The following is a 60,948-nucleotide window of genomic DNA, read 5'->3' as shown; positions in this document are numbered from 1 at the left end:
CAGTGGCAAGAAAAAGTAAGTGAACCCTAAGAAATGTCTGCATTTAAATGTGTAAAACGTCTTGAAATGTGCTCATTTTAATCCAAATTACAATGGCAGTTCCTCCCCCCGAAAAAAAAAAGGAGTGCATCATCGCACCTTCTAAGGCTCTTTCTAGGTTTCTCAGACACCATTGGAATGAAGTGTCCTTTTAAGTAGAACCTATAATCTGACCTTTTACCTTTGATAATGGAGGTGCTTCTGGACTTGTGATTTGTTCTTCAGGTTTCTGGTGCATGGTAGTGTTGTGATCAGGGGGTTAAAGTTGAGGAAAATCAAAACTACAGTTTCTGCTTCAAAATGTTTATCGTTGAAACCGTCGAAGAACGCATTGCGAAGGCGAATCTGCAGAGACGTCGCGATGGAGAGGCCGAAAGAAGGGAGCGGATCTTTAATGACAAACTCAGGATCATTGGAGTAAGTGGCTACAACTCCTCAGTGAAGCTAGCTAAGCATGCTAACGTGCAGTGCTAATTATGGAGACGTGTATTTAAATGAACATTTCAGTTGATATTTGTTCTGCTGTTCGATCGTCAGGTTGACAAGGAAGCTCTGGACATGCAGGTGGAAGAGAAGAAGAAACTGAAAGAGGCAGAAGAAGAGAAACAAAAAGCTCACGGTGAGTTAATTAGTTCATGTGACCTGGTTTCATTGGCTCTTATCAGCTGCTGTGATGTGAGGATCTGACACAGAGGAAAAAATCGAGTTGAGGATTAGAACCAAACCGATATGGACATTTTGGGGCCGATACCTAAGACGATGATTGCTAAAATGTGGTTATCAAACCCCAAACATAGAAATGTAATTGAGGCTATATATTTCAACTCTGCTTTTTGTATTCTGTGAAATTTAAATATTTAAAAATATAAATATTTCGATATTGGCGCATACCAATTACCAATTATTGGCCAACTGATATATTGGTTGCGCTCTAAAAAGTTTAAATATAATCCTATTTAAGATTTAGAGGTTGAACTTATTAATATATTATAGTTAATTTACAAAAATAAATGTATGATCTTACATAGTTAATATTCATGTTTAACAGATATTTACATATTTTTATATTTTTATTTTTATATTTAAAATCTTTACATCCTTAAAACAATATAAACTGTTCAATCTAAATCCTTCTAGCCAATTTTATGTGGGTTGGTTTAGTTTGAACTGACCAATCAGTTCTGCTCAAGACAATCACACAGGTTCAACAGATTGTTATTTAACTGTTTGAAGGATGATGTGCAGGAACATGTAAATATTCAACTAGGTCAACACAATTTTGACAAATTGATTCAAATATATCAAATAACTTAACGTCTAAATCTTTCACTATCACTTAGTGAAAACAGAATCCAATAATAACATTAGGAGGTTTGTGTTTTGAACATCTGGGTACCCATATATTACCACTTACATTTATAGACATTCATAATTTCTAATGATGCGACGATGTCTGTGTGTGATTTTTTTCCCATCTCTCTACACTGTAGATGCTGAAACGCTCCATAATAGCAAAGCAGCTTGCATTCTCCAACAGAAAGAGGAGAAGAATAAGCGTGCCATGCAAATGGAGCTCGTCAACTACCGGCAGCAGCACCAGCAGCCTCGGAGCCAGCAGGAGTTTGACCTGAACGACACAGACCACAGGAGAAAACCAGGAGTGATGCCTCCTGTATTTGTGGGTGAAGACCCAGAGATTAAGAACAGATTGCGGAGGCAGAAGGAGCAGTTCAGACAGTGGAGCAACCAGCAGCAGAGCGAGCGGGCGGCAGAGAGGCACCAGCAAACGCTAGAAAGTAAGTTGGTCTGATCCCATAGAGGATACACACCCTCGGTTCATACACAGGAAACATAGCCTCACTTTCACCTTCTCCTCTGGCCTCCAGAGCTGCTTTACGATCAAAAGAGAGTCGAGATGGACAACAGAGCTCTGCAGCTTCAGACCCTGGAGATGGAGAGGAGTAGGGCAGAAGCCGTTGCCACTAAAGAGTTCAATCTGGCCAAGGTAAATCATTAAAGTCACCGCTCACTCACTGTTTGATGAAGTTGGTAAAACTCTTCTTGAAAACATCTTTTAACCAACAAAGGAGGGCTAATGTTTGAAAACACTCTGAGATGCACATATTTTAGCTGCATGTACCATTAATGATTCACTATGATGTGATTAATTCTGTTCCATGTCCGAGCGTTTAAGTGTCCCCGGCTTCCTGAACCAGAAGATGTTTCAATCATAATATTTGAGAAATTAACAAACTCTTAAAAGCTATAAACGCAACTTGGTGTTGTCCTCAAAGCATCGGCCAGTCTTGTCTTTACTATGCAGATAGACTCAACAGAGTTACACAGAGCAAGAACAGATGTTCAGAGTGAGGGGTGGGGATGAAAGTGGCAGGGTTGCTTTTCACACTTCCATTGTATGAGGAGTAAATATAGATGTTTAATGACTAATGACAACTGCCTTTCTGTGGTAATGTTGTGTTAAACTTCATGAAGTTTAAGCTGAGAATTGAAGTTTAACTCAACTGATATTGTCGATCACGCTCTCATTTTCACTTTGTGTGTTTTGTCAAAGATTGAAGAGAAGCGCCGTCAGCAAAGTTATGATGGGGACAACAGAGGTGTGGATATCAATCCCGCCCTGGGCAGGTGGGGAGTACCTGGTCTGTGTCCAGGCTATGATCTGAGACCCCCTCCTGAGACGCTGGAGCAGGTCCTCCAGTTCCAGAGAAATCAAATAGAGGAGAAAAAGGTCAAACTGCAACAAATGACACTCAAAACACACACACGTGCTCTTTTTGATCATTTATTTCAATTCTGTAAGAACCTGTCTAATGTCTGTTCACTGTGCGTCTGTAGAGGATCGAATTAGAGAACAAGCGAGAGGAGGAGCAACACGATCGTGTTCGCTTGGCCTCTGCTCGCTCGGCTCTGCTATTAGAGAGGAAGCAGGTGAAACTGAGCAAGCAGATGAGACGACACGTGGAGAGCTCCAACTTCCAACTGGCCGAAATACAGAGACAACAGTCAGTAACACTTAGAAAACACTTCTTCTTTAAACTCCACACACAGCGTATCGTCTCACTGTGTCTCTAAACTCTCATTCTAAGGAAACCGGACATGGAAAGCGGAAGCGACCTGGAAAGCTTCTTCAAATTCAACACCTGCAGCAGATGACGGACGATGTGGAGAAGTACCCGAGCCGAGAGTATGACCGGGGCTCTTTTCCTCTGACCATGAGTGGAACATGAGAGTCGATCACAGCCGGCAGCTCCAGTTACCAACGAGAACACAACACCACACTCCTCCGCCCTGTACTCCTCATTGAGCTCACCGTACCTTGGGGGGAAGGGACTGAGGCATTTCACATAAGCCAAGACCCTTTCATATTCCCATGACAGCTACAAAATTCACATTCGATAAAATTTGATTGATTGATAAAAACTAGATACTACTCAAGTAAAGAAATACTGTGGGGGCGGTGTATAGCTCACCTGGTAGAGCTGCCGCCTCATGAGGCCACACGCCTCTGCAGCGGCCAGCATCTACCCCCCCATTCTCTCTCTCTTTCACCACTGAACCCTCTGCCTATCAAATAAAGTTGATTAAAAGCCCATAAAAAAAACAACACTGTCTTCACAGAATAATGTTCAGAGCCCCACAGGATTTAACACCCATTTCAACAAACTACCTAGTACACTCTAATTCAAAGTTCACACGACACAACTGCTGATTCAATGGCGATTTAGCTGCGATCGGGGGGGCCTTTGTCGGCGAGTGAGGAACTGGGCTTCTCAGCGTTACAAAGCACAAGCAAACCACAAAGAGAAATCAAACAGTAATTAGCACCTCGACCAGAAACATGAATCTTAAAGTGCAAATACAAAAGCAAAGTCTGAATTAAACCCAAAACATAAACGTGGTACAGGTCACGGGACACAGCTCAAGCCTGTTTCACACTGGCCAAATCATTTACTATCCTATATTATTTGTGCTTTTCCAACTGTAATGTGTCAAATTTGTCATTTTTGTTCCTGACACAAACCAGCTGTGTTCACATTGATCATTTCCATTTGTAATCCACCTGAGGTAAGAGGCATTCCTTTCCCAAAGGATGCATGAAGTAATTTGACTGAATAAAAAAACGCTTAAAAAAACATTAACGTCTTCTTGCTTCAAAGGCAGTTTCTGAGACAAACTTATCCCATTTCCTCTGCCACAGAGCCAAAAGTTTCTCCTGTTGATTTGGAGCCAAAGAACTGTACCTGGACAAATAGACAGGGACACGTCAGAGAGAGGTTTCATTGAATTAACTGTAAATGTGTTCATCCCACTCTGAGCCGATCCTCACCTAATGGAGTTAGTGGCCAGCTGTTTGAGGGAACCCAAGTGGGAGCTCAGCCCACCGAAGCCCACAAAAGCTTCGTAGAAGTCGTACGAGAGGCCGGAGGCGCCGAACATGGCCGGGTCGTCAGAACTGATGACCATCGGGTGGTTCTCCGACATCAGAGCAGCTGCTGGATGGTTTCGCAAATCATTCACCAACATCAACACCTGAATGAGGACATGATGAGATGGCATTAAAATGGAAAACATTATTTTAGAGTAGAGTCCCGTTTACAAGATGACAGGGCACCTGGTTGGAGATGGGGCAAACTTCCAGAGCCACTCCTCTCTTCCTGGATATCTCTTTGGCCACTGGATGGCGTGGCAGAGCAAATCCGTGGCCAATGCGCGACGTGTTGAACAAAAGAGCATCCAACAGGTTCTGGTCGACCTCCGTGCCCTCGAGGTCTGCGTGTAGTCAAGAGAAATCAATATCAAACACGCATTTAATTTGTTTTACTCTTACTGGAGTTCTCGTAATAGTATCTCTTAATCACGCTGATCCAAATACAAAATCCTTGAGTTACACATTTAAACTTCCTTCTCTAAGATCTACAGTGGAAAGAAAAAGTCAGTGACCCCTTCAGAGATGTCTGACGGGTGTGATGTGCTCAGATTTTAAACAAGTATCATATATTTGAACTAATGACACAAATCATTTCTCCAGCAGCACCGACTGAAGTGAAGCATTAAGAGAAGGATCTTAAAACTGAGGATGAAGAACTGTTATTTGCGAAAAAATAGCATGGACCATTTATCAAATCCAAGATTTTACTGACTTTCCTGTGAATCATTAACGGGTATGTTCAATAAAGATAACAGTTAAACCTTCGATGATATTTTTTAAAAGTCACACAGAAATAAACATGAATTATTGTTCCTCTGGCGTCGAGATTCGTTTATGAGCTACACAGTAAAGAATGAAGTTACTTCTCATATCAAACACTGATGAACTCACCCGTCTCTCCAGCGTGGAAAAAGAAAGGGAGCGTGACCCCCCGCTCTGCCGGCAGTGATAAGGCCTCTCTGTAGTACCACAGCGGTCGGCCTGTGTCCTCGCGGCCCACCTGCCCATGCAGGGACAAAGTGAACCCTTTACTCAACAAACAGGAAGTACTGTTTTTGGTGATCTGAAACAGCTCATTCGATTTTTTCACTTTCTTTAACCTCTTTTTTTGGCCTTTTTGGACATTTTTACAATTTTCCCTGGAAACAATTCATGGATCTTGATGAAAAAAACCAGGCACATTTAGGAAGCTGATATCTATGAGTGTTATATGTGGTGCAGCTTTATTTGATTTAAGGGGACTGTTGGGCCTTGGTGTCATTCTGTTTTTTAGATAAAGAAAAAATCAGTACAAACTGTGCCCATGTTCTGCTGCTCAACACTATTCATACTATAGGTTCTGTTGCTACCCACCAGGTCAAAACCAGCCATGATGTCTGGGAAGTCTTTCTGTAGCTTCATGGCCGTCTCCACAGCTCCATTCATCGTGGCTATATTCACCTGCCTGAAGAAAACTCTGTGTCAGTGTGACCATGTCTACATCCTCTGATATCTTCTAGTGAGGGCAACGTGCCGAATGCCATTCAGAGGAATCTGTCAATTTAATTAGATAGGCATTCTGAGCAGTCACCTGCTGATTGTGTTGATGATTCTCGCTCCATAGAAGTCTGGGTGGTCGTCTGTGAACCGTCTGGTGACGTCCTGGTAGGTCTTCAGAGTCCAGGCTGAGTCGTGAGTGCTGCCGTCCAGTTCATATATCTGAGGATCAAGAAAAAGTAACAATTATACTAATTGACAGGAGAATACACGGAATACTCAAAGACATTAGCTCACCTGTGGGAGTAAAGCCCGTAGTTCTAAATACATGACGTTGTCCAGGTAGAACTCAGTCAGGCCTTGGTAGTAGTAGTCTCTGAACACGGGAGCATACGTGACCAGACCCCACAGTGCAAAGAAGCACTGTTCAAACACGTTCCATATCACATCCTGACTGGGGTAAACACTTTCTGGATCCTGATCCGAGAAGAGCGTCAGGTTACGCAGGATGCTGTGGATATGAAGACACAGTTATGGTCAGATTAACGAATAAAAATGTCCACAACGTTTATTTCTTGCCATTTCTGTGTAGATGGCCGTCCACTCCAAGTAAAACTGTCTTGTAAGGTGGTTCATCTGCAGCGGTGACCTCACGCTTCACTAGTGGGTTTAACGAAAATGTATTCTCTTTCCAGATTCATATAAGGTCACTGTGACCTTCGACCTTTGGCCAGTGAAATCCAATCACTTCATCTTTGAGTCCAAGTGACAACTGATCAGAAGTTGAAGACATTTTTGATCAAATCTTTGTTCTATCTGAAGTCTTAGCAGCAGCAAAGTGTGAGTCACCTGTCGTCCAGGTCTGTGGTGTTGCTGGTCTTGGCCCTGAGGTTTTCCAGCAGGTTCCAGGGGGAGCAGCGCGGCAGAGGTTTGGGCCACTGAGACGAGAAGATGAACCTGACGGAGTGGCTGTCGGTGAAGCACATGTAGCAGTGGGGCCGATAGGTCGCGTTCTTCACCAGCCACTCTGGATCAGCCATGGAGAAGTCATGGATGTGTAGAGCGCCCCCTAGAGACAGAAAATTATAGAATTATCTCGACATAAAGAACCGGAATACCTACAACAAACCTGACTCTATCAATTAAGAGGTTTCGTAATTATCCTGAATGGAGGATTCCACATTTTTCACAGCATCTCCAAAGAGTTCTATTAAAATATGTCAGTGGTGCATTAATAAGAGTTTAATTCATCTACTGATAATTGTCTCAATATGTTGACAACCTGGTTCATGCATTAAAATGTCACGTAGCAGTAAAACATGTTGAGCTTAAAGGTGACGTCTTCAAATCTCCAAACTTTAAAGATATTTAGTTACATGACGAGAAAATCTGCCAACTTTCTTTATTGAGACTAAATTTATTGTGTATTAAAATAGTTGCTTTCCTGTGGTAGAGAAACATTTTCTTTACACAAAAACCACGAGTAACAAAAACAAAAAACTCACAATCTCTTGCTATCTGACAGACCAGATGGTTTCCAGTTTAGAAGATGATGCTTAGTGTTTTCTCAGAGATTAATATAATTTACGTATTTGATGTATTTAACATATGTAATAAGCAGCTATGATAAAGACTAGACCCGGACGGATGTGGATTTTGAAAGCCGATGCCGATTTTAGGGAATTAAGAAGTTCCTGCTGCCGATACATTTAAAACAAAAGTTTCCATGTCAGCGCATATCAACAAATATAAATGCTGATACCGATAAATGTGTGAAACGCTCAAATCAGCTGTTTTTTATCGGCTAAATGATCCATTGCTCAGGCTCAAATGATGACTATTACAAAAATGTAATTCAGGAAGGTACTGATCGTAAACTACAGCTCACGAGCAGACAACTCCACTAAGGCGACGGCCAGAGTGCAAGACGTGTACAAACCTTTTATAAACACACTGAACACTGTGACGCTGGACGTACCTTTAGGCATCTTCTGCAGCAGGCTGAAGATGGGACTGGACCTGATGAGGGCTCTGGCCTTGAAGAAGTGCATGGCGGGGGGGAAGTCCGCTCTCAGAACCTCCCTCTGCTTCATCTTAAACAGCAGCGTGTCCAGACGCTGCTCAGCGTTGCTCAGCACCACCTGCCCACCCGTCTGCATGGAGGCCTCCTGCTGGATGAGGGCCTCCCTCTGTCTGGGGTCCGGGATGGAGAGGACCCCGGCCAGGTAGTGCACGACGAGGAGACAGGCCGCCGCCGCCACGTGGGGGCGCTGTAGCTCGACTGCCATGGTCTGGAAGAAGAATACAAGATAAGACACCACAAACAGGACAAATGTGAAAAAGGGAATTGAAAGCAGCTGTGGCTATAAATGAACATTCAGCATTATCTGTGGGGGGAAGGCCATTTTATTTATAAAGCACTTTTCATACACAGAGTTAGATTCAATGAGCCGTACAGGAAAGAATAAACAAATCAAATATTAAAATCTGAAAGCACAGTGAACAACAAAAGAGGTACAAAGAGAAAAAGGATAAATGTGTGTGTGAAAATTTTAAATATATATACGTTGGAAGGGAAAAATAATACAATAAATAAAATATATGATCTATGTTCTGTTTATATGAAGTTTATATATCTTTCTATGGAGAGAAAACACTGGTGTGTGATAAAAACACGATCAAAGGAGGAAAACAACCCGAGTCAACAACAGCTCGATGTTTTATTTTAGTAAAAAGCGTTTAACTCTTTTCTCCATAAACAAAATAAAAAATACTTGAACACGACAAACAGTGAAAATACATGACGTTACCTTTAATTCCAGCTGCAGGTGGATGTTAAACTCTGTATTTTAAAAGCACAATAAGAAGAACCGACACTAACACGACGCGGTCCGCTGGGAAAATACGTGCGTGTTTTGGTCGAATACGTTACTTTCCTACGTAAGTATGACGGAAAACCACGAAGCTCGCAGCGCTAAGAACTACAGTTTACGCACAGCTCGTGTTTACGTGTTTGTGTCTTTACGTCCCAGTGATCTACTTCCGCTGTTTTGCACCTAAGCCCCTCCTTCTCCTCTGTGATTGGCCGAGACAGAGCTCGCTCGGGCGGCTGATTGGTGGATTGTGGACGCATTAACAGTCCGTTATATTTTTTAACTTTTTAACTGCGTTACATTTACGCATTTATCAAATATGATAAATAAATATAAATTTATAAATATGCAGGTTAAGTTCAGCTTTTGTGAAATGTTATACTGCAATAATATATGTATGTAATTATATTATAGATATGTTGCTTACAGTATTTTTCATATATTTGGTTTCCTATTTCTATATTTTCTATATTTATACTTGCACAAATACACCACATCAAATTCCTTATATTTGTAAACCTGCTTGGCAATAAAACCTGATTCTGATTGATCAACAAATTAATTATTATTAAGCTCGTTTTGAGATGTTCAAATATTAAACTAGAAGAATGAGATAAAAGCATCATCCATTAGATGTAGACGAGAACAAGGTGCTGTCATTATTTACTGTTCTGTTTGTTTTATTTGCATTTTATTTTCCTTACTATGTAAAATTGTTATAATTGTTATTGATATTATCATTATCCACTCATGCATCCATCCATCATCTAGATTGATCCTTTCGAGGGTCATGCAGGTTGGAGCCAATCTATCATTATTGCTATATTATCATTGTTATTATTACTGTTAAGTACCTCCCTCACCCGGTCACAGTGACACGAAGACGAGACACAACCTGCTTTTACGAACTTCACAGACACTGTTAAAATGTAGATGAACAAATGAATATCAACAGATATATTAAACATTTTAGAGGTTAATGAAGGAGAAGTGTGTTCACTGTTTATATTCACACGACCACTGTCAAACAAAGTTGCATTGACGACTCCCCACAATGATCCCCTTTACATAGAAACTGAAAAGCGAAGTTAAACCTTAAAGCAACTTAAGTCAAATCATTCTAATACCTCTATTCAATAACAATTTACACATTTCTTATTAAATTCCATACTGATTTTTATCATCTTTTACATAAATGTAAGAATCTTACAGGTAAAGAGTCCAATTTTCTTTTAACATTGAATCTATTCGTTTAGTGTTATATACTGTGCCATTTTCTTCTTTTGCAATTTAGCTCTACAACTCAGCTTAATTAGGCTCAATTAAAGTGCCTTAATTACACGCCTCAACTGCCGATTGGGTCCTCATTAGGCGCGGACAAAAGAATATATTACTTGTTGGCTCACAGGGAGCCCGAAGGAAGGAGGCCTGAGGAGCCGCAGAGCTTCCTCCACCACTGACGTCACATCACATCACTGACTGCTGCAGACGTGAGGGGTCAGCGGAGGCAGCATATGATCGGTGGAGGGTGTTTGTCAGGAGGTCGAGCTCTAATGAGAGGCGATGGTGTGAGCCGCTCTGATAGATTAATGCATTGTCTTGCGTTGGCCCTCTGGTTTGGCTGTTTGCATTTCATTACTTTTGGCCTTTCAGTTTCTCTTAACAAATTACTGATACATGTCCCATTACTATGCGCTGGCACGGCTTCTTTGTATCTCCATTTATTCACAGCAGTTACAATTAAAGGACTGTTGCAAGTTTCAGGTCAAATGAAATTGGAAAAAGAAAAAAAGTAAAACATTGGAAAACAGTTATGATTTCAAGGATAAAACAAACTCTTGTTCAAGAAAAGTTATTTATTTCTAAGAAATGTACAGTATAGAAAATACTCAGTTCCATTTCCAAAATAATCTATGTCAGTCAGATAAGAACTTGTAAACGTCACTTAAAAACGCACAGGTCTTTTTTTTCCAATACCACCATGCTACTGAGGTAAAAGACAACTGCTTAAAAAAAATAACATCAAGAAAAAAAAAAAAGGAACACACAGCACATTTATATTAAAACGAGTCCAAAAATGTACAAAAATTCTTAAAAGAGCAAATAAATATGATTCACATTTAATCACGTCTAAATGGTTTTCACTAGTGCAGAGGGATGACAGCAGGGTAACAGATGAAGAGTTGAACGCACACTTCCAGTCGTCTGGTGTCGATTCTACACACCAGTAACACACACACACACGCACACACACACGCACACACACACACACACACACGCCACATCTGTACACCATAAGACAGTATCACAACCTCACAGATCTTTAAAAACAAACACTGCCCTTCACACGTTAGACAGCACATGAGTGAACACGCTACCTCCACAGTGGCCCCATCAGGCTCACCAAATATTGAGACACTTCCCTATTTCAACAAAATAGCAAGTCTTGTGTGACACGTTTATAAAATTGCCTCACAGCTGCTAGCATTTTCACGTTCCGCCATTTTTCCCCTCAAACAAAGCCTTATTTATATATTTCTAAGGCCATTATACATCTGCCAAACTCTAATAAACTCTATCACAGACCCTAGATTGGAATACAGCCTACTTTGTCTAGTTTCAACAACATGTAGGCAGGGAGGCATGCAATCTGTACAACAAAGTCCCAACGATGACATTGAAACAACTGGGAGGGAAAAGTACCCAGTAGACGGTCTACACTGGCACCTGCACTCTGTGACCAACCGACAGCTGAAAGATCACAACAGCGTCTCGTTGAGGCCAGATTTGTGCACGGCGACCGTAGATGTCCTCTCATGATGGAAGTATTGTAAGGCCGTTTCCTCATCAGTTCTCAGAGTCTAAAAAACTACCAGAGTGAAGCTAAAGCTGGTCAGAAAACATTGACCCACAGGAGGCTGGCAGAGCATGAAAGGAAGTAAAGGGGACCGTAAATGCCACTGACGGGCTGGATGAGGTAGATTCATTTGCTGCCATCACTTGTGGGGGGTCACACAGGTGCAACATTGATATGCTAGGGTGAATGAAAAGAATCCCCAAAACAATACACCAGTTATGAGAAAACGACATAGGTTGACGAGGCCAAAATTAATTGTGACGACAAATCAAATTTACAGGAATGTAGAAAAACAAATTAGATCAATTTCTCTTGCAATAACACAAACACAAACAGACTGGCAGCTTGCTGAGCCAAATATTGTTCAGGACGATGAAGACGGACCCTTTAAAAAAAAAAAAAACAAGTTCATCACGTGAGGTGGTTGTCACGGCCGTAAAGCCCCGATTTCCTTTTGCTGCTCCTCTTACATATAGTAATTCAGAAAAATACCCGTATATAGAAACTGTACACCCTGAGGATATGTTTAGTCGTGAAATGGTGACGAGGGAGGAACCATGCAAAGCGAAGGGCTGTGAACAAACAAAAGGACTAAAGCTACACGTTCGTAGGTGGAATGCAAAAAAAACGTCCCAAAAACACAACAGTAGGATTTGATGGGTCTGTGGTGGTCGTGTGTGTATGTGCCTACACCAGCTAGTGGGAAAGATTGACCTCATCTGTAATAAGAGGTTTGACTCTACAGTAAAAGTGAATTAATATATATATATATTTTCATACATATATATACACATGTTACCAGGCATTGACTAAAAACAAGACTATCCAAGGCCTCTCAGTTCTAGACCAACAGAAACCATGTAGTGCATAACAGAGACAGGTGTGGTCGGATACGAATATCGCCATCTTGGTCGCTTCCCTCTCTGCTAAGTCAAAGACATTCTCATCAGTGAAGGCAGCTCTGAAAGATGCATATTCCTGCGTTTGCTCCGCGAGCAGAGAAACACTGTTGAGGGTGGGGGCGGAGATGGACAGTGACTGACTGGGCCCTTTCGGGACGGTTTTCATGCTTCAGACAGATGATCAGTGTTCGTGCTCTTTCACATGCAGCTACTGTGCCGTAACCTACACATTCACTCATACATTCACAAAAGGGGACCAAGGCAGTTGGCGAGGGGCCTGCGAGTCGACCGGGTCAGGGTGACAGTCTCATAGTACCTCCTTTTTCTACACCTGAGTTTCATGATACAGTCGGAACAGAAAATAGTAGTAAAAAAAAAAAAAGTCCCTTTCCTCAGTATGATGGATTCATTCAGTGAACAGGACGGACAGGCTGAGTTCAGTGGCCTTTAATACATCCGTGTTCCAACTCCTCAAAGAGGAAAGGGCTTCTTGAAGGCAGCGTCCCCTGTGTTTGGCAGGTGGAACTAGTGGTTAAAAAAAGTTGCCCTTCTCCTGGAGGATTCGAGTTCAAAGGCTCACGATGGAAAACAGGAGAGTCCTCGAGTGAATCTTCAACAGTTCCACAGAGCTGTTCAGTTCTTGACCCCTGTGAGAAAGCTCTGTGTGGAGAAGAGCAGGGGAACCGTTCTCCAGGGCTAAATAACATTTCACATTTTTTTTATCATCTTAGTCAAACCAGCTGCTTGGTCAGATACTCAGGTCCAGTGGTGGGCAGAGCCGAGCTCAAAGAAATCTGTTCAGTGTGAGACAATCACTAAAAGATGTGTGTGAAGCGAAGCCTCTCATCTGGGGCCTCGTTCTGCACAGTCAGCATTCATCTTCTTTCTTTTCAGCTCGCCGCTTTGTCCAGATGTTCTTTGATATTGACATGTCTGAAAGAAGAAGAGCGAGTTAAACAAATAGAATTTAGAACAAAATAGACCATATGTGTTAACGATGATCTTAGGAATAGTAACCTAAGGTATGAAATGTATGTGACAGGAGGTAGGAAAGTTGTGTATAATTATGTTAGCTCAACTCACTCTGCTCACACGTCACACTCCCTGTTTATTGTTGGGGCCGCCTGGAGCAGCCATCATTTGTTGCCTGTAAACACAGGAAAAAAAACAAATGTTAACACTCATTTATATGGGACCAATTATATTCATCTCCAGCTCTATATTTTTATAAATGAGCTAACTTTGCATTATTCACAGTTTAAAAGTTGTTGTGTTCTGCAGCTACTGAAATAAGTCATATTAGCTAAGGCCTCAGCCCACTTTCTTCTGATTGGCCAAACATGGGGCAGTGCATCTAGCACCACTTCATCCCCTTATCAGTATATGGGCACTGAAAGTACCAGTAACTATTAGTAAGTATGTAACAGAACATAACTGAATGCAAATTCTAAAATCCATCTCTTCTTGACTGAGACGGAATCAGATTCAGATTTAGAGAGTATGAATATCTGCAGCAACAAAGATTACAACAGGACGTCCATGTTCGGTACTTTTTTTCGGTCCCATTACCTGCTTATTATGGGACATAACTGTGGATTTAGTTTTTCAATCATAGTTACAAATATTATGAATATTATCAAAAGATAAATATACACTTCTAAAAATGGACTAAAGCAGAAAAGTGATATAGAAGCTCAAAGAGATATAAGAACATGGCTATGAGAGCTGCAGGAGAATGATTTTTTTTTTACCCTGGGTGTAGGAAGTGTTCCGGTGACAGGATTCTCTGCTGAATCATCATGCCCTGGAAGTGCCCACCGGGCCGGGGATGTTGGTACATGGCCATGCGTGTCTGACCCGGGGAGTACGGCAGCTGCTGGGGGCGCTGCAGAGCCTCCATCAGGTGTGGGTGAGGTCTTTGGCCAGCATAGCGCCCTAGATCTGGGTATGGCTGGCGAGGGTAAGGGCTTCCATTTCCAACTCCACCATGCTGCATCCCAGGGTGCATGATGCGTGGGTTGTACATGAAGCCAGACGCCATGTGTGCAGCTGGGTGTTGATGTGGTTGGGTGCTACGGTGGCGAGCAGCTGCATTATGGCTGTCAAGATCCAGGATTTCCTTTGGGCTTTCAGGTCGCTCTGAGCTCTCTGTACGAGCTGGACTGCCGCTGGCCTGCGACCTCCTTTCACGCTTCCCCTCCTCCGGGCCTGCTTCAGACACAGAGCCAGGGGAAACTAAACTTGTACCGTTGGAGGCTTCCGAGCCCTGCGGTGATACACTGCTCTCCATCTTTGACTGAGCGTTGCTTCTGGCACTGGCTACAGGTAGGTAGGCGTTAGGAGCCATTGGCTGGTGAGGCTGATAAGGAGACCGATGCCACTCATCTTGAGGATAGCCCCCTCTACTGGTGGCTTGGTTATGAGTCTGAGCTTGCGGATGGTGCTGGGGGTAGAAGTGTTGCTGCTGGTACTGATGAGCTGGGTACATGTTGGGGTGGGCCTGAGGGTGCTGTTGGCCTGGCATGTGGTAGGAGTAGGCAGCTCCTCCCTGCTGGTGGTAGGCGGGGTGTTGAGCAGGATTGTGGAGGGGGTTGATGGTCTGGTTGTGGTACGGGTGGTGAGCGGATGACGGCATGGACCTGGTCATGTTCGTCTGGCTGTAGTGTGGATGTGGAGGGTTGCCCATGCTGTATGGACCCATGGCTCCATTCACTTGGGAGTGAGGAGGCATGGCTGGATTGTGACCAGGTGAGAGCCCTCTCTGAGCCTGCATACCCGTGTTACTACTCAACAGCTGCGCTTGATGGTGACCGGGGCTGAAATCCTGGTGTTTATAAATAACATTCGGAGGCCCGGATTTCATCACGTTGTGCTGCGGAGGAACGGCACTACTTTCTGTGTCTGCTCTACTTGTCGGCTCACTGGGTCTCTGATTACCATGGTCTGCTGGACTTGGCTGGGAGGGCAACAGTGGGCTAGGATGACTGGGGGGTAAAGATGTGAGAGGAGCTGGCTGAGGGGGTCCAGGCTGGGCTCCTTGTGTAGCACTCTGTGGCATCCCATGCATGGGGCTGTTCTGCGTGGGACGTTCGGGAGAGATGTTTTGGTGGACTGGTTGTGGGGGTAGCAGGGAATTGTGCTGCTGTGAATTCTGGGTCATTAGCTGGGGCGAGGTGGAAGGGGGGCATTGAGGGGGGGTACTCTGGGTGGCATGAGGCAGCTGCTGCTGTTGTTTTTGGACATTCTGCTGATGCTCACTTTGCTGATGTGCATTCTGCACGTGTGGGGAATTGTTCTCCGACATCTGCTGAGTGGAATTCTGAGATGCTGGTACTTGCAGTGGTGGTGCATTTTGGGGAAGAAGTGCAGGGCTTGCTTCGTATTGCTGTTGACTATTCTGTGTTTGCTGAGAGGTGTTGAGTGGAGCGGGATCCCTGGAGCTGATGTTACTTGTGTTGAGATGGGGTGAAACAGTTGTGGCATTGGTGGGTTGAGGACAGTTGGTGGTGGACTGACTCTCTGTTGATGGTCCAGAGGGATTCTCTTGTAATCGGACCAATTTAGGGACTGGGGGGCTCTGCATTCCCTCTGCGGCCTCACTGTGGCGTCCTGTAGGACTGGGATTGGACGGGTGCTCTTGATTAATTGAAAAAGTGTTTTTGTGTGAAGAAGATTCTTTAGAAATGTTGCTGACAGCCATTTTGTTCTCCGACGTTGTGCCTGTTCACATACAGAAGGATGAAAGATGAGTTAGCACAAAAGAATAGCAAGGGGAGGTTAGCATTGATGATTGATGAACTATAATTACAAGAAAAATGTAGCCTCAAAGAATACAGATATAAAAACAAGGAAAGAACAGATGTCTGTCATTTAATGCCACCTATAAAATGTGTTGCTGTTCCATTCCTTTACAGACAGGATGCAAACACATCTGTAAGATTGCTGGAGATGCTTAACTGACAACAACCAGCAAGAGGTTTCACTACATCAATGAATATGAATTCTGCCACTTACTGTGAAAAATGATTAAAATCCAATTACAAAAAAACATTTGAGGGGGAGGAAGGGCAAGGATGTTTTCTGTGATGGTTAACAAATTGAGACACTAAGACTAGGAAGAACATTTGTGCAGAAAAAGGTTAGAGTGTACTTGGGTTCCTTCATGCAGAATGTGAAAAGCAAAATAATAAGAGAAGGTCAGGTCTACCTTTGGGCTGTGTGTCTGTCTGTTGAGGGAGCTGGCTGTCTGGCCCATTGTCTTTAGCAGGATGCAGCAGCTGAACCTCAGGGGCAGGGGGAGGCTGCTGTGAGGGGTGAGCTGGGATGCTGCCAATTCCTGATGGGGGCCCAGGCCGCTGAAAGTTGCCCATGTGCTGATGAGGGGCACCAGCAGGGGGTCCAGAGGAGGCTGACAGCTGCTGCAGGGCCAGCATCTCTGGGCTTTCCAGCATGGAAGCCAAGCGTGTCCTGCCAGAGGAGTCTGGGTGGGTAACAGGGGGACGGGGGGACATGGGCCCCTGGGAGCTGACCCCTGCAGACATTTGATACTGGGCATTGGGAGGAGGGTGAGGGTATCCTGCAGCTTCTGGCCATGGTTTATGCCCTACTGGAGGTGGGACTCCACCGTAACCGTAGTTGCGCTGGTTCACCATGTTGGGATCTTGTATGTGCATCCCATTGGGTCTCTCCTGGTGATTCATACCAGGCCACATGTGTGAGAGAGCCATGCCAGGTTGTCTCAAGCCTGGGTAGTTGTGTTGAGTTGGTCCACCTGGTCCTGAGAATCTGTTGCCCATGGGGTGCATGGTGTGGCTCTCTGGATGGTGGTGGGATGGGTACATGCTGGCTTCAGGAGGAGGTCCAGGCTGCAGGGCCACGGGACGTGGGCCCAGAGATGGGCCATGAGCCGGACCCATGTAAGGGTGCTGCTGCTGGTGTGGATGTGGCTGCTGTTTAGGATCCTGGCCCATTGGATACCTCGGACCCATGTGATGTCCTTCTACCATGCGGTGCTGAGAAAAACAAAAGAAGATGTAATAAGGGCGTTTTGATCAGTATATCTATACATCAGTCTGTACACATAATAAGGTTCAGTAACACAAACAATGCTATTAATTCAACATTATTGAGCCTAGTATAAGATATCCACATAAAGAAACTTAGCTACATATATTCACACACGCATTAATTGCATGCAGTGTTACAGTAACTAATACCAGTAACAGTAATCCATACCTGCATGTTGAAGTCACTGGCGAAGCGGTTCAAATTAGGGTCTCCGTGCCTGGAAAGATGAGCTGAGTAAGTGAAGCGGGGGTCCATACCCATCCTCTGGGCATACATAGGTGGACCATGGTGAGCAGGGGGCCCATGTGGATGACGGAGCTGGTAAAATGGAGAGAATTCTTTAGTCTCTCCTTGTAGATTTCATAATAAAAAAAATAGGATTACGGTGCTTTAATTATTGTGAGAATAAGTGAGATATTTATTCAAACTTTAAAAAAGAAAGTTGTGCTGTCAATACCTGTTGCCCTGGGTGGTACAAGCCTCTCATGTCTCCTCCATGGATGCGTTGATGGCTTGGAGGTAGGCTGTGGGGGTGAGGAGGGCCATTGGCCCAGTGAGGAGGAGGTGGTGGTCGTGTCAGCTTGTACTCCTCTTCCTCGGAGGGTGTGGTGCCTTTGCCCCCCTGTGAGTTTCTCTTACGCTGGACTTGCTCAGTGGCCTTGATCAGACTCTCAGGCCCCAAACCTTTACTGCCACGGTTGCGCTTTTTGTCTTTGCGCTCCTTGTCTTCTCGATTGATGTGGAATTCCTCATCCGTGTCGCAGTCCTCTGCTGGGATATGTTTTAAAATGGCCCGACTGAAACACCGGTCAAGGGACTCTGCCATGATGGTGTACTCTGGAAGCAGACAGGGATCAACGTCAGGTAGGCTCATGATAACGCAAACAAAAGTTCTTTCACACAACCACATAAACAAAGTCACACACTCAAAACACCTGTAGCACATCCACTCATGTATCCTCAAACAATAATAGGTTTTCATTCACTTCCTCTTTTCCAAACATACATCACTCCATCTCTTGGCCACTCTTAACCCTTACCCCTCGAGCACTGCAAAATAATTTGCATGTATGTACCCATAGACACACACTTGCTCCTCTGTTCTCAGCTCACACCGGCTGACTGACCAGGTCAGAGGGCGTCGGTTGACCCCTGCTCCCTCCAACCCCTTCCTCCTCCATCCAGGCCCCCCTACACACTCTTCTACCCCCCGTCCCTGGGGAGAGCATTCAGTTGGATGGATGGCTCCAGACAGGGGGCTTAGGGCCTGGAATGTTTCTCTGGCACTGCAAGGCTCAGATCCCCCTGAGCACTGGAGCACAGCTCAATCACTCCCCATTAATCACTGTCAAGGCTGCCCTGGCCCCGGCCCCAAACCACCACTAGGTCCGGCCCCCTTTCTTTTGCTCTTTCTCCCACTCTCACCCCCCGTTTCTCACCCCCATGAACGCATATATGCACTTCTTTCTCACAACATTCATCTACTGGAATTGATTTTGATGCAGTGGTCTCCTGCTGAGACAACCTGTTAATGGGAGGAACTGGATTTGTGTTCATTTACCACTGTCTTCTCCGTTGTACTCGATGCAGTTTTCAAACATGAGCTTCACGTCAGCAACAAACTCCTCCTTAACAATGTAATCGCCATCATTGAGCTTTTTCTCAATGGTTGACAGGTCCATGGGCGTCTGAGGGGATAAGAATAAGAGAATAACAATTAAAACCTCATGCAAATATCCACATACACATTCGGAGATAAACCAAACATGAATTCATTAACTCACAAACACAATTAGTGAAAACAATGACAGTTACTTGTACCTGGATGAGCTCATGGTAATTGGGCGCGTAGGAGTCGTCCACAGGCTCCAAGAAAGGCCAAGCGTCTTTATGGGATTTCAGCACCTCAAGCACTGAAGAAGAGAGATTAGATCAGTTCAGACATGTGGATTGAGACAAAGAAATGGTCTCTAGTAGAGATCCTGTAAGCATACCTTTGTACAGGGCAGTGTAGTCGTCATCCATTTCATAGCTGTAATGTCAAACACAGGACATGTTACAAATAAGAATCAATGAGTAATTCCAGTAGAGAGTGAAATCTCATGTCAGAAATGCACAAAGCCTCTTACAATTCTTTATTCCTGCGTGTTCTGAGGACAGGTGAAGAAGGCTCCAGATTCAGGAGTTCAGGTGGCAGGTCCTTTCCTTCAGACAGCAGCCAGGCCCTTTCCTCTCGCATCTTACGCCTTTTTGCTCTTTCTGAGAGAGAAGGATGAACACGGGGGGGGGGCAATTAGACGCACAAACAATAAAAATCACCAGTCTCTGGAGGCTTCAGGCCAACAATGATTTAATTGCTTTTTCAGGCTTGCGAGTTACAGTTTAAATTGCACTTTGTGCCCATTGACAATGTCAGGGGAGTCAATGAAAACCAGGCGTTCGCCATCAGAGGCGGCAGCAATTCAGATAAGCAGAGGGAGCGATTCATGAGCCATCTTTTCTCGGGCACAGCTGATCAAAAGAGCAGAGGAGAAATGTATCACCGCTTTATCTTTTAACATGAAAGGCAGAGAGGCCCTGCCAGCCCCCCTGCCGTGTGCATTAAAGATGTTTGAGGGTGGATTCCACATATGCAACGCACACAGAGAGTCAGGCCAGGTCCTGCTGTTCATCTATAATACATTAATGAGGCTCCTCCACTGAAGCACAATCAGCAGTTCATTAACCCTTGACAGATGACATCAGAGGGAGGGAGAAAAGGAGAAGTGATCCTGTGATTAAAGGCCCTGAACATTCCCTCTCACAGTCTCTGTGTACTATACATAAATTACAAGGCTTCCAGTGCAGCTATGCTACTGGAGATTTCTCAGCCGTTAAGAGCCAAACCAGCAGCAGTGGAAATGTTAAAGCCTGTGCATGGGGTGTCCTTCACGATCCAGTCTGCCCTTCATCCCGGAGCTGGACGAGGAACATGAAAGACACCTACCTGCTGCTGACGTGTCGCTGATGAAAGAATATGAAATGACTGCTGCTCCTTGATTTTTTGACTTCTGGCAATTAGCTTCATTTTTGTTTAATAACCTTTCTTGCATTTACCACCAGCTTTTTTTTAAAGTATGAAGCTGCTGCAGTATGAAGTATGATGTGGGATGTTTCGCACAACTTTCCATTTGTGACCCATCTATCTGCGTGTCCATCCATCTTACCCTCCACAGCTTTGATCTTCTCCATCTTCTCCATCTGCCGTTCTTCCTGCAGAATCCGCTCCTCTTCTCGTCGCTGCTCAGCCAGCAGGACCTGCCTGTCCAGCTCCTCATCTTTCCTCTTCTCCTCCTCTGAGACAGCCTTCAGACAGTCCTGAATACAAAGACACAAGACAAGCCCATTACTCTACACTGGACTGATCATGGGATACACTTTAACAGTAGGAATGATGGACAGAAGAAACCCAGACCCAAAATACTAATAGGGGCTGAAACACCTAATTACATGGGGAAGCACTGCACTAGTAAAAAAACAATATTTTCCGGAAAAACATATCATTATGTCTGTAAATAGATGTTTTCATTATGCTACTGCAGATGTAGTTTAAAAACATGTACACAGACAAACACACACACACACACACACCTCGTCCTCTGGCTGAATGTGTTTTCCAGAGAAGCGCTGTGATGTGCGAACTGGGGTGGGGTCCAGTAGTTTCTGTTTCTGTTCTCGTTCCTGAAGACAAAGCAAAGAGAAAAGGATTAAGCTCTGTTAATTATACCCGTTCTACATTCTTTCAAAAGGTGAAGATAGCAGCACGAGATTGTTCGGCTCAGACGCAGTCACAGCAACACGAACATTTCCGGAACATTCAGGCGAGGGATAGCATCTGGGCAGAGCTTGCAGGAGGCAGGATGTAAAGTTTAAATTCCATTGCACAGTGTTTTTGTTTACAGCACATTGAAGATGGTAGGAGAAGAAGCTACTGACTCAGATGTTATGTTTACTTTGTCTTGACAATAAACCTACAAGTTGACATCTTCGTCAAGGGCTTGAACCTCTTCTGACATATCTGTATTCTTCCATTTTTTACCACCACTGTAAAACCACCACTTCCTCACTGGGAATTTTCTGGAAATTCCCCTGCTGTTTTGTCACATGGGCTCACTGACATTTTCTTAACATTTTACGGGGGGACTTCAGTGCATGTCTAATAGCAGCTAAAAAGGGCAATGCAAGTTGGAACCTCACTTCTGAATTGATGGAAAGCCAACTAACAGCAGACAAGTACAACTTTTCTTTGAATGTAAAAGGTGATTTTGCTTTACTGAAGTGTGTAAATGTAAATAAATTAGTCTTATATTTTCAACTTCTTTTTATATTACGTAATGCCTGTAACTTATGGTCAACAAATCACTGATTGAGCCTTCAAGACAGATCAGCAGACGAGCATCACACTGAAGTGACAGGCCCTGGGGAGTTGTGGAGAAGCACTCAGTATTGAGAGGTCACTGGCTCTCCCCTCCCCCAGTCACCCTCTCTACTCTGCTGCCTACGTTCCCCCACCTTTCCCTGGGGGGGAAAAGGAGAAATAAAAGCATGTGTGTCTCCTGTGACTCTCCTAATCATTCGTAATGATTTGACGGCACTGTGTAAGGGCATGCTGTCCAGTCTGACAACTGCACTACACACGGCCAATCATGGAGCTGTTGATCACAACATGTTGAATTCCTCAGGATGCATCCTGAAAATAACAAGGCCTATAAATCCTCATTTGAGTCCACATCCACGACATATCAGTAATCCAGATAGAGCAAGCAGTGGAGGAGGGAGACACCAGCCAACAGAGCTATAAGCGAATCCCTTGAAAGCCTGTCTATATCAGGGACTGGCCTCTGCAGCTCATGTCAGAGTTCATCAGGGAAGCAGGACTGTAAATAACCATCAGCCCAGAGCAGCTAACAGCACTGAGAGGTGTCACAGTCGGGCTTCTGGCCATCAATAAAATAACTGTGGGCGGTCTAAAAATACATTAGCAGCTGTATGAAGCGTGGAGATGTGTGCAGGTGAGGCGACGAACAGCGAAGGAAGGATGATGTTGTCGGGGGAGTGAAAGACAGAGGAAAAGAAATTATGTCAGAAGAAGACAGATGTTCAGGATCTGATCTATGCTACTCTCCACAACTCTTCTGCCCCGACGCCATCTCTGCCTGGTCTTCCTCTGAAGCGCGGGCGTATCCCGGGGTTCGACAATTCCTCTCTACATCCCCCACACCATCCAGCACATAAGAGATGGAGTGCCCCTGGTGTCACCACTGAGAGAGGTTGAAGAGCGAATCCTGCGGCACAGCAGAGCTGTCATTCAAGAGGCTCCGCTCTGCCTCAAGGTGAGCTCCCGCCTGCTGTCAGTGCCCCGTGAAATGGCTGGTGACAGCAGCCCGAGATGTGTGGAAGAAAGGATTCAAGACTAAACACACACAGTGTATTGGACACAGTTGTAGGCACACACCCACATAGACGGATATATTTATGTGAAGTATACACACATGCTACACTATTACTACATTTAAAACCATTCAACAGGCATTTCCAGCTTCCTTATAAACAGGTTGAAGACCTTACTAATTTTAAACAGAAATTAGAAGGTATAAACAGGTTATTTAAAACGAGGGTAAACCCCTTTCCCGTTGCCAATAAAGGCAATTGCATCTCTGTCTTTTTTTCCTGGTGCATCACGATCACAGACAAATTAAAACGTTCACCTGGGAGTCCCGTTTCCATCACTGCCGATCGCAGTGAATGCCGATCGTATCCATTCCCATTGCAGACAAAAGGCAGATGTTAGTGTGTGTTTTAGGGGAAAAGGGATTCAAGGACTCAGAGAAATTTGTTCTTCATTCTCTCGAAGCAGGCGAGAGTTAGTAAAGTGCTTTAAACGTCAAAGCATCTGTTGTCTCTAATTAGAGCAAACAGAATGAAAAGACGACTGTCTGCTTGAACAAGATAAATTTAGTCTTAAATAAATAACAGACTCTCTACACAGCTACAGTGAAATGTGTTGGTGTAATGAATATATAATTAATAAAGAGGGTATTTCAGTGTAATCTCCCGCTGTGCGACATCAGGGGAATTTATTTGCATATAAAAGGAACATTAGGGGAATGCTCTTCCCTTTTAATTGAGTCTTTGAGCGAAGTCAGATTAATCAGAGTTCTTTTCCTCCGCCCTGTGATCATGTTTGATAGAGACCATGTAGAGTGGGAAACGCTGCCTGGTTCGGTTTTAAATAAATCTGTCTTTAGTGGAATCACAACAGATCATAAACAAAGAAGTCTGTGATTCTTCTGTGCTGCTTCAATAACATCCAGTACTGAGGGAAGCTACAGACAGAGGGCCTTCTGAATGTCGTATATAATGTTGAGTTGTACAGTCAGTGAAGGACAGGACCACATTCATCCATTTGTGTGAAAAGTGAGTGACCCCTCTGTCGCCGAATACGACCAGCAGGATTCTTTACTTCATTGTTGATGATGATGATGGAGAACGGCTGAGGGGGGTTTCTATAGCAACAGGCACTCCTTGTTATACATCACACAGGAGTGGAGTGAACCCCACACATCTTAATACAAAAGGAGGTATAAAAATCAAGGACCTGCTGGGGGCTTTGAATAATTGCAGCATTCAATCTCTGAAATATATATTGTATTGCAAACCATTGAAATATTCTAAACTGAAAGGAAAACTGAGTAAATTGTGTCGGCTGTGGACTCCTGCTCGTTATGAACAAAACAAACAACAAGTACACCAAACAATCTGCTCCTGAAGAACACACATTCCAGGGAAGATGATGACAAATGAGCGTGACCCCTGGTGTGGCCAAACTTGGACTCTCACTCTACCAAACTAGCGGGAAAGCATAGTTCTTCACTGTCATGTCTTATTTTTAAAGGCCTGAGGCCGACATCATCACTAAGCCTGAGCGCAGAATTAAGGGCAAGCTCAGACCAGCTTTCACTCCACCCGTCCTGCAGCCATCCCAGGTAAGAATCCAGGATCCCCCAAAACAGCGACACGAAGACGGTTGACGGTGATTTGCAGCAGAACATACTAGAAGCAGCTAAACGGAGGTTCAACCTGTCAAGCTCGAATAACGTGGTGAAGCAAAAGGTAGGCTGATAAAAATGATAAAAGTGAAAATGGAAATTAAGGGGCCAGTATGGGCTGCTGTGATTGAGACTAATGGTTATGTCTCCTACGTGTCTGACCTTGTGCTCAATCATGCTGCTGATCTCGGGCAGAAAGTTCTGGCTGATGACACGGTAGAGGTGGCGGTCCTGTGGGGAGGGTTTGTCCTTGATGCTTTCTGCCAGACTGACCCACTGTTCCTCTGTCTCGCACACAAGGGACCAAGTGCCTCGCTTGATGCCTGGTGGGGGGAGACACGTTGGCTTATCGATTAAAATCAAAAATTACATTTCCATGATTCCATGATGTTGTGAACAGAAATATAAAAAGCTTATAATGATGAGATCATCTCACTTTTCCTTATGGGAGGATCCTCCGGTACATCTTCTGTCTTGACTTCCGGCTCTTCTCTTTCTGTGTCACTGAAAAGAAAAACAGGGAGATAAATAAATCAAAAAGATTGCTAGAAAGAACAAAATGACTAAAACAATATTAAAATGCAATAGTCCTGATGCAAGAGCAGCAGTCCTGTACTTTGTGAATGAAATTACAGTACGTGTTCGTGACCTTTACATTACATGTGTGGTCACCGATTGGTTAGAGAAAATGTGCCCAAGAAACAATTAATTATTAATTACATTGCATATCTAGTAGTAGGTTAAAGGTCTTTCTGTACAAAGACCGACCAAGACCAAAGAAAAGGATCACACACAAGCAAAAATCTAATAACCTATTATCTGCTAGAACTTTTCCACTACTGGAACATTTTTTTTGTTTTGTTTTATATGATTGTATAAAGCCACGTTATATCTAATATCACTCAAAGACCACACAACAAAACAACCTGCCATGGCATCTACAGTTCAACGCATGTATTCTTTTGACACGACCCGTACATCTGTGTAACACATGCACAATGACACGTCAGCATTTCTCTGAAATCTGCTGATGGTACTGATGACAGGCAGAAAAGTTTTCTCACCTCAGATTAGAATCGTCAGACTTTCTTTTCTTTGGTGGTCTTCCCCTTTTCTTTTTCTCTGGTAGCGCAAGTTCAGAGGGTTCACTATTGAAAAAGAAAATAAGGCCTTTTAACAGGGGGTAATTAGCAATGACATTTGATATAACATTTATAATTATCCTGTAACAGGCCTGTAAACAAGTGTCAAATGTGCTTGTCAAATGCGGAAAACATGAGCAGTGACATAACTTCTTCATTCTGGTGAACAGGACAGATGAAGGCGATACACAGTACTCAGTGGTATTTACCTGATCCTATCAATTTTCCTCTTGACAGGCTGTTCTTTGTACATACGAGTGCCATAAAAGTACCAGTAGAGGGCTCCATTTTCATCTTGCCCCAGCGGTTCCACCCTGAGGCTGTCTGCATCCAGGCCCTGAGGGACAGTGGGGGTGGGGACTTTACATTTTTTATAAATCATGTGTAGGACTGTGTTTTTAAATCATCAGTGGGTGAGGTAATTTAGTCCTTCTAGCCTACGCGGCTGTGAATCACACGGACATGAAGCGCTTTCATTATCTCACTGAGTGCCTTTATTAATTGAATGTGATAAATTGGCTTTAAAAAAAATCTTATCTCATGACAAAAAGGCAAAATATATGGACAGGAAAACCAAACTGACAGACAACACAGGGATAAAACTGTCATGTTACAATTAATCACAGCTTTGTTTATGCCAGGACACACATACCTTTGTTAAGTCTGCTCGTTTAAATGTACATAAAACTAGAAGGTAACGCAGTAGAACTCATACCCATGATGAGGCTCAATAGTCCCCTTAAATTCAGTGAAGCTACATCAAATTTCACACACTCATAGATAGCAAGGCCCTTAATATGCTTATATTCTGTGTGATCAAGATCCATGAATTATTCCTTGGGAAAACAGTGACATTTAAAACGCTTATCTTGCAATATTACAGAAAGTGGAAAAATAAATTCCTGGATCTGTACCAAAATGTACAGTAAGTGTAATGGAAATCCATTCTGTTGTATTTGCATACAGACTAATGCAACCTCAATAGAGCTGCTGCAACGCTCTAATGCCCAGTATCATTGCCGACAATTAAATGGCTTGGATTTCAATTGACTCGGGTTCGTTTAGCTGCTCCTCGTGAGTGTCGTACCTTCAGCAGGTCAAAGACATCAGCAGCATCCAGGCGGTAATCACAGAGCCGGTGCAGCAGCTCCACCTGAGTGCGAGGAGGCAGATTCTCGAAGGGCCCCTCTCTAAGTGGGTTGGGCTTCCCCTCTTCCAGCTCCCACCGGTAGCTGATGATGTCGTCCAGGTAACCGCTGAACGCCTCAGGGCTGAGGAGCCGAGAAAAACAGCGAGAGAGATTGACAGAGTGAGAAAGGGAAGGTGCAGCTTGGTTCCAGATCACCAAAATGTACAACTTTAAACATGATGAAAAAACATGGCAGCATAGCACATTTATTAAAAACCTTACCCATATGAATAACTGTCAACCTATAAGAAGCAACTGATATTCCTGTGGCTGATCTACCTTCATATTGTCACAATCCTTGTTGTTGTGTTTGAGGTCGTCTCACTGCTATTGTGTGACAGTGTCTATACTCTATGTTTTTGTCTTTGCAGAATCTACAGTAACCCACTGTGGCGTAGAATCTGTCATTTATTGTCTCAACCCAAGGTAAAGCTGTGATCGACGTTCTTTGAGGGTCGCAGGTTTGGGGTGAATGACAACTGATTGACGTATTTTAATGATTGAAGCAAGTCTGAGTTAGATACGTTTCCTTTTTCTTTCTTACACATGAATTGTTTCTTTAAGTTTAATGTGTTTTACAGCATAAGGTTAGTGATTATTTTAAGTCCCTGACATTTTTTGATTCACTTTCATTTGACCCAACCAATGAGGCCGGCACCGACCCAGAGCCCCATTCAGCTCCAGGTTTATTCTTGTCACTGCCACTAAGTTCTAGCTCATAGAGAAATGCGGAGTCTCTGCACTGTCTAGAGCTACTAAGAGCCCTGAGATGACTTATCTTATTATATGGAGCTCTATAAATAATGGCTGTTATCATAAAGTCCTCACTAACATAACAATGTACTAACTACAAATAAGGATGTTTAAAAACTCTGATATAACGTTCATCTTAAACAATAACAAAGAATCCACACAGACAGAGGAGTTGTTTGGTTCATTGGGATCTGTCAGTTCAGATAAATCCAACCAATTCAATTGCAAATGCTGTGTGTGTGCACATTGAAAAGCCAACACTCGGTTTCACTATCAACTCACGCACCATTGTAATAGATAGGTTTAGAAACAAAGTTCAAACGAAGCAAAGTTCAAACAACCGCAGTGGCTATTGAGATGGAGTTTCTTTGAAATGAGCTGGTAAATAAATGCTGGTTCTGGTTCAGGTCTAACAGATTAACCTGTAACGTTCGGTTCAAGCTCTGATTAACGGAACAAGTGCTCGGGGCAGTGCTGAGCATCTACGCAGCAGCAAAGAGAAAATAGGACAGAACATATGGCTTATCTTGAAAGAGCAGTGTGCACTTTTCACAAAGCCTCCCCTTCTCACTTCCCAATTCTCTCTTCCTTTCTATCCCTCATTCTCTCTGCAGCATCCCCCCCTCCCCAACTGCTCCGGCAGAGCGTTTAACATGTGTGGATGAAAAGGGCAGCCCTGTGAAAGGCCAATGCTGAACAGCCACCCCCAGGATGCCAGTGCCTGTCCAGTCCAATAAAGCAGGTTGTCGTCCTGTGAGCGGCTCCCTGGACAAGAAAACTGTATCATTCCAGCCTCTCTGTTTATCACCTAACTAATACCAGTATGCTTTCTAATGTGGGTCTAGAGCAGGAGGTGGATACGCGGGGAAACCCCGTGTGAGATGAAGCACATTTGTAGATTTGAATAACATCCTCTGCTACATACTCACTTTCTCCCATTGTTTGATCTCATAGAAAAATACAGCTTAGGGGGCGGTGCTGTTCTTATATTTCACAGCAGAGGTAATGCATGATTTCACCACAGAGGTTGACTCACATTGTGGTATGAGTTAACTCTGACTCCTCAGCGAGTCATGTTTCCACTAACTCAACCTTTCTTTGAAGGTTCCTCGTGCTATGACTACTTTGAGGTCAAATATTGGTTTTATCTTGACAGCTATAAATCAAATTAGGAAAAAATTGACATTCAGTGTGTTCCACTGTGCATCTAAGTCTATTAAGAAATAATGTTCTCACGCAGTGTACTAGTCCTGACAGGGTTAAGTCTTTGACCCAAGTCTGCCACAAATAATTCAACAATACAAGTCGGAGCAGGTTTAGGACGGTTTTAGGGACATGGGAACAGAGGATCTGAGTCGTCTTGTACCATTTTCCACTCCTTCTACCTCATGATGCATCGGCTGCCAGTAAGCTTCCTCGTTCTATGTTCGGAAAACATGCTTATATTTAAGTAAGTTAATAGTTTAAGTGTTGTTTTTGTATACATACATTTCAAATGTTTATTTCCAAATGATGGAAAGAACACACAAAACCCTTACAGTGAATATATTGACGTTAGTTCTGATACTTACATGATGTCAGTACGCTGGTAGCATCCCTGCAACAGACAGGCAATGAGGTCCCCGAGGAAGTCCAGGTCCTGCTCTGACAGGGCTTTCTCCAACTCCTAGACAAAACAAAGGAAATACAAGGGTCAAAACTAAGGACAACTTAACTTCTATTTAACAGAGCTGAGAATTAGGTACAAAAGGGGCAGATTTATAACATGTTCCCAGATCCACAAGGACCAAGTCTTTTAAAAACGTAAAAGTATTAAGACCATTATGACCACAGGTGATATTTGATGTATTAAACCATTGCTATAATTATCAGGGCTGCCCCCTGAAAGTCAAACAATACAAAACACCAGTTAAAGACCTGTCAATCAACTGAGACTGTCAGGCACAAGGTTTTCTATTATGGTCTCTCAGCGTGCAGTGGACTTCAGGGAACATTTTGGTCCCAAGAAGTAGCAGCAGAGTGAACACTCCTTGCTTTCACACGGCTCTCTGGGGTAAAAATCCTTCAACTATGTCAACTTGTCCCATCTGCCCGGTGAAGATGTCTGGGCTGGGTTCTGGCTGCTGTGGACATGGACCCAGGGTGAGTACGAGTAAGATCCAGGCAGCTGCCGAATATTTGTATTGATTTGACTGGCAAAATCCTGAGAGTCTCAGTAATTATACATCAGCCACAACATTAAAAGAGTTAGCGGTTTTAATGCTGTCAATTCATCCAAAGTAAAACAGTGTTGCTATCAGTGTGAGGTAAACTGGCAGAGGTAGACCGCAGGAGGGATGGTTGGAATTTGCAACTTGACTGACTGGGGTTTTCTTGGTTTGCCAGTGGCTGCTTGGCTGGAGCTGAGGTTCAAGTTCAGCCATGACCCCTCTCCTGCCTGGCTTTGTGTTTCAGCCATTGAGGTTTTATGAAGCGGCAGTAACCAGCCGAGCAAACTCTAAAAGACCTGAAAGCACCAAGGAGAGATGGCAGGCAGCAGGGGCCTGGAGCTGCAACACAGCCGTGCCCCCGCCTCTCCTCTGCTGACCAACCCCACGCAGCTCCCCACACGGCTTTTCCCAGCATGCACTTCTCTCTCCAATGATACCCACCAGAAAGGCTCTGGAGTAGAACGAGAGGGCAAAAAGAAAGGGAACAGGAGCCCGAGAGGGCAGAAATGCTAAGTTCTTCATCAGGCAAGTGTCCATTTTACTTGTAGCTCCATTTTGCATCCTGCTCTCTAGTTAGAGATTAGATTCAAACCTCCTTAGCTGCTTTCAGACATTGACTGAACTCTGCCGTTCCTCCGTATTTTCTCTAAAGGAGGTGCATGTGGGAACGCAAATGGCCGAGTGTGACGCTCCGCAGCCTCTGTGGACTTTCTCCGTCTGGCCTTCTACAATAATGTCCGTAGAAATCCAGGAGAATCCGATATATGAACACAGCAGAGAATCCCCCACTAGATTCACCGTGAGCGAGTGGGAGGGGTGATGACGCTTGTAACGCGCTACAGACGCAAAAATGAAAAAACTAAATAGAAAGAAAACAAATATCTCCCGTTGAAAAGGTGGTGTCATACACGTAGAAGACACCGACGAAGATGTCAAGAGAGTTTGTGTTGATAAGAGCTGACTACGATGTCTGCGTGTTGTTAAGAAAATCATGTGATCTCTGCAGCGGAGTTGACGTGTCACTTCCTGCCTCTGTCTGCTGCACCCGGCTGCTCCACCACTCGCCTGAGTAATGCGGAGGATTTGTTGTTGTTGTGAACGCGTCTGTGCAGAGAACGTCCCGCTGTGTTGTGCATGTGTTAAAGACAAACTCTGGGTAAACTCCGTAGCCAATTCTCCGGATTTTACACGCAGGTCGTGTCTGAAAAGGGCTCTTGTGACTGCTCTCCATCTAGCGACAGATCCAAACTGGCTGTATGGTTTCTATAGTCTATAGTTTCCTCTCCCCTTAGTTTCAACACTGGTCTAAAATTATCTCAAGGACGAGGAGGCACATTTAATTGGTGTCCACACTCTTCTCTCCTCTCAACAGAGGAACCTGGGCGAGCTCAGGGGGTCACTAAAGGTCAGCATACACACCTCCTGGCCATGTAGAGGGGCGGAAGCTACGAGCCAGCAAGTCAGCGCAATGAAAACCAGAAGGGGACGGACAGAAAGGAGGTTGATAAAGAAAACTAGATAAGATCAGAACATTTATGCTTAAGATTGGAAATGAAAAAGAGCATGAAGGAGACACTCAGGACAACTTGCTCCTGCTTCTAAAAAACAAACAAACATAAAAATCAGCAGTCTCATGACTCGAAGGAAGAACTGTTTTCTTAGGTTTTTATGAGCACATTCTAAAAAAACTATTTCAAAGCCCACAGATCAACTAACCCTCATCTCCTGGATTTCTATGGACATCATACTAAGGGGCCAGGCAGAGAAAGTCCACAGAAACCGCGGACCGCTCACTCGGACCTTTGAGTTCACACAGGCACCTCCTGTCTGAAAGCTGCTTCTGTAATTTATGCTGCATTTCTGGATTTGATAAGTGGGTCATGTTTGTTATGAAGTGGAGGAGACTTCTGCAGATAATTCGGCCTCTGGTAAAAAACACTGACAGAATCCTTACCAGGAGAAGTTGACAGTGATGAAGACAACTCTAAGGATCCTATAGAACGTAATGTCACCAAGGTGTCTTTAGTTTTTAAGATCATTTTTGGCCATTTTTCCTTTATTGATAGGACAGATTAAGCAACCGGGGGAAGATACACAGCAAAGGGACCCAAGTCGGAACCTGTGGCTGCTGCAGAGGACTGAAGCCTCAGTATATGGGGTGACCACTCAGCCAGGTGAGTTACCGGGTGCCCCACTTTTGTTACTCTTGCATTTAAACAGTTGCTAAAGTGAAAACATGACTCATGGCTTTTTCACATGTGTACATGTTATCCACCTCTGTCATGGCCAGTGAGCTCTGATTATTAAATAAATATAGAAAGATTGTACGTCTAAATACAAATACATGTGTGCAGGATGCAGAGATATCCTTTGTCACACTCCCTTCAACTTCCTGGTCCCATGTCAGACAGCTACTGGGCCAGAGTGCGCCATCGATCAGAGACAAACTGCACTTTGATCGCACTTTGAAAAAAGCCGGGGGCCACAGCTGGGGGAAGAGTGGAGGGTCGAGTACAGCACAGCCGAGTGGAGAGCTTGCTACAGCCCCTGGATTAACACCACCCCGCTCCACCTTTGATGTGCAACACAGCATCTCAGATGGCGGAGGGAAGGGGAATTAATGTGGTGTCCGTGGCCTTTCTTCAGCCATCCGTCCAGCCGGTCAATTCTTCTGGTGCTAACAAACACTCAGCTTGATGAAGGGCTGCAGGGACAATCCACTGCAGCTGGATATGTCCTGTGGGAAACCTTTCCCCTCAATAACCACGTACACTACAAGGACACAGCTCGCAACCTTTGACTAACAGGCAACAACAGACAAAAACACACACCTATGCCAAAACAAACTCGTGCACGCGTCTCAGCAGAATGAACACAGCTCACTACTTAGGCTGCTTAACATTAATGATCAATGGGACTCAAAGATAAGCGAGCTGAATCAGTGATAAGCCACAAAGAGAAGAAATCGCACATCCAAGCTGTCAGATTTATCACCGAACAAAACAGGCTATTCATATTCACACACACTGAGGCAAAGATTGGTGGGTGAGTAAAGGCTTAGTCAAAAAGGTGTGTCATCACCACAGACCCTCTGTGGGCCTGGCTTGAAATCAGCAGTTCACCCTTAAGGTATTTTCCATTTCTCTCACCCAACTCCCCTGCTGTTCCTCTCTCTGCTTCTCTCACTGGCTTAACCTCTTATTCCTCCCTTCCACACCATTTTCCTCCCCCTGTCTTGCTGCCCAGTGTCTATGAGGGCCTCTGAGGCATTCTATTATTCCCCTGACAACACCCTCACTCCCCTCTCCACCCCATTCTTTTCCTCCCTCCGTCTTCCTTATCTCTCCTCACCCCACACACGGGGCCCTCGCTTCAGCCAGTTGTTGGCTCCACTGTAGCTGGGGACATAACTGAATCCTAAATAATAAAAGGAGAATGGGATTAGCGTTGAATCTTCCAAAAATGATTCAACACCATGGTGGAAAAAGATTTAGCAGCATCTCGCCTGGACTTGTTTGAAATCTCAGCTGAAAACAACACAACACAACAATTCTTTGAGGTATCAATTCAATAAAACGTCACACAGTGTGAGAAGTAACACCTGTGGTGTTAACACAACTGGCCACTTGTCTTTTTCTCTTCCTCTCAAGTCCTTGTCATAAGCTGTTTTCAGACATGCCCTGCGGATAAAGTCCGCAGAACTGGGCCCGGACTTTAGCTGCAGTTCGCTTTTCACACATTCACATCGCAGTGGGAGGTTCTCTGCACAGACACGTTAACAACAGCAACAAATCCTCTGCATTATTCAGGGTGCAGCAGGCAGAGGCAGGAAGTAATGCATTAACTCCGCTGTGGAGTTCACGTGATTTTCTTGACAACACACTGACACCGGCGTCAACTCTCATCGCCTCAAACTCTCTAAATATCTTTGTCTGTGTCTTTTACGTGTATGACACCAGTTTTTCATCCGGAGAAATCTGTTTTGTTTGTTTTTTTCATTTTTGCATATGTCGCTTCTCACATCGAATTCTCCGGACTTTCTGCTGACTGTATACTAGGGAGCCAGGGACAGAAAGTCTGCATATAATCCGGAGGCTCTCACTCGGACATTTGTGTTCACCCACGCTCCTCCTCCGGAGAAAGTGTGGCGCTCAGTGCATGTCTGAAAGCAGCTCCAGTCACACATAGGCCCCAGTCAGACCTGGTATTAACATTTGTCTGGAGTAATCTGATCACAAGTGGACAGCTTTAATTACAGGTGTAGCGCACCCATAACACAATAAAGATGCAGTTGAGATTTGATCCCTCAGATCACTAAGACCTTGTTCAGACCTGGTATTAACTGTTAAGCGCTAAATAAATTCGTCCTGAGATCATCCATATGAAATATGCAATGGGTGAGTTCTGTTATTGGAGTAAAAAAAATCCTGGCCCAAGCTGAAGGAGATGAAAACTTAAGAAGGCATCTCTTTTGTGCCTTTTTTCATTCTCATTATCCCGACCTGGCTTTGCAGAATACATAAAACAGATCTCAAAATGGCAGTCTAGCATTATTACATCCGCCAAGGACGTTAAGTTTTCACTACTGTCCGTTTGTAAGCAAGATTATACAAAAACAACCACTCAGATTTCCACGAAATGGGATTTGACCATTTCCCAGGAAAGAAATAATGTAACTTGATAAAAGATCCAGCAGGGAACTGATATGACGTTTTGTGCAGCTTTATTGAATTTTGGAGGGCTGTTGGACTTTGGTAGAGGTATGCGCGCCACATCGTGCCATTTGAGTAGTTAAGATGTAAAGCCAGCTTTTCAAAAAAGCATAACAGATAAATGCATTCTTGTCACATGACTTTTTTTTAAAAGGGTCTCAAAATCCAGAGGAATCCTTTATTTTTTTACTACGGCTCAGGTTAAACCCATGGTAAATGTTAAAGAAACAAAGAACACACGTGCAGTTTGTCAAAGTGAAAGAGACTGGACGCTTTCAAATGAACGTCATAATGTGAGTGGCAGTCTGCTTCTAATATCCTCTAACCTAATATGAAATCTCATGATACAGAGGCGAGACTTAAGATTTAATTTGATTCAGGGATTTGTCAGAATCAGCACATGAAATCAAAAACAACCAACTGGCAAACAAAGCAGAGGTTGTCTCACCTCGATTAAGTTAGAAGGGTTTCTATAATCTCTCTCTTTATGTTTTCTATCATGCTACGATCCAATTGAAATGTCAAAAAGGACATCTGTACCTCCCACCAGAATACGGCTGTCAAAATACACAGGATGAAAATGCTTCTCTCGGCCATCGCTCGCTCACATTCAATTTTCCGTCTCCTTTTGCAGGTGAGAATTCATTTAGGTTACATCCATACTAGTACATTTTCATTTATGAAACTGTGTTTTTAAAAATTCAATCCACACGAGCATTTAGCTCCATCTCAGAAGTTATCCATGTCTATATACTAACACAACTGAAAATGAATATCACTTAACCATTCATGTACACTGGGCACAATTGGTTACTCAGTTACATAAAATATTATAAACGAGAAACAAAACTGGTGAAAAGTAAGTCGAGGAAATTCTTTTCTTGGAACTGTTAGTAAAGGTTTAAGCAGTAAGGGAACAAATGTGGGTGACTGCGATTGTGACATCGATTAGAATATCTGAGTTTCTAGTTTCTACTTCATCCTACAGTGTAAAAACCGCAGTTTTCAAACTAAAAATAGCCAACAGCATTTCCTATCTTCTCCGTTTTAGGTGCTTAAGAAACAGAGTAGTGTGGAGGCCAGGCCTAAACATAGCGACAGGGATGCATTTTAAAAGCAAAACGTAGTAGAGTGGCTGTAGCCTCAGGTTGACAGTGTGACATGCATTGTATCTGAAAGGGTGAGCTTGTGTCACTCAACCCTAAAATGCAACCCTCCCCACAGCCTTTGTTACCAGATGCTATTAGATCTGGGAATTATTAAATGATATTGACACCTGGACATCATTTACCAGACATGAGGAAAACACAAGGACGAAATAATAATAAATAAGATATATGGCCAAAGATAATCCTCTGACAGCTGATTGATACGAATAGATAAAGTCAAACCACATTCATTATCACCATCTTGCATGCAGGCCTAAGATGAGTCTCACACCGAAGGACTAAACACCAGGTTTCTGTTTGATGTGAGCATGGCTAATGTAAATGAGACAAGAATCCACTGAGTGGAAGGGGGGGGGGACCTCACTGGAGTTTGTAAAAGCAATGAGATATCTAGGTTAAACTGCTTTAAAAGAAAAAAAACACCTCTGTCTTCAAGGCAGAGCAGACCATCTGTAATTGCAGATAAAAGTGAAATGTGCCTTTCTCAGTGGACATTCAAGACCCTCATCGTGTGTCAAATGATATCTGCAGAGAGAAAGAGAGAGAGAAAGGCTTAAGTACATTGCATGTATTTGTGTCTGACCCATGCAAGCTGCATGTGACATGAGAGGGAAGAAAGAAAAGGCTGCGATAAGCAGTGCAGCAGCTCCAAGGTTGTGGCAGATCCACAGAGCCTATAGTATCAGGGGGTTGGCCTCTGGCTACCTTCACAGCAAACACTTTCCACGCCACTGCTGTTAACAGCTCCTCCGGGGTCTATATCACCAACAGTTGGAGGATGTATGCACGGATAGCTGGAGGGGGAAGGGAGGCCTGTTTGTTGTGTAAAGGCTCCTCTCTTCCTCTCCTTTGCTTCTTTCTTTATTTCTTCCTCCCCCACTCCCCTCCCACTTTCAGCTCACACATGGTTCCTCCAGGAGCCATCATCTGACAACACCCTCCACCCCCACACGTAACCACCTCCTGCCACATGACAAACATGCACACACAGCCATAACACCACAGGAAAACGCCCTCGCATCCTCAGGATGTATTGTTGATCTGATGAGTGGAAAGCATCAGCATCTTTGAGTTACTGCCAGACACTTTTGATTGACTGCATCAAAACAAGAACTTGTTGACTGGTTTGCCTTTGCAACCATTCCTGATCTTCAATATGTTTGAGGTAGAGTGATGAGTCGAGTGCTACAAACCGGCCTTAACTAGTATCTCGATACAGCAGACAAGGACACCATTTGCTTATGAAAACATGCGAAGAAGAGGAGTGACTACAGGTTGTGCTGAATGAGCTGCACTATCATGTGGGAACAGTAAATATAGCTCATACACGACACAGCTGTACGGCCAGTGTCAGCTTTCAGTTGACTTTTATTACAGTGTCAATGTCATGGCCAGGTGGGGAAGGCGGCTGGGCTGTAATGGAAGAGATGGGATGGTGGGCAGATCCTTCCGGAGTCCACACAGACGGAGACCCTTTGCCTTGGCGCGGCTCTCTGGCTGTGCGGGTGAGGATCATTAAGCACAGGAGATGGAGGCCACCCGGTGCAGCAGCAAGCATGTCTCATACTTCCACTGCCGGCTCGGAGGAAGTCACATCATCAACTTCCTCGTATAAAATGAAGCTTCCTACTTCAGCTAACATCTGAGTGGTCCCTTTCTCCAACTACATGAACATTCAGTGCATGTGCACAAACACACACACAGAGTTATTGATGGTAAATAATAACACAAAATTTGTTATCCATGTTGCATTCATCACTGATCATTGACTGATAGGACTGAAACTGGAAGCACATGGGGGTTCAAGGCTGCTGCACACTAGAGGATAACCGGGCCCCTTCGGACAATCACGGTGTGCGTTCCCGAGTGAAGGTCACTCTGCGCCGATTATCTGCCTAAATAATCCTTAAGTGTGGGGGGTTAAACCAAATAATCTTAATGCTACCAATTGAGCCAGAGCCTCCCCAATCTTGAATTGTAAATATGAAACAGAAATCGGCTCAGACAGAAATCTGCAATTGCGAGAGCGAGCTGACCAGGAAGCGCCACCCAGATGTTGCGTACTTGTACAGCTGTGACTCAAAAACAACCTCCAGCTCGTGCTGCAATATGTACAAGCCTTCTCAGCCATGACTACATCCAAAGCTGTTTTTGTTCCACTGCAAAACAGAACAACTTCTACATGTTTGTTTTTCTTCTGAAGTTCCACACTCTAGTTCAGAGGGTGTCAGTAATGCACCTAAAAACCTGTGAGATTTTAAGTCTCTGGAATTGCCACTCTGAAATTGTTTCCTGCAAACGGCAAGTGTGTGGTCTGACGTTCAGACAAAAATCGTCCAGTGTCTGTGTTCTGAAGATTAAAAATCTCTGTTTTACTTCACTTTTTAAAAACCCAGTCAAGAGATGAAAATCCTCTCATGTGCAGCAGCCCTTAGGTGACACAGTTGTGACACAGCAGTTGGCATCATTTCTTTGAAGTCAGTCTAGTGTGTCATGGTCCTTACATTCACAAACAACGGTGCAATAGCTCCCAAGTCGCTTAGGCCACATTCAGACTGACCTCTGTATAAAAACCCAGCTCCCTAATTCTCTATGACGTAACCAGGGTACCAAAGCAGAAGGCTCCAACCGAAAGGCAGGATCCGCCAGTGAAAAAGTTGGGACTAGTCACATCCTTTTCTGGAAAATGAAAAAAAAAAACTAAAAGAAAGCCTATCTCTGGATGAAAAACCAGTGTCATTCACGCAGAAGACACAGACAAAGATCTTTGTGTGTTTGCCGACACTTGTGTCCGTGTGTTGTCATGAAAACCACTTGATCTCTGCAGCGGGGTTATTGCGTCACTTCCTGCTGCACCCGGCTGCTCCACCTCTCGTCGGAATAATGCAGAGGATTTGTTGTTGTTGTGAACGCATCTGTGCAGAGAATCTCATGTCCATGTGCGAAAGGCAGACTGCAGGATTTTACCCGCAGGTCATGTCTGAAAACGCCTCCACTCACATGGCAATCATCCGCATGAGCACTAAATTGATTGTCACCTTGACAGTTTGTTTTCTGACTGATGCTAAGCCTTCAGACTAACAGATCTATTATTTAAACCAGCTTTCCTGGATTTCATTTCATTGTGTCACTGTAAAAGGAACAACATGCCTGTGCCAAGTTTTTTTCACACCTACTACTACAGTTGTAAATGACAGAGTAACAGTGCTGACAGTAACAACATGTGAGGAGCAGCCTACATATTTGTAGCTAATATTACCTTGTTTGAGCTGCTGCCACCATGAGTTGACTCTGGATACGCAGCAGAAAATGTCGTAACCAACAGTATAATGTTGGAGTTGAGAAGACTCAGGAGTAAATCAACCAGAGTTATTTTTATTTCAGCCTTAAAACACATCTCTCTTGCTAGATTGACCTCTCATCCACATGGCTATGGAGTTCTCAGGGGCTGTGTTGTAATATTGATGGGCAGAGATTTTGAAACGATGACTCAAGTCACTAGATTCAGTTCCCGATTGGATCTCATCAGTCAGGACTCATCTACTTGCAGTGAAGGCGAAACATCATAAACACTTAGGTTCAGCCACATTTCAACCCCATATTCTATCAAATAAAAGAAATCCCACGTCTTACTTTTCAAAAGTTGTTGTTCCGATGCAAACAACTTCTGAATTGATGATCTGTTTCCTGTTTACACCGGCACGCACATGTCCAGTGTTCGTGATTGGTCAAGTTATATGCATTTTCAGGTGTTGAAGTATGGATGCAAAGGGATTATTACTAATACTCTTGTGTGAATGGAGATAGTTTCAATTTAAAAACACTGTTTAAACAAGAAAACATTAGTACTTGTACATTAGAGTGTGTTCCAGCTGGAACCTGTCTAAAACCTCCCAGTTTCACATCCCTACTCTGCATCCAGTCACTCTGACTCAGGCCAATCTCTAGTTAGCACAGCTCAAAAATGTTTTATACCACTTTACATCTCAGTGCTCCTTCTGTCTTTGCATTGTTCTGTTTGTGCCTTCTCTGTTTTCTATAAGAACAAACAGCGCCATGTCTTGGAATGAAAATCTTTCTTTATTACCTCTTCTTGCTGTGATGTTGAGTCACACAGACACAAACACACATCAGGGCAACAGAGAACACGGTTTCTCAGCAGGCTAAAAACATGAAGCAACCAGTGAGCTTTACATTGCTCCCACTGGATGAGACCTGGTTTGATGAAGCTCTCATTACTGGAGTTGTCTGACTCCTCTCATCCGTGTTTCGCAACCAGCCACAAACACACAGGGTGAAAAAGCAACAGCGGAGGGATGCCGCCACAGACTGGAGACAGAGAGAGGGAACCATGGGGAGCTGCAACAATGGAACTGGCTGAAACAAACCCCAGTGTATTTGCCCCTCTGCCCCCCCCCTCTGAGCACACACTCCCCATGTGAAACCATCTGATGCATGTACTGCTGCTCTCACTTGTCAATCACAATTGGGGGAGGGGCAGCAGCCTCTTGCCCTCGCAGTGCATGTGAGGAAGGGTATTAAGAGAGACATGCAAAAGGGGTTCTTGATCTTCTTGGGGTATTCACAGAGTGTGAAAAAGTTTTGAGGGCATTATGTGGAGCCTGATCTGGAAAGGAACGTGTCAGAGGTTGGTGTCTGTGAGGCTGTAAGAAGGGCTGAGCTGGGGATGTGTCAGTGGGTGGGACAGGGGGAGAGAAAGGGATGCAAGGGATGAGTGAACACTACAGATCTGTCGAGAGGGGGGCTTCAATCTCTTCACTGGAAATGACAAAGAAGATAAAACAGGCCAAGGTCGAAGGTAAAAACATTTTCAGTGGTTTCAATCACCAGCCAATGATCCATGTTGACGATCATGCAGATGTCACAGAAAAATACAAATGATTTGCTTTTGCGAGTGACGCATCTTTACGACAACCATCTATGGCCCTCGCAGCAAAGCTAACCAATGGAGGCCAGACTGGCAACACATATTAAATGGCTGCTATCTGCACTTATAATGCACAAGAACTGGGAATCAGCGAGTGTGTGTGTGTCTGAAGTTGGGCCATGATGTAGCAACACTAAAGCCTTGATCCTATTCCCCCATTAATCCATCTGCTTTGTAGACAACAGAAACAAGGACTTGCTCACAGGCAGCATGCTCTCACTTATTTACCAGATCTAATAGGACTAAATCTTCTTTTATAATCACACTAGGGGCTTCAACAAAAAAAATAGGAGCCCCCACCCCAGAAGGGCTGCAGCAGCAGCCGCAGCTAGCACCCAGTCAGAGTGAAGAGCCTCCACCCTCCAGGGGGAAGGGAAAGAAAGAACCACCATCTGGGGTTTAGTCATGGTGATGCCAGGGGCTGAGGCTCAGAGACGGGGGGACTGCTGGGGCTCGAGAAGGGATGGGGCAATGGGACTGCAAATGGGTATGGGGTACTGTGCGGACTGGAAAGGAGACGGAAGTAATGTAGATGAAGAGTTTGACAGGTAATAATGAGTGAGAGGATATTTTACAGCAAGAGTAGCAGAAAAACTGAATAAGAGCTTAAGCTGTTGTCAGACATGAACTCCAGAAAACGTGCTGACATTCTCCAATCCCTGTCCGGAGCGTTCAGGTGAGGTATCGCACCTGGGAAGGGCATGCAAGCGGCAGGACATAACATATACAGTATAACGTATTACTGTTGAAATCATGTACTTTTGGATGCAGCACATAGACATTGGCTCATATCACCAAAAGCTGTCGGATCTCATAGTCTTCCTTAATTGACATCTTCATCTGAAGTGTGTATGGCACCTCTTTAACATCTAAATATATTTGTATACTTTTTGTTTAGTTTTCCCCCCCCAGTTTTGCATACATCTATTGTTAGAAATGTCCTCGACATGCCCTTGTTCACTGTGAATTCTTCTGACATTATCCTGCTGTATTCTCACATTGGCTCAAACGTTCTCACATCCAGCCCCTCAGGAGAATTTCAGGAGTCGAGGAGAATGTCGACGTTCTGGTTTGAGTCTGAAAGCAGCAACACTTCACACCCGAACGGTTTATATTTATTCTGTCTATTTATACATCACATCAGGTAATGTTGTGCGTGGCCTTTGTGGGTAATGATGTCATATCACCAACTCTAACCACTTACAACAATGCTGATGATGTAAACTGTCCCACCCTAGCCGGTTCAACAAAACAAACAGGGGAGTGAATCAGCTGCAAATCAGGTACAACCTGAACACACCCATACATGGTCGACTCAGGTAACATGAATGAAAACATTGGTGAGGGTTGATCAACGGTTTGCCGGGAGGGAGGTCGTCAAAAGTTCAGGTGTTACAGAGAAAAAGACATACATAAAAAAGTTGGTACCATAGAGACTATGGTTAGAAAGAAAAATGTATAAATGAAACAGCAGAAGTGGCAACAGAAGCTAGTTTGCACCTTTAAAATTCATCTCTGCACATCCAGTCTTTGTGGTATGTATATAGATCTTCTGTAGTGGATATGATCTATGACTATAAACATCAAGTGTGTTTGATCTGGGTGGAATCAACTCCGGCGCGTGGGAGCAGCAGGTGCCATTCCTCTCACACCAGGGCGGCAATGACCCCCTGCCAAATGTGACAGAGTCTTCTGGGACACGACTTAAACCAGATCTGCAGTAAAAGAACAGCTTCTCTAACCCATATGGGCCACGACTTTCAAAGTATAAATGGATCAATGTGTTACAGCCGGAAGACGGGATCATGGGGCTTTCACACAAACATCTGCACCATGACAAACTCAAAGTGCCGTGTTAATAATCTGCAGAGAAAAACATTAAATATACATGACAGGTCCAGTTTCAACGCTTTGAAATTTGCTGTTTTGATAATGTACATAATCGAGGGGCAAAGTAGACGACGACAAGCCAATGATGAAGATACAAGGAATAAAAGGCATGACAATGTGCCAAGCAGGCTGCCCGCAGAGCACAGAGTGGGAAGATGACAGGGGAAAAGGTCCCTGCCATGAGGAGCCATGTCTGGTGACAGAGGGCACATCATTGAGGATCCAGAATCAGAGGTCTACAGTGTCCGTTAGCTGCGGGATTTCAGGCATCATTTCACAGATACATAGCCAAGAAATCAAGCATACGCCACAGGGACAAAAAGCGAGGCATGGGGGGGAGCGACTATGTCGACCTTGGGCCTTCTTCTTGTAGATCACACTTTGCGCTTTCATACTAATGTCCTCTCACTTCCTCACTCTCCATCTCTAGGACATTTTCTCCACTTCCCCTCTTTCCCCTTCCCTCCCACTCATTCTTTCTTTCTTTCCTCTCCATCTCACCCACACAGCTCCCTGCTTGCAGTGTGAGGAAAGTGGAAACCAGCGACAGTGAAGTGTATCAGCACAGGAACAATGTGCAGGGGGCTGTTTTGTAAGACCAGCCAAGGAGAGTGGGGGGGAGACGCCATTATCACTGACCAGCACCGTAGAAAGAAGAGAGCTGCCCCGAAACAGTACCACAGCAGCCTTGTTGGACTGGATCAGTGAGTTTCAACATCCACCCTGGTTGTGGTTTCATAGGGTGTAAAAAATTTGTGTTCTGAAATGTGACTTTAATTACAAAAGTCTCCATAATGGGGATAAGAAGAAGGCGTTTCAGTGAACCAATTACAGACAGTCAGTCGGGAGCATCAGCCATCCTGAGTTATCTTCCCTGAAATCCCTCTTACCTAACCAACAAGATCTGAGTTCCACAACCAAACTAATGCTGTGCAGGTATGTGTCCCACACCCTTCTTATGAATCTCCCTGACACCAGAGGGAAAAACTAGGCAAGGTAACACACAGAAGTACTGATGTGCAGAGTTGGTTGAGGCCCTCAGAGGCCACAACCGGTATAACATAGGGGCCAGGTTGAAAAGCCTGATACAAGTCAGCAGCAACCAACATAAGACACTGTGTCTACAAGGTAGGACTGATAACATGTCAAAGACTGTTGACACTAAAGCCCAGACCAGAGTGAAATCACTCGACGCCACCCACTCCGTCTTGAGCACTGACGGCCTCTTCCTGCCCCCGTTCCAAACCCCTGATTCTTGAGTAATTTAACCTGAATATCCACAGATACAATATAACTGTAGCCGACCAACACAACCCAAACATTCTCACACCGCTTAAACATCTTGTATGAGGAAGAAAAAATAATTGAATCAAATTTCAATTATTTTCTGATGTCGAAACTATACTGACAAGACTAGAGAAGGCAAGATAAAAAAGGTAGAGAGATATGAGTCAGCCTAAGTGCAACACTTGTGGGAAGTGCCCAGGCCAGCCTGTCCTGTTGCTGGTATGTGGCATTAAGCAAAACAAACATGTCTGCGTATCTATTCCTCTTACTTCTACAACACAAGAGAGTAAAGATCATGGATCCAAATGTTGGGATAAAAACCGTCACCGAGCACTGTTACACATCACTGTGATACCAGAAACAACAGTTTGAAAGAGCACGACAACAACAATGAGACTAATAGGACAGGACAGTGTCAGCTGATTCCTTTTTACATGTTAAGTTAGTGTCTAAGGCAGACAAGAGGGGACTTACTCTTGTCAGGCAGTTGAGTCCAGCTCGAGTCTGGAAGATGAGCCCCGTCCTGGAGGGCCAGTCACCATAAACACACAGGAGACCACTACAAAGCCGACTTCTACAAAGAAAGGACCCACGTGCTCCACAAATGCTGGACTAAGTGTGTAAATGTCGGAGGGGACGATGTTAACAAAAGCTGCACTCGGGTTAAAAATGACTCCTTCTACCGTAGGCCATGAAATGATCCATCAACCTTTGTACATTGTTTTATCCCAAGTGTAGCTAGTAGTGTGAAGAAGCTCTGCGCTTAGTATCTGAAACAACAAAGTCTGATTGACACCTTATTTTTATTCTTCATAACAATGGCATCTGACCAAAAGCCTGCTTCAAACCATAAACTGATAGGTGCACACGGGTGTGAAAGCAGAACTCAAAGCACGGTACATGTGTTTTGATGATAAAAAAAAAGATGGGCTTTTATCATGAAAAGATGGAAGGAGTATAACCAAAACCAGGATTGACTTCTGAACCACAGAGAGGTCAGACATGTCGGACTCCCTCTTTAAATGCGTATGGTTTTTTTCTGAATTACAATCTACCAACTGGTTTAAAGTACTTTCTTGTTTCAAACACTGGAGAGCCACTCATCACGTAGGTCGGACACGTTTTGTAATCCTGACAACATGCGCTTTAGTTTGTGACAATTTGTTAATGGCGTGTATACAAATTCAAACCCATTCGTGAGCGAAAAACACTAGTTTGCTTATTCGTCACATCCTTTGGAAATGATCCATGATAACTTGTGTCTAATATGACGCCAACTCCTGTTTTGAGTTATCAAACACAATGTACAGGCTTAAAATTTGTTGTTTCTTTACATGTGATCAGTTATGATGGATTCTAACATCAACATGGTCCCTTTAAAAGCCCTCGGGAAGTGAGAATCAGACCCTAGAAACACATTTTGAGTCTACTATCACAAAATAGGAAACAGGACTGACATATACAAATTGAATAACAAACCATCAACCATCCCATGTCCCAGCGGGCTTATAAATATAATTCAGTAATTTGAACAGGGTGCTAACACCACAAATATGTGGCGGGACAAGATTAACTCTATATTTAGTTTCACCGTTTCGTATTAAAGTGGATCGACATCAATCAAAGACCTAAAGCCGACGGTTTCTTGTCGTGTTTGCTATCTAACAATTATTATCACTGCAGCTGCAGATAATGACAGAGAACCAGAGGAGTTATGACCTTGAACACTTGTGCGTCTGATTAGGATGTCCAAGCTCAAGATAATAACTATATCAATCTCAATATTTCCTCTAAATCCATTTGAAGGGGTGTATCCACACATGTGATGTGCTTAGTGATGCGGTTAAAGACGAATATATCATCGAACCTCGTATATTAAAAAAAAAGCTAAACGGCTCAAACAACACACGAGAAACGTTTTTTTTTTAAAGTAAAACCAGGCAAAAATACGTGTTTGACGTTAATCCAACCAGGAGAAAAGCAGCAGCTCACAACCCCTCAACTTCCATGTAAACTATAAGCGCAACGCGACCCCCCCCCCCCATCTGCCCTGCACGTCGTTCAATAACAAAGCGATGCCTGAGCGTGTGTTTCTCTCGCTGGAAGGAAGGGGTGGGGATGAGTGATGGAGGCTGTTGATGCGTGGTGTTGACCTTACCAATTTCTTTAAAGTGCAATCATTCTTCGAAGGATTGAACAAATCTCCATTAACGCTGATGTAACACGGGGGGTAGATGTATATGGGAATTAACAGCTCTGTAAACTAAGAATAGATCGAGAAGAGCCAAGAGGAGGAGGGGTGGTGGGGGGTCGAGCGATAAAGTTGAATTGTGAGATCGCGCTGTAGTAATTTGCGTATATTCAGAGGTTAGAATGAGGCGCAGGTGCGTGGTTGTGCATCTTTCACTCCTCGTAGAGAACAGATATGAGAAACTATCGTTTAAAGCATCACTTCGTGCAGGGAAATGGGAGTTGGGCGAGCAAACAATGCCGAACAGCATCTGCGTCCCTATGGCTACCCCCGAGCCAGATGGCTGGCAACTCCAAGACAATAAACTCGAGCCTCACGCCATGAACTTAACTTTATCCGATAGAGGATATATATATATATATTTACAAAACTGCAGTAGTGTAGTGTATTCAGTAGGAGCAGGCAATTCAAGTCAACGTGCGACTTTTGCCGACGCACAAACACATTTGTGCGGTGGCACGATTGTGATCGGTTTAAGATGACGATCAAGTTTCGCTTCTTCACGTCCCTTCCCCTCCTCGAGTCTCACGGTATCTCAATCATGTCTTATTTTTAAAAAGGACCAGAAGTTTGGGGGGTCGCTCCTCGACACAATCATGAGGCTCGAATGAAAACAAACGAAGGGCACATGGTTGTATTGAACGGACAGCTCTATCTAAAAAAAGTTACCCAACACCAGAGCCGCATTACAACACAACACGCAGCGTGAGCACACACTTTGGACCACAACTAGACAACGGAGTTAATGTTTTATTCACCCCCGATGTTGACATTTGCAAACTTCGACGCGCCCGGCAGTTAGCCCCGTGAACGCTAGCTCACCGCGGGGCTAACGAACCCCGCTAGCTCGTTATCTAACAGGATCGCCTTAGGAACGTGAACCGCAGGAGAAGTTCGCGGAACGCCGCTAAGCTGGTTAACCAAACAGGACGTGAGGAAGATAAAAAACCTGACATAAACAACTTCTCATTTCCGCCATTGAACACATTGGCGCGGCTGAAAGTGGCGCACGAGCGCAGTTTACCTCTATTTCGAAGTCGGGCAGGTTGAACGCGGTCCTGAACAGCGAGCAGAAGTGCGCTATGGCGGGGACTTCCCACCAGGACTGGACCTCCTCCACGGACACGGTACATCCCCGGGACATGTTTGGACCGGCGGTTTAGCGGGACGTGTGTTTCTCACATTAGAAAGTAGTTTCCTCGGCGGTTTATGGCGTCTCCGTAACATTACAGACACAACAACACTCGCTGCGGCCGTCGGCGACCATCGCGACCCGGGGAGCGCGTCAATCTGTTTCTATGAGTATCACCGGGGCTGAGCAGATGGGGAGGAGCGTACCACCGCGCGGCGACCGGGGGGACGGGTTACTCAACTATATATATATTCAACTACACACGAGCGTGAATATGTTTACAAATCCCATCTTGTGTATCTATTATGAGAATTAACCTAAATTACTAAACAAATGATACAACTGGACTCGTCTGTTTATTGCAATAACAACAGTCTCTAGTTGGCTGTTCCCCCGCCGGGTTCATAGTGTAGCGGCCGTTTAAAGGGAACAAATGAAAAGGCTGAACCACCACTAACTGTTAAAACAAGTCAGGTAACTTGTTTTTTTCCCAGTTTGATTCATATTAAATTTCATTATTTGGCATGAAATAATAAATAAATAAATAAAATAAATAGTTGTTTTTTCTCCACTTTATAAAAAATAAATGTAATCTTTATTTAATCAGTCACATTTAGAACAAGAGGCCTGGGAACAAGAAACATTCACAATCAGCAACACAGCATTAAACACGAGCAATAACACAACAACACAATAACAGTAAATTAATAAAAACAGTCACAAGATTCATAAAAGTCATCACATCGTCAAGATTAAAAACATTTCCAAGGGGAACACAAGACTGATATATATATATATATAAAGTAGTTACTGGATCTTGTGCTCTATATGTACTGGTTTTAAATGGGAGAAGAGATTGTTGTTTTGAATTGAATTGAATTTTCGAATATGTAGATTGAATCATGGTGTTTGATTATGTTTATTTATTATTGTTTATTTTCTTTCACTTGTTTGTATAAATTCTCTTCTCTTTTAATTGACATGTTCGAAAAAATTAAATAAAGATGAATGAATTAATAACGTGAATGTCTCTTTTCGTTTGTAGTCCATCCAACTGAGTGATACACTTGAACGTCGTTAACCCATTCCCTCCTTTCCATGCATGTGCAACAGCTGTTGTCCACCAATCATAAATGCCCATACAGGCTCACTCAGCTGATCCATGTCGGCTCCAGCAACATGTCAGGAACAGTTTGTATTTTGTAAACATCCCTGGTTGAAAGCTTTGGCCAACACACTACACAGGAGCGCCCCCTATCGCAATATGTGACAAGCGCAAGCTAATCAGACAGCACTGCAGTTCTCTGTGACCAGTGGCCACTTCTCCTCTGAGGTTGTTTTCACAGTTAAATGATCAATGCACGTATGTTCTATTAAATAATTATTGTTCTCTAAGATAATTAAATATCCCACGTGGCACTTTTCTCACTAGCTCATGTATTTGGTGCAGGGACTAAGAAAGGTTATCGCCTGTAACACGAGGCCCCTCATCAGCCTTCAGCAGCAGAACAAGTTTGACTACCTTTCTCTTTATGAAACATTCCTCGTATAGCTTGCGTCAGCGCAGTAACTTGATGTATGCATTTAAATGATCACATTAACTCGAAAAATATCATTTAAAAAATGAAACTGCAACGTTTGCCCTAAAGGTTGGCAATGATCTCATTACAAGTAAAAGCTTTTAATACCCACAAAATTACATTATCAGATTTATAGGACATGAAAGTTGACATTTTGGCCTAAAGGTGGTGCAAGAGGGTAGCTCACGAATTCTCAATTATGGAGAGGGTTCCTTACCGAGGGAGTATATTTGCTGTATTGTAAATAATATATACACATATACATGCGGTATTCTGTGTACTGTTTATAATAGACAGTATCTGCTGAGCGCTAAACTGGCAGCAATTCAATTTTGGACCAAAGCTATTTCTATGGTGAGAGTTCCAATGAGACATCATTGCCTCATGGGTAAAAGTAGATGTGAATTAAAGCCCAGACAAACTGCTTTGTATAGAGTTCAAGACTTTAAAAGGCCAAGGTTAAAAAAAAATATCAGTGAACAGCCACTTTGACTTTTCTTCATAATTAAGATCCCAAGTAAAACTAAAACAGATGGTGAAAACTTAACAGATGTCCTTGTAAATTGTTGACCCTGCAGGATTGAGACATGTGACCTATGACCTTCAGAAGATTTGATAGATTAGACGTGGTGCTGGAGGAAGGGTCATGGGGGTCACGAGAGGTTAAGTGGTTAAGTGAGATATTTTGCTGTAGACCAAACTCTTGAAAAGAGCATCTGATCAGCCACATCAACCTCAGGCACTGGTGCTTGACACCCTTCTTACAACATTAAAACGAGTATATGATAATAAAAAGGAGCAATACAACAATTAAAATGAATAAATGACAATCAAAACAATTATAATAAAATGATAAATGAGATTGTAGCACATATTCAAAATACAACTTAAATGATTAAGTGATTAAATGTAATAAAAATAGATGTTAAACATGTTTAAATGATTGATTAATAAATGAGCTAATACTTCCTCTAGATAAGCAATACAAATATCCTTGTCATCATAACACATGCTTGTTATGGGCTTAATACCACTGGTGTCTTCACTTAAGGATGGAAACCTTCATCAATTCCAGGATTTTTAAACAAAACACATGATTATGCACTCTGATATTATCTTATCACAAGAATACGAATAAATGAAAAAACAATTTCAGTCCTTATCATATTTGGATACTTATATAATGATAAGGACATAAGAAAGCTCAATATAAGAAGTTGCAAATGAATGCATTTCATCCTTATTTGGTTCAAACATTTTCTTGTCGGTGCTGCTTTGGAGATTTTTCTCCTTAAGTTTTTGGTTTTGGTCTTACTAGCTTTGTTTTCTATTGCATATAATCCTATTCTTCCAACAGATTACAGAAATGTCACACATCTTTGTTGACTGACGTTTTCCAGACGTCTCAGATTTCATAGGAAAACTCTCTATCCTTCAAAGGTGTGCAGAGCTTTTCCTTGACAGCCACCTGTCAGTGGGGCTGGGCATCAGTGGACAGCCCTCACGCTGCTGTCAGTGTCGTGACAGCTCCTTCTGTAGGTCATCAGTCCCGGAGTGGGGATGTTGCTAGGTGACAGAGCAATCCAGTATCGCCTCTGAGTGACGACAAGCTTATTGGTCCAATTTAAAACTGAAAGGAAGTAAGTAAGCTGCGAGGGAATTCAGGGATTCGGGGAAGCGGTTAAGAGTGTTCTGCATCTTTAAATCCAAGCTTTTCTAAACCGTGTTTATATGCAACAGGGAGAAGAGTCCACGTTCAAATGTCATCATTGATTTATCAACTGCTAATATCTGTTTATTCTCATTAACCATCAGGGAGTTGATTTTATCACTGGTCACTTAACAAAGGCACCAGTGGTGGCATGTCCTGCACACTGAACTACAAACCCCAGAGACGAGCTTCCCAGTTGGACCATTAGTCTGAACTGTGGTGGTAAAAGGAGCAAAGGTTAACTCTTCCTCTGAGTTTAATTTGTTGTCTATCTTTGTGAAAGTTGCAGAATACACGCAGCCGCCCTGCTCTGATTTCCACTTACACTCATGGCCATTCTTTAGGCTTCAGTACAAACCTGACTTTGGAGATGGGGAAAAACCCAGAAATAAAATGTACTCAAATACTGGTCAAAAGTACACATTTGTATTCACTTATTAATAATAATGAATTATATTCATGTACTTTTACTAAATCAATATTTTCAATGCAGGTCTTTTATTTGCAGCAAATTATATTTCTTTTATTTTTACTTATAGGTAAAGTATCTGAATACTTACTCCTCATCTTCAGGAAACAAAACCAGGTATTAGTTTCCTGTCGACTGTTTTCTCCCAGGAGGTATTTTGACTTGTCATAGTAGGAGAAAGCCCCGGTGTAATGAAAGACAGTAATGGTGGCTGTATTCCACCCAGGAGAGCCAGTTCCAGTTTACTACAATTGAGCCATTGTTAATGTAATTGATTACACCTGCACATTTCCTGCTGTGAAAAGTCGGAACAACTGCTGTGGAAAATGTCTTTTGAGCTACTCATGCCACAAATGTGTCCTTATGGAACTAGTACACATTGGACTCATCATCAACATGTGCACATTTACTGTAAGTGTGTATTTTGGTCTGTCTACCTGTTTTCTTTATCACTTTTTTTCAGGTCTGGAGCCACATTTCACCTGTAACAATTAAACTGAAAATCATCTCCTTACTTGGGAACATTCAGTGTCCGAAGGTACTTAACAAGTATCCATAAACTTCATAATAATGTGTAGAAGATGTGTTAATTTCATTCATTGTGTATTCTTATAGAGCCAAAGTTTCATCCTCTGTATTCTTTCAGTCTTCAGTGACAAACATCTTTTAATTTTATAATCTAAGAAACATTTATTTTTCTTTATTCCTCAGTCCAACTGTTAAAGAGGCCCTGACAGTTCGGTTGTAGCTGCTGCCCGTCTTAAAGAACGTGCACTTCTGCAACCCAAGTGATTGCCACACAGTGTTGCAGCGCGTTTGCAACAAGCAGTTTTATTTTTTCACCTCTTTTCCCAACAGTGAATGACGTGACCTATTAGAAAAACGTCATCTTCAATTAAAGATTTCCACTGCTGATGAGTGACATTATCACCGATCACTCATTTTCCATTAACAGGAATCAATACATCAATCAATGCTCATGAAAACAGGGTTAAGGGGCATTGAGTGGTTGCTGTGGTGGAGATCACATGCTCTTATTGTTGATGTCCTTACATAACTTTCTCATCCTTTTACGCGTCTTCTTTTAAATACTTTATAATTGTAAAAATCTCCCAAACGGCGATGATCACACTGGTTTTATCAGGGTTAACTCAGTAGTAATTGTAAATCTATGAACCCGTGTGGCATTCAGTGCATTCAGAGGTATTATGTAATGTCAGGGCTGTTGAACAGAAAGCTAATTACAGATGGACACCCTCTCTTTTCTTGTTTCTGTTCGTCTCATCTGTATCTTCTCAGAAACAATACACACTGATCCTTTATAAGTGTGTGTTCGCCTCTGCCGTGTTGTTTTCTTGCATGTGTTGTGGCAGCAGCTCCACAGGCATGAGTTTATGTCAAGTTGTGTTAGTGCAGAGCTGTGTAGCTGCGGCTGTGTCACACAGGGGAGTCACCACGAGAGGGAGGGACTTAGGCGGTGGGACAATGCTGGTGTTTGTGCAACGGCCCCTGAGTGGCGGCTGGCTCTCTCATATTGCTCTCGCTTGACTACCACTGCTGCACGCATTGTTGAAGTGAAAGGAAAGTGGACAGCTTGATCCTGCCTGTGGGATGCACCGACAGAGGTAAGACCCCCCGCTCCCCACTGCTATGTCTGTGTGATGGAAGAGAACGAGGGGTTTTGAAAGCTGTCCCTCGTCGGGGCTGTGCTGAGTGAACTGTGTGAGTCGGGCGTACCAGTGCAGTTTGGGGGGAATTAGAGGTCTGGGAGCTGGAGGTTGGCTTGGGCCGAGGCACCCTTGTCTGTGTTTTGGCAGGGTCACCACTGTGCGTGAATGGAGCCGAGCTGAAAGAAAGTTTCACAGAAAGAGGCTCAGTGAAAGGCATGTGTAGAATGTGACGGTGCTCGAGCAGCGAAAAGACGAGAGTTTGAAAGGGGACATGAACAGAAATAATATTTAGAGATGCAAAGTTGGACTGGTGATGGAAACGGACGTCCAGCAGGATGAGCAGAGCCAAAACTGATTGCGTCCGGTACTCTCCCCACCAGAGAAGACAGGTGAGGATAGAGGGAAGATTTACAGTGGTAAAAATAGAGGCGGAATGGAGGTGGAGAGATTAAGAGAGAGATTAATTAGGGAGCTGAGGAAAGGGGGAGAAGTCAGGAAGGGAAAAGGCAGAAAAAGAATGAAAGAAAGGGAGAACTCAGTACAGGAACGCAGACCCTACACAAGGCCTCTTGTATTACCTGTGATGCATGCTTCTCAGGCTGCACAAGCAACTATTGTACTCCCTGAAAGAAAAAAGACAGGAAAAAAAAACTTCTTTTCAGTCCTGGAGTTCAAATGCATTCAAGAGAAACCGAGTAAGCCTCATTTTCAGTGGTGCCCTCCTACCTAGATCAAATCCCTTTTAGCTGGCAGATTAGAGAGACTCAAGATGTTCCGTCTCAGTAGGGTAGTCCTGGGATATGCCTCTATTCATATTTATGAATGACTAAATCTGGGTTTTTAAAGCTCCTGATGGTCAACGTGAGATGAATCATCATTCCCCCATCACAACCATGCTCTGCTACTAAAGCCATCACAAATGTCTACTCAACAGGGCGTTGACAGAGGAAATAGGGTGGTAGTGAACAGGAAAACAGTGGTGTCAGTTCAATAGATAGATAGATAGCTAGACAGACGGATTTTGGCATCCAGTAGCAAACAAAACAGTCAAATATAAGAGCATAATAATAACAATAAATAATAAACTCATTTGAAGTATTTAATCCACTTTAACCTCGGGTGTTTTGTTCTCCCAGGCAGTGGGGGAGAGAGATTGGATGTTGGTGTGAGGTACAACAGAGAAGGAAGGCCGGCCAGAAGACACACATCCAACAGTAGTGGTTTTTGGCCACAACAGGAAAGAGGGCGTCCACCCCTGCCGCACCAGGGAGGAGGAAGGAGAAGGCGGTCCACCACTGTCACATCAAAAGAAGCAGAGAGCTGCATTTGTGGCGCGGGTGGGCAGGTGAGAGAGGTCGAGAGTCTGCGGTGACAACTTTGTGCCGAAGTGCGGGAGGGACAAGGGAAAGTAGGAGGAAGGAGAGGAAGAGGAGGAGGAGGAGAAGTCGCTGCTGGAGGAGGAGTAAGAGGAGGAGAGGAGTAGTGGACCAGGGCCTGGAGCCCAAACACGAGCAGGATGGCGGAGCAGAAAGTTAGGTGAGTAATTTGATCTTGTCTGTTTTACTAAATAAAGATATCTTCATGAAATGGAAGCAGCATCTTGGTTAATGTGTCTGACAGTCATTGCATGTGTGTGTGTGTGTGTGTGTGTGTGTGTGTGTGTGTGTGTGTGTGTGTGTGTGTGTCTGCTCTTTTTGCATGTTTGTCCATGAACGGATGTGTCATTTGCATGGCTTGTGTATCGGTGGCCATACGTGTGAATGGGTTTGTGCATGCGTGTGTCTGTGTTGATCCCCTTGCAGCCTCCCTGCTAAGCTGATTAACGGGGGCGTGGCGGGCCTGGTTGGTGTGACATGCGTGTTTCCTATTGACCTGGCCAAGACCCGCCTCCAGAACCAGCAGGGCGTCCAGGTCTACAAAGGAATGTGAGTAGGGCTCCCCTGGCCCCAGTTAACCCACTATAATGGATGTTGGAGATAAGTGTAAACAAAGATAAGAATTTCACATTGCTGCAATATTTCTGTCTTAGTATCACTGAGTGATACCTTCAAATTAGTTTTTACTTCTCTAAAACGCCTCAAATTATATTTTATATCCTTAAAGTTAGTGCAGGGCTGCTGATGAGTATTCTTTTCTACATCTGAAACTGTAAAACCTTCGATCTTCAAGGTGGTAAATGCTTTCACGTGTGCTCTCTAGTAAACACTGCTCCAGTTTGAGCTTCCCACAACACAATATGGTTTAGATTACCACGTCCCACATACTTTTGCAATGAATCTTATAGGGTGAGGCAGCTCTTTTCCTCTTGGCATCACTGAATTATACATTTGTAAATTGTTGTAGCTGCAAAAAGTCTCAAAAAGGCCTGTAAAATAATAGTTTGAGTCGTTGCAGGGCTACATGCAAATATGTGCAAAAGTAATGTAAAAGTCCAAAACCAGTTCAGAATATCTGCATCTTCCTGCTGGTAAATGGTTTCACATGTGCTCTCTGGTTAACAGCGCTCTAATTTGAGCTCCCCACAACACAAAATTACTCAGATCACCACATCTCACATACTTTTCCAATGAATCCTAGAGGCTGTGGCATGTGAACACTCTTCCCATATTTGGTGCAGAGTTTTGAGGGGATTGTGCTGAACTCCCCCACGGGATCACATCAGGGGAATGAGCTCCGTTTGCTCAGGTCCTGATTTGTTGTACTATAGTACAAACAAGTAAGAGATGGCAGGAAAAAGGCAGATTCTGTGTCCTCAAAAGACCCTGACCCCTGGACAGCATCAATACGACTGGCTGGCTGGGTGTGGCCATCCTGTTGTCAGCAGACTGTGGTTTTCCACTGTGACTCAGACATGGAAAAGAAGGAGGATAAAACATTCTCCTCTAGGCCAGATTATATAAACATGAGGCTTGATTTTCTTTTTTCCCCCTTTGCAAAGAAAAAGAGACTTTACACAGTTCTTTGACAACACTGGTCCACTTTGTAGCTGGGACAGGATACAGGGTCATGGTGTAGTTGTTTAAAGGCCAAGATGAGGGTGATGATGACAAATGATGGATAACATTTCTGATTTGACAGAGGTTTATGTCAGTAGATTAAATGGTGAAAGATCTGATAGCTGTTTTATTTCCCTTTTGTCTCTAAAGGCTGGATTGTCTGGCGAAGACAGTTCGCTCAGAGGGATATTTCGGGTGCTACCGAGGTATTCTTTACGTTTCTAATCCCCGTCACAAACAACACTACGACCGCGCTTTACTATTGAGCTTAATCTGGCCTCCTACGCTGTTGTTTCCCATGTGAGCCCTAAATCTCTCTATCATAATAACCGGTGTGTGCTGCCATTAGCCCACAGCGGCGAGCCATAAGCTGCTGTGTAGGTTTTGTTCTATTTGTGTATCCTGTAGCGGAAACGGATGTGTGTCACCGTCATCAGCCTGTTGTGTCTCTTCCAGGTGCGGCCGTGAACCTCACGCTCGTCACGCCGGAGAAAGCCATCAAGCTGGCTGCCAATGACATCTTCAGGCAGAAGCTCTCGAAGGATGGGTAACATACACTCACCAGTACAACTGATGCATGACGTGATCCATATCCATGAAAATAATCACAAACTACAGAATCAATAGATCTACCTGCTCTGCCAAATTATGCCTATTGTTATAAAAATAATAATGAGATATTAGAAAATTAGATTTGATTTCGTGGAACCCCATCAACATGAGATGTCTCTAAAATGTAATAACTCTAATTATACAGTTTTTCATTTGGGATTATTTTTGAATGTATGTATGAATTATGAATTAATGAATGAATATTGCTGCTGAATCTGAATTTAATTTGTGCCACAATATACCACAAGTGAGCCGATGCCTTGACCTAGTCTTTAATAACTAAAATAACTTATTGTTATATGAAACACTATTACACCTTTACTCTAGTCATATTTCTACAGATAAACTAAGCAAATGTTAAATGACATCAATAAAATAGGAATCAATAAACATAAGTGTTTTTACTGTTGTTGTGTCCTTCCCTTGTTCACACTGTATCTATCACTGACTCTGACTCTGTGTCTCCAGGCACTTGCCCCTGTGGGGGGAGGTGCTGGCCGGGTGTGGGGCTGGGACCTGTCAGGTGGTCGTCACCACCCCGATGGAGATGCTGAAGATCCAGCTGCAGGACGCAGGACGAATCTGTGAGTTGCTCTCTTTGGTTGTTTCGGAACTCAGGATTATGCAAAAGCTACTCATGTGATTTCCATTTTGTAAAGTGGTCGGGTCATGAGTCATGACACAAGGAAGAAGCCATTAAATTAGGAAGCCACAGCTCATGTTTACTTTTGAGTAAAATGCAATATAAATATTTATTACAAAATTTGAATACCAAACGGTTGGCTGGCTCTCCTTTGTTCAATAATATAAAGCGTGCACAGTGATGGCTGCATGTGTTTGCTAACCTGGGACACTGTATTTATTCATCAGCTGCACAAAGGCCTGTGCCAACCGCAGCTCAGGCTGCTGCCCCCGGTCCAGCTCCGTCGTTGGCGGCCCCCCCAACGCAGGCCCGGCCGGCGCCTCCTCACCGCCCCTCGGCCACTGGCCTCACTGTGGAGCTACTGAAGACCCGTGGCCTGCCTGGACTGTACAGAGGAGCAGGGGCCACGTTAATGAGGTCAGACACACGGGACATAAACACACACTCTCCCCCACTTACTCACAATACATTTTATTTATACATGTGCATATCTGACAACTAAAGCAAAGAGCCAGACTGAGAGTTTGTTATTTTCCATAAACAACACATCCAGACATACTGTGTATTGACATATTTTGCAAAAGGCCCAGTGACTGTCTGTTCCTTCATTCAACTGTATCATAGCTGCTTTGATGATCGTTGATTCTAATTGCATATTCTGTGTTGGTTATATTTCCTCTGCCAGTCAACACCGATCAATAGATCCCTGCCGCTATGTCTGGTTACTATGCTGCAGCTGAAGGGAGCTGTGTCTCTCTGTGTCTCTCAGTGTCCCTCAGTGTCTCTGTGTCCCTCAGTGTCCCTCAGTGTCTCTCTACCTCTCTCACACACAATCTTTCCCCCCCACTAATCCTTCCTCATCTCCCCCAACCTGCACTGCAGCAGCTTCTCTCTTTTTCCTTCCCATCCGATCTCAATTAAACTAACCATTGTTTTAAACCGTACTTTTCAGGGATGTCCCCTTCTCAATGATCTACTTCCCTCTATTTGCCAACCTCAACGCGCTGGGCCGGGCTGATCTGCAGGCCAAGGCACCGTTCTGGCAGTCCTTCTTGGCTGGCTGCTCCGCGGGCTCAGTGGCAGCTGTGGCCGTAACGCCACTGGATGGTGAGTGGGGAAAAGGCCTCGAAAGTCCAATGTGTATATAGCATATTCTCCTCTACAATAACAGCCAGCGTGTGCACATGCTCAATGTTGCAATTTCAGTTTGGTGTGCTCCCTCGAATGATTAAATGACACAATCTTCCTCAAATAAAGCTGAATTTACATAATAAAATGCTCTCATGCTCTAAATCAGTTAACTTCACAGCCTCCCTTGGTCTAGTATGACTGGTGTCTTATTGTTACTAATGTTAGTCAACTCAAGAATCTCATTCATATCTCCTTTGTTATAGATAATCAAAAGTTTAGTAAATGGTGAGAAGCAAATTAAGAGTTTGGACATTTACTAATTATCATTATTTCTGCGTCAAATGCTGTGGATAAATTCTGTTACAGAATTTGGACACTCAGGACTCAGTCATTGAATGTATTTACTGTTGTTTTGCCTTTTGATCATTATCCTGTGATTGTTATTTGTGGCCAACTTACATTCATCTTTCATCTTTCATTACCCACACAGTAATAAAGACTCGTCTGCAGACCTTGGAAAAAGGTGCAGGGGAGGACACATACAAAGGAATTGTTGACTGCACAAGGTACGACTATATCCTACAGTTAGAGATTTGTTGCACTAAAATTCTCAAGTTTAAAGGCCCGAGTAACAATAACTCAACGTCTCTGTGCACGTTTGCAGGCGCATCCTGAGACGAGAGGGCCCGGGAGCTTTCCTGAAGGGCGCAGCGTGTCGTGCGCTGGTCATCGCTCCTCTCTTTGGCATTGCACAGGGGGTCTACTTTCTTGGGGTAGGGGAGGCGTTGCTGGGTTTGATGGAATAGCGGTGCTTTGGCATCGGCGGTGGCAATTGTGTCGTCTCGGTTCAACTAATTCGCTGGTTTAATCTGCAGTGAATGCATGATGACACAACCGAGTGACCGGTGTACAAACAGAGAGCCGGAGAGGATCAATCTGCTGGTCTGAGATATGAAGGTGCTCTAATTACTAATATGTGGACCAGCTCGTTCACGCTAATCACGTTTCTCTGGGTTTTTCATGCTGTCAGCAGGGTCCTGTAGGTAACACAGGGTTCTGTGTATGTGTGACTAATCTGAGGATCTGTGTCCCAAGTTGTCCGAGTTATACCAGCGTGCTCGCTGCAATATGTCTGAGGCTCTTCCTTTTACCTGGGAGAGATTATTCTCTAGTTGTGCATCCTTACGGAGGTTTATGTCCTTTTAATTTCTTATTTTTTTATCATGTTGGCTGTGTTAATACATTCAGCAAACATGTTGCCAAGGCTTTTATTTTGGAGGAATTTCAACATACAATAACACATCTATAACACTTTGTGTACACTCAGGATCATAAGGACACAAATGACTCCAGTGAAATCATTAAAACTGATATTAGCTATTGAGCTTTGAAGATGTTTGCATCTTTGTACTTGATGCACTTTGGTGCCTACATGCAAGTTTATGTGATGATATCGTCCATATCAACCAAGGGCAAATGGTTCAGTATATGGAAGATACTAATAAAGTGATGTGTAAACAAATCAAAACATCTTTAACGATTAAAATTAAATTGAAATAATGTTTGGTAGTTATGACAAGCGGAAAATAATATTAATGTATTTTACTGGGAGTTTATTTGACAGATATTTTTGTCCTCTAAGGTCCTGAGTGCAAGTTTTAGATCAAAATAAATGTCTTATATAGACAGTATTAATTTAAAAAGAATAAAAACAACAGTAACATTTACTAAAAAATTATATTAAAAAAGGGGCAAAAAGATCAGGACTGATTAACTCAAAGTGGAAATAATAATATATGTTTTTATTTTTGTTTTTTTAAAGGGATGCACAAAGGTCAAGAAAGAGCTGCTGCATGTTGTTTGATTAAGGCTGCTAAATAAAATGCCTACCAATTTGACCACATGTGGTCGTGAGGACAAAGTGTTCATAGTCCAATGTAAGTGACAAATTCTCCTTTTAATCTTACTACGAATGCCTAAAGTTTGACCTCAGAACTCGAGCCGGATATTTGGCTTCAACCTCAAAACGCCAGTGATGTCGACTTCGATTTCGACTTTGACGCGTTTCTCTGAAAAAAGGAGCTTGATCTCTTTTGGCCAAGCCTGTTATGCATTACTCCCACTCCATCCGTGAGGTCCCAGTTGTAATCTCGGATTCCCTCACTGGATTGGGAGGTGCTGCCTGCCGGGGTCTTTAAGGTCACTTGTTAATCTGACGGTAATGCTTTAATCCCTGTATTAGTGTACAATATACTCTAACACACAGATCACTTCCTGCCTAAAGGCCACAGGTTAGACTGCCGGGCCACTGTCTCGTAGCCTTGACGTGCTCTTCTTCACAGCTTAGAGGGGTTCAAATAAAACCTGTCAGAAGCCTAGGCCTGTATTTACTGCTTAGTTACACGTAAAAACATTTAAGTTGCTTCAAATGATGTGCGCACATTAACTTAACAAAAAAAAATGCAATTAAAGCCTTATCATTCCTGATAGATTTCAAAGCATCAAAACTGTAAGTCTTAAATGATTTCAGTTGGATCGGTGGTGTTGAAATATTGTTTTCATACTTGAGTCCAGTTTAGCGAGGACACCGTACTTGTTAGACCCATGGAGGGAGTATGGCAGCTTGTCTTGCCAACTGTTTGCCATTACTTAAGTCCACTGGGTGGCACTAAAAGCTTTTTTTTACATTTTTAATGAAGGA

The 60,948-nt window shown here is 43.6% G+C and overlaps 4 protein-coding genes across 4 annotated transcripts in view; 2 read left to right on the top strand and 2 right to left on the bottom strand.

The window, feature by feature from the left end:
• Nucleotides 1-218: 218 nt before the first annotated feature.
• Nucleotides 219-3,132, top strand: LOC118109495 (RIB43A-like with coiled-coils protein 2). The gene is made up of 6 exons (XM_035156648.2): nucleotides 219-456; nucleotides 577-658; nucleotides 1,530-1,835; nucleotides 1,926-2,044; nucleotides 2,612-2,788; nucleotides 2,896-3,132. The coding sequence occupies exons 1-6, from the start codon at nucleotides 340-342 to the stop codon at nucleotides 3,130-3,132; spliced, it is 1,038 nt and encodes a 345-aa protein (XP_035012539.2). The 5' UTR covers nucleotides 219-339.
• Nucleotides 2,829-9,004, bottom strand: ada2a (adenosine deaminase 2a). Its single transcript, XM_035155805.2, has 10 exons — nucleotides 8,776-9,004; nucleotides 7,944-8,256; nucleotides 6,815-7,034; nucleotides 6,263-6,476; nucleotides 6,060-6,187; nucleotides 5,843-5,933; nucleotides 5,381-5,489; nucleotides 4,673-4,830; nucleotides 4,388-4,590; nucleotides 2,829-4,301 (listed from the first exon to the last, which is right to left on the bottom strand). The coding sequence occupies exons 2-10, from the start codon at nucleotides 8,251-8,253 to the stop codon at nucleotides 4,196-4,198; spliced, it is 1,539 nt and encodes a 512-aa protein (XP_035011696.2). The 5' UTR covers nucleotides 8,254-8,256; nucleotides 8,776-9,004; the 3' UTR covers nucleotides 2,829-4,195.
• Nucleotides 9,005-10,674: 1,670 nt separating this feature from the next.
• LOC118109018 (cat eye syndrome critical region protein 2 homolog) lies at nucleotides 10,675-47,581 on the bottom strand. The gene is made up of 19 exons (XM_035155804.2): nucleotides 47,328-47,581; nucleotides 29,408-29,502; nucleotides 26,982-27,165; nucleotides 26,104-26,231; nucleotides 25,817-25,900; nucleotides 25,189-25,256; nucleotides 24,915-25,075; nucleotides 21,295-21,384; nucleotides 20,871-21,021; nucleotides 19,794-19,923; nucleotides 19,659-19,696; nucleotides 19,486-19,577; nucleotides 19,226-19,352; nucleotides 18,122-18,501; nucleotides 17,833-17,982; nucleotides 16,805-17,609; nucleotides 14,349-16,317; nucleotides 13,681-13,744; nucleotides 10,675-13,530 (listed from the first exon to the last, which is right to left on the bottom strand). The coding sequence occupies exons 1-18, from the start codon at nucleotides 47,445-47,447 to the stop codon at nucleotides 13,693-13,695; spliced, it is 4,824 nt and encodes a 1,607-aa protein (XP_035011695.2). The 5' UTR covers nucleotides 47,448-47,581; the 3' UTR covers nucleotides 10,675-13,530; nucleotides 13,681-13,692.
• A 5,065-nt stretch (nucleotides 47,582-52,646) lies between these two features.
• The window catches only part of slc25a18 (solute carrier family 25 member 18), an 8,418-nt gene continuing 116 nt past the window's right edge, over nucleotides 52,647-60,948 (top strand). The window contains exons 1-10 of the mRNA XM_035155807.2: nucleotides 52,647-52,820; nucleotides 54,002-54,401; nucleotides 54,668-54,790; nucleotides 56,012-56,067; nucleotides 56,318-56,408; nucleotides 56,942-57,057; nucleotides 57,344-57,533; nucleotides 58,069-58,223; nucleotides 58,738-58,813; nucleotides 58,912-60,948. The exon at nucleotides 58,912-60,948 is cut by the window's right edge and continues 116 nt beyond it. Coding sequence (XP_035011698.1) covers nucleotides 54,382-54,401; nucleotides 54,668-54,790; nucleotides 56,012-56,067; nucleotides 56,318-56,408; nucleotides 56,942-57,057; nucleotides 57,344-57,533; nucleotides 58,069-58,223; nucleotides 58,738-58,813; nucleotides 58,912-59,053 — 969 coding nt within the window. The 5' untranslated portion in view covers nucleotides 52,647-52,820; nucleotides 54,002-54,381 and the 3' untranslated portion in view covers nucleotides 59,054-60,948. The remainder of the gene's footprint in view (nucleotides 52,821-54,001; nucleotides 54,402-54,667; nucleotides 54,791-56,011; nucleotides 56,068-56,317; nucleotides 56,409-56,941; nucleotides 57,058-57,343; nucleotides 57,534-58,068; nucleotides 58,224-58,737; nucleotides 58,814-58,911) is intronic.

Source organism: Hippoglossus stenolepis, chromosome 5 (assembly GCF_022539355.2).
Source record: "Hippoglossus stenolepis isolate QCI-W04-F060 chromosome 5, HSTE1.2, whole genome shotgun sequence".
Classification (NCBI taxonomy): domain Eukaryota; kingdom Metazoa; phylum Chordata; class Actinopteri; order Pleuronectiformes; family Pleuronectidae; genus Hippoglossus; species Hippoglossus stenolepis.
The sequence above is the reverse complement of the archived record's forward strand: the minus strand, read 5'-3'. Positions and strand labels throughout refer to the sequence as shown.

Bases quoted from the DNA above. Each gene is read 5' to 3' on its own strand.
- ada2a (XM_035155805.2), bottom strand. From the start codon at position 8,253: ATGGCAGTCGAGCTACAGCGCCCCCACGTGGCGGCGGCGGCCTGTCTC. The intron at 4,831-5,380 runs GTGAGTTCATCA...GACTACACGCAG, and splicing joins TTTCCACGCTGGAGAGACGG to ACCTCGAGGGCACGGAGGTC. The intron at 4,591-4,672 runs GTGCCCTGTCAT...GTCCTCATTCAG, and splicing joins TTTGCCCCATCTCCAACCAG to GTGTTGATGTTGGTGAATGA.
- LOC118109018 (XM_035155804.2), bottom strand. From the start codon at position 47,447: ATGTCCCGGGGATGTACCGTGTCCGTGGAGGAGGTCCAGTCCTGGTGG. The intron at 27,166-29,407 runs GTAAGTATCAGA...TCGGCTCCTCAG, and splicing joins TACCAGCGTACTGACATCAT to CCCTGAGGCGTTCAGCGGTT. The intron at 18,502-19,225 runs GTAAATGAACAC...GTCTGCTTCCAG, and splicing joins GTACAACGGAGAAGACAGTG to AGTACACCATCATGGCAGAG.
- LOC118109495 (XM_035156648.2), top strand. From the start codon at position 340: ATGTTTATCGTTGAAACCGTCGAAGAACGCATTGCGAAGGCGAATCTG. The intron at 2,045-2,611 runs GTAAATCATTAA...GTTTTGTCAAAG, and splicing joins AAGAGTTCAATCTGGCCAAG to ATTGAAGAGAAGCGCCGTCA. The intron at 2,789-2,895 runs GTCAAACTGCAA...GTGCGTCTGTAG, and splicing joins ATCAAATAGAGGAGAAAAAG to AGGATCGAATTAGAGAACAA.